A 64,344-nucleotide genomic window follows, 5' to 3' on the forward strand; every position below is an offset into this window, starting at 1 on the left:
GTGCCCCCTTGGCTACAGCTGCGCGAACTCTCTCTGCGGTGAGTGGCCGAAGACAGGTGAGGTGGGGTGGGGAGGATGCAACCCAGCGCGGCTGGCTTAGAGAATCAGGGCTCCCGCCCTGAGAAGCAGAAGAGGGGCCTACGGGATGCGAGGGCTGGGACTCTCTGCCACTTTCTGCCCCCGTCCCCTCCCCACCCGCTCAGCTTAGGGACCTCATTACCCCAGTGGCAGATTTCATCCTGAAGTCCCCACAGAGGGTTGTGATCCAGAGGCTCTGAGGTGCAACGCGAGGGGGCGTGGTCTGTGGTAGAATGGGCGGGGCCTGCGACTCAGTGACCTTACTGGAGGGGCACACCCGTGGCAGAGGGGCGTGGCTGGCGCATCCCAGTGGGATACTGTGCGGCCGGGTGGGGTCCCCTTCGCAGCACTAATGCTCGGCCTTGCCAAACAGAGCCCAGGAGAAAGCCGGAGGAGGCGGAGGATTCGCCTCCGCCGGTGACCGAGGTCCCTTCCACCCTGACAACTGAGGCCCCAAGCTCCGGGGAAACCGGTACTCCGCCCCTAGCAACCTCCTTGGTAACAAATGTCGCGGGCTCCCTGGCAAAGGAGTCCTCACCTGCAGCAGAAACAGATGTCCAATTTTCCATAGCAGCGGGAGGCCACGACTCCTTGGCAACAGAGACTCAGCCTTTTTCAGTTGAGGTCCCCTCCGTTTACCCAGCTGAGGTCCCCTCACGGGATGAAGGGCCAGTTAACTTCCTCCCATCAACGCGTAGCCCGGTCCCCGACCCGATGGGCCAAGACGCCAGCGCCACCTCCATGAGTCCAGAGAAATCTCTGAATTCCAAGAAGACAAAGAAAGTAGACCCCCTACCCGAGGTCCTGCAGGAGGCTGCGCAGTTACCTACAATAGACCCAGTGTTCCTCGAGGCAGGGGCAGAGTCCAAGCTTATCAGTGAGGCATTGGCCGCAGCTCTTCCAGCCCAGGATGGTGAGGTGCAGGCCTCACCGAACCACTCTGGCCGCCCTGCCTCCACATCCCTGCCTAACTTCCCTAGAGGCTCTGCTTTGGCTAATGCCACAGGTGGGCGAACCTTGGCCCTACGGTCATCCTGGACAGGTAAGGCCCAAAGCCTTTACTTCCCTTCCTGGCTCCAGAATGCTGGCACCCTGCTGGTGCCAGTGGTTGGGACAAGGTAGAGCACGTTCCTCCCTGCCTGCAGCCTGCGCCTTGCATGGAGTGAGTGGAGGGTCAGGAGAGGCTGTTCTCAGGCTTGAGGCACACACCGCTTCCTTTCTGCAGGGGCAGAGGACCCTGAAGAGGCCGGCTTGGATCTGAAGAATTCTGGCCATGTCTGGGGTCCTTTCCTGGGATTGCTGCTGCCTCCCCTGCTGATGGCTGCCATCTTCTGAAAGGGACACTCAAGGCTAGGCCTGGTCAGGAGACTGGCCTCATGCCCATTCTGGATTCTTTCCCCAAGTTAGAAGCCAGACCTTCTGGAGCAGGTCCTGCTCTCTCTGCGCCCCCCCCCCAGCCATGCAGAGCCAGCCCAATGCCCCACCTGGGAGTGCTTCTTGACAGGGTGGAGGCAGGGGGCTGCCCTCAGCCAGCTGCAGGCTGTTCTGAGCAGTGTTCTAGTGGCCATCCATGCTTCGTTTAAGGACAAGGGGACCTTAGCCTCCTTGGGAATGTGGTCCTTCAAGTCCCTTGGGAAGAGCTGCACCAGTACCTACTGCCTTCCCAGGGCGAAGAGGTCAGCTGCCCAATTGCTGTGTTCTCCATGCTGTCCCCGGCCCCCAGACAAGATGCTGCCTGGCTAGAGGCCTTCTGGAAGGGGAAAGCTGTGGGTCCAGCTCACAGTAACCGCACGCCAGGCCCTTCCTGCCCCTTACGGCAGAGTCCTACAGAGGGCCCCACAGGATGGGGCAGGGTGGGGTGCTGTCCGCCTGCAGGCCCTAGGGCTCCTGAACCCTGAGGCTTGGACAGCAGACCGTGAGGGGGCAGGCGAAGAACAAGCCCCACCCAAGTGGGGTTCTGTGGGTGGGGAGACAAGGAGCAGGCGCCTGAGGCAATCCTGAATAAAGCCTGTCTGAGAGCCAAGTCTCGGTGCTTGCAGAAGGTGGAGCACTGTGGGAAATCGGGCCTGCCCATCCTGAGTACATCGGTCTTGAGATGCTGTTGCCATGAAAACAAGTGACAAAAGGCACCAAGTGGGAGGTTGACTTGGGCTAGGGAGGGGTCCGGGCCAGGCTAGTACTGACCTGCACCACGGCTACTCCTCTCAACAAAGATACAGACGTCACCCCTTTAAATCATACAACATGGGGCCAGTGAGAAGGCTCCTGGGTAAAGGCACTTGCTGTCAAGCCAGTGGCCCGGGTTCAGTCCCCCTGGGCCACACAGAGTCCTGAAAGGCATCCTCCAACCACCACGCAGGTGCCAAGGCACACATACCCCACCCCAACCTCTTTATTTGGGTGTTTCTGTTGTTTGAGACCGGGTCTCCACGTAGCCCCTGGCTGTGCTGGAATACTGTATGAAGACCAGGCTGGCCTCACTCGGCTCCACCTGCTTCTGCCTCCCGAGTGCTGGGATCAAAAGCGTGAGCCACCACACCTGGCTGAACAGATTCTGAAGCAATGCAACTCGGTATTTTGGAGATTCATTTGGTGTCTCTGTAGGACGGGGTGGGCATGATGACGCGTGCATGGGGGTCACAGGACAACCTGCAGGGCTATTCTACCATGTGAGTTCCGGGGTCAAACAGGTGGTCAGGCTTGGTGGCAAGTGCCGTCACCCACGGAGACAACTGGACAGCCCCACCCTGACGGTTTCAGTATACTCGTTCTCGGCCTGTGGAACTCTCGCCAATACCAACACTGTGCCTTTTCATTCCCAACAGTCGCCATACCCACCTGCGCCCATCTCCACCTGAGCCCCTCAGGCGAAAACAGCAGCTCACCTACTTCCTGTCTACCTTTCCTGTTCCTTCCTTTGAATCCATGCTAATGGGCTCACTGAGGTCTGGGGACCTCCTCTCCCTCCGCCCTGTGTCAGGCTTGGGAACAGGCAGCTTTGCCTGGGAGCCAAATCATGGGCCCTCATTTGCTGTTTTATGACTTTGGCATACTCTGACAAGCAAGCCATGTATTTTGTGAACACTTAAACATATCTTCAAGGTTCATCCATTCCGTGGCATGAATGTTCTCTTTGCTGCAAAGATGCACTGTGTGCATGGCTTGTGTGCACGTGTACAGGTCAGAGGTCAGTCTTGGCTGTCACCTTGTTTTTGTGAGATGGTCTGGCTGGGATGGCTATTGGGAATCTGTCTCCACCCTCCTCCCACCCCTCTCCCATGCTGGGGTTAGACCTGCTTCACTGCACCCAGCTTTTATGTGGGTGCTAGATCAAACTCAGCTTGTCATTTTCCTGCTGCAAGCATTTTACTGACTGAACCTTCTCCCCAGCCCCAAATGTGAGATTTTTTTTTTTTCAGGAATGTCATTTTGTTCCTTGTCTTTTGAAATATTTTCTTGGGAAAGGGTGCTGGCTTTTCTCAAAGGCCTTCTCTGTGCCTAGAGACGGTCATGTGGTCAGAGTTCATGACATCAGCTGATCTTCAGATGTTAAAGCAACTGCATTCCTGGGAAGGTCTGTTTTCTTGAGCTAGGTTGGGCCTGAGTGGTCAGGGATAAGGCCTGTGGACCAAGCAGAGCCCCCAGAGGCCCAAGCCTACCCTGGTTTCCCCGCGGCTCTTCCTGACTCTTGCCCAGCAAGGATCTCTGCTGGCATGAACGTGCCAAAGATCAGGAGTATGGGACAGAAAGGTTGCAAGAGCATAGGCACCAGCAGGGCAAGGGACAACAGCAAGGTTGAACTGTGTTCAACAGAAGACAGAGGGCAGCACCCAGAGGCCTTGAGGACCTGAAAAGTCTTCTCCCGCACTGTAAGCCATGGCTTCTGGGCCTCTTTGGGACTCACTGTGACAAGGGCTGCTGAAGGGGACAGCTCAGGTTACCACTGTCTTATTGGAAAGTCTCAAAAGGCCTGTTACAGGCCCTTCCAACTTTCCCTAAGAATAAGGGTACCCAGGAGGGCCGTCACTGGCTCCCTCAAGGATAGTCCCACTCTCTGTCATCCCTCCCTGCCCTGCTCAAGCCTACCAAACCTCTTCACAGATAGGGACTCTCACTCTAGCTCCCGGGAAAATACCTGGGAACTGAAGGCCCTCCTGAGCCGAATGGTCAGACCAATGCAAGCCTCACACTTTAAGCCAGGCGGCCTCTCAGACATTTGGGGCTCAGGGGCAAGGGCACCTCTTTGGAGACAGCTCAGGTCTGCACAGCTATGAAATAAAGGGTTCCTAAATATGAAGGTCACTGTACAAAGACGGGATTTGAGGGAGGAGCAGGAGGAAGAAAAGGGAGCCCAGCTCACGGTCAGTGTGGTGGGAAAACCCCAGGCCGACATCCTCCAGACGCTGATCTAAAGATGCTGTGGTCAGGCCTGGCCTGTTGGAGGTGTGGGACACTTCTCAGATTGCAGCCACCTGGGGTGAGGCCCTCCAGCAAAGGGAATATAAACACAAGGCTCCAAAAGCTTGCCAACAGCCATCTTCAAAAGGTGCCGAGGTGCCACTTGGTGGCTTGAGTGGAACTCTGAAAGGGCTGCCACCTCTGCGTAGAAGGCCCAAGTGCCAGTTGCTGCTCCATGAGGCGGTACCAAGCATCAACCCCGGGGGCAGAGGAGGACGTGTCCATGTCACACCCCTGGGCCCAGGCTGGCCACTCACAGACCTAAGACGCCAGCACAGGCTCTGGCGGAGATCAAAAAAATAAGAGTCTCCCACAAAAGTCCAAATCACCACCAATACATTTATTCGGAGATGGGGTCTATCTTACCATGAGGGGAGGACTAGACATTGGCCTATGTAGCCTGTGCGCACCCACACACCACACAGGTGACAGAACCCTCACACCTGGTGTCACCATGACAGACAAGCGGACGAGGGGGTCTGAGGAGTCACATGATTCCCAGTCAGGAGAAGGCACTGCCCTTGTGGCAGAAAAGTAGTGTTGAGAACAAGGGCAGAGCACAGCGCCAGGCTGCCAGCACAGGCCCAGGCATGATGGTGCCCTATTTACAAAGCAGGAGGGGGCGCTTCTGGCGGAGCGGCAGGATGAGCAGGGCTGGAGGTGGAGGGAAGCCTTGCCTGTGACCTCTGCCTCCGCTGCCTTCCTCTGCCCTTGTACAAGACAGACTCAAGTACCGCTGGGCAGGAAGGGGACCCACCTCAGCACGGCTCCCCAGGCCCCAGGCGGCCCACCTCCACCAGCCCACATCCGGACAGACACATGGCAAATATGGACATGGAGCCAGGCTAGGCTGGAGTCACCCTCAGGCATCGGAGATGATGGGTCCTCACCAGGGCCCCATAAATGTTTGGTCAGGCGACTTAGACTACTCCATGGCAAAGCAGGACCCTGACGACACCCTCCGGAAAAGCAGGCTGGAGCCACGGAAGAGCTGGCCCTGATGGGGAAGAGTAGCAGTTAGCGCCACAGAAGGGAACGCTGCCTTTTAACCGGCTCCTCCCTCCTGGTGAAGGTTTTTCTTAAACTTTTTTACTGTTACTGTGTTCATGTGGGGGTGAGGTGTGCACACATTAGGGTTCACGTGTGGACAGCAGAAGGTGACCTCGCTGACTTGTCCTCTCCTTCCACCTTAACGTGGGCTCTGGGGCTGGATCCAGGGTGTCAGGCTTGTATGGCAAGCACTGTTACCCACCGGGCCACCTCACCAGACCCCATCAAACCGATTCTCAACCCAAAGGCCACTCAGCACTCCGGGCTCCTCTTCAGGCCAGCACCTCACTTGACTCATTTGCCAGGAAAAGGCAAGCACCCGCTCCTAGCCATAAGCCTGCTCCTAGCCATAAGCCTGCTCTCTGACCACCGGGCCCCAGGAATTGGCACCAGCAGCCCCAGAAGCCATGGATGGTCTGCCAGGCCCCCACCAGAGCCAGCTGAACCCAAAAGAGTCCTATGGGGGAGGGAGTCTGGCTGCGCACATCCCGGACACCCTTGTTAACGGAGCTCTTGGGCTCTGCCACCTTCCGCCCCTTGTTTAATCCTGAAGGTCCTCACTCTGCTGCCCAGGCCGAGCTTCACACTCTCCCCTCTGCCAGAGCCTCTGGCAGCACCTACTCAGCACGCTGCAGCTGTTCCGGAAGGTGAGCAAGAACGCCTAGAGCAGGTGTCGCCCACCCCTCCCGCTCACCCACTCCTCCTGCTCACCCACCCTCCCGCTCACCTGCACACTCAGGTATTTCCAGCAGTGGATCCAGGACTTGAACACTGGGGAGTAGGGAGGGAGCCCAGCCTGCAGCCTGTGGAGGGACACGGGGACCTCAGAGGAGCCATGCCCTACGCCCACCCAACCACACAGGTGGAAGGGCTGGGAGGGCGTATCTGGATGGCTCAGCAGCCTTGACAGGGCCCAGGTGGAAGGGTACACACGTACCCACAGTTGTTCACGGCCATGAGATCTCCAACGAGCAGGAAGGGGTAGGTCAGCATGCTCACTGCAATCTGAAAAGCAGACGGGCTTCAGGGCCAGCACGCCACAGCTCCCTCGGGCCCAGAGTGGGGACATGCTGCCAACACCACACTTCCTGAGCTGCCTCCCGCCCACCCTGGCCCTTAAAGGCAGTAGGCGGGACTTACCCCCATCACAAACTTGGTGTAGCTGCGGATGGCCAGGGCCTGGCTGAACTGCTGGGACAGAAAGGAAGCAAGGTTTGTTTACCACAGAGACGTCAGGGGCAGACTTCAGCCCAGTGGTACCCTTGCCGTGCCTCATCTCACCCTCCACACCCCCTTTCCGGGACAGCTCTTCCTGTGTCCTCCCCATTAGGCCGGCTGAAGGGGAACCGGAAGGGCTCTGGGGAAGCAGGATCATTTACCACCTTGCGTGGCAACCCCACAGGACCCAGAGCTCCCAGGACTGTTTGACACCTCTCCTAGCTTGGCACGGTCACAACCCGGTGAGAGATTCCCAAATGAGAAGATAAGCTTCCACAGAGTGTCCTGGGGCAGAGCCCAGTTCTGGGCATGAAGTGTGAGGTCACCCTGAACTACTGCCACCCCCACCTCTTCATGTGACCACAGCGCCTGCCCACCCACAGGGCCCAGGGTAGGACAGAGCTGCTGGCATGTGTCAACATCACTGCAGATGAGGGTGCATCTCCACAAACCACTCCAATGCGCAAGCACCGAAGGGCAGGGAGGTTTCACCCACACAGGCCACAGGGCTGCCAGTCTCCTCGCAGGCCACCGCCGGGGTTGCTAGCCCGAGCCAACAGACACCCCCTGGACCATGAATGACCCCTCCCCTATTCCCCCAGGCCTGGCCTTCCCGCTGTCAGAAAGCCTGGCTTCCAGAAACCCTAGGCCAGTGAGGGTCCCTAATCTCTATCTTGGTGGCAGAACTCATCAGTGTGCCCAGGCTTTCCGAGCCATACAGGTGAGGTCTGCAGACCCCAGCAGCCAGAGCAGGCCGAGGCCAGATGGCACCGCCCTGGCCCAGGATCTTATACCCATGTTGTTCCCCTTAACAATCAGAGCTGTCAGGACCGAAGGTCATGATGCTCGGGAAAGGCATTGGGGGTGATTTTGCTTTTGAAACCAGAGTCTCCATATATAGTCTGGAGTAGCTTTGACTGTACAATCCTCCTGCCTCTACCTCCAGAGGGCTGGGATTACACTGGCTGGCCAGTGGGTTGTTGTTTTTTTTGTTTTGTTTTGTTTTAATTATTTTTTTATTCTCATTTTATATGCATTTGTGTTTTGTCTGCATGTATGTCTATGTGATGTATGTCTGTGTGAGGGTGTTAGATCTTGAAGTTACAGACAATTGTGAGCTGCCATGTGGGTGCTGAGATTTGAACCTGGGTCCTCTGGAAGAGCAATCAGTGCCCTTAACCACTGAGCTATCTCTCCAGCCCTGGGTTGTTGGTTTTTTTTTTTTTTTGAGACAGGGTTTCTCTGTGTAGGCCTGGCTCTCCTGGAACTCACTCTGTAGACCAGGCTGGCCTCAAATTCAGAGATCCACCCGCCTCCGCCTCCTGAGGGCTGGGATTACAGGCGTGCGCCACTACCGTCCAGCTCACAGTGGTTTTAAACGCACAGACTATGATGGTTAAAACTCTGGCTATTAGCCGCTCACTCTCCTGTACTGAGGAGTTTCGGCTAACCCGAGCCCCACTTTTAACACTTCAGGGTCGGAAGTGTCTTTAACTTCCCCTCAGGAGGGGTCAGTGTGATCTCATCTCCCCAGCTCCAGGGACAATTAGGGGGCCCCTCTCATCCCTGGGTCAAGAAGAACCCAAGCCCCAGCCTGTCCCAGACCCTGGCCATCAGCACACAGAAAGAAAGGCAAGCCCTTGTTCCAACCAACCTGGGAACCTGGATTCTGGTCGTTCCCCAGCCCCCCGGGGGTGTCACTCACGCTGTCGTCCACCAGGTAGGCATTGATGAAGTGGGCCAGCAGGTTACAGCCCCACAAGAAAACCACATCGCCCAGGAGGTGCGGGATTAAGCCGCTAAAAAACAAGGTGAGCAGAGATGAGCAGGGGAGAGACGGAGAGGCGGGCAGGCTGCGCCCGGCGGACGCCAGCAGCACCGAGGCCCAGAGTCGGGGAGGGGCCCGGAGGGAGCAGCTCTGGTGGTCCTCCTCCCGCACGGAGGTCTCAGGTCACAAACTAGTGAGGGGTGTCGCAAGCTGTTTTCAATCTGCAGAAGCCCTGGTGTCCCCGTGTGAGAGCGGTCACACCCGGGAAATACAGATCACAAAGGAGTGCCTGCTTCTCCTGGTCTCCGCTCCAAACAAGTTTCGGGGAGCTGCCCAGGGCCTGCCCTCTCCGTCCTGGGCGCTACACCAACCATGCAAGCGCTTGCAAGGGCTGCTACCCTGCACGGCGCCGGCCTTGAGGGCAAGCCACTCTCTAAGTCCGGATCCCAGCCCCGTGAGGGTGGCCAAAGAGGTGGCCCGGCAGTCTGGAGCAGTTGCTGCTCTTGCAGAGGACCTGGCTCAGCACTGGCCCTGGGGCCCTGAGGCTTCCTTTGGCCTCCGTGGCTCCCCTGTACATGTGGTACACATAAACTCACACAGGCACACACATAAAAGCAACACACACATAATTTTTTTTTAAATCCCTTATCTCAAAGTCCAAAAGAGTGTTAAGCGGTGCCACACCTGTGTTCACACATCTTCCTTCTCCGGGGGGTGCTCTCCGAGGCTCTAACCTATGTGCGTCCCTCCCCCAGTCACCAGAAGTAAGATGTGCTGAGTGGGCCGCCAGGCACAGAGCTGTCATGCCTGGGCAGTGGAGTCAAGGGCTGCTGTAGCAGGCATCCGAACCCAGGTTCGTCTGCGTATATGGATGTATAGAGACTAGAGACGGGTGTGTGAGCCCGGCCACCGTGCTCATTTGGAGCCGTCTTCTGCACTGAGATGCCAGCAGCGGCCGGGCTGTCTCTCAGGCCAGTTCTGCACTCCTCAAAATGCTAACAATCCCAGGGGCAGAATCACCTCCACTGAGAAACATACTCTCTGTCTCTCTTTTCCAAGTCATGTCCTGACTAACCCACAGATCACAGACCATCTGACAAAGTAGGAAGATCACGGCTCAAGAACGGTTAGCGTGGAGCCTGTGTCAGTCTGCCGTGCCCATGACCTCCTAGGCCACCGCCTAGACCTTCAAACAGCGAAACAAAAGCTGCACCTGTTATCTTGGCTTCTCCTGAAGCTCATTCCTTCTGAACAGTGTTTATGCTCTGAACTTTCTTCGTGGGTGAAGTAAGCTGGGCACAGGGCCAAGAGGAGCTGCTCTGTGGCCCTAGGGAAACCATGTGCCCAGAGACACATGCCTCTGCTAACACGGGGCTTTTCTGACTTGTCAAGAGAAGCCAGGAACATGGATTTCTGTGCAAATGGTCTTGACCATTCAGTGTCCAATGACTGTCAAAACAGACCACTGGCTGGAGGCAGCGTGTGGCGGCCAGGGCCCAATCCTTAGTCCAAGACCCAGCTTGACAGCCACCTGTGGCAATGATGTCAGGGACTATGCAGTGCTCTGACTTCTGAAGACCAGCTCTGCGTCCCTGGCAACCCCAGGCCTGGACGGGCCTGGCAGAACTGTGTAGCTCACCTCCTCAGCATGGCGTGTGTGTGTGTGTGTGTGTGTGTGTGTGTGTGTGTGTGTGGTGCTGGCTGCTGAGCCCAGGCCCTCACGCACGCCACGCACACACTCTGCCGCCAAGCCTTGCCCAGGTCCACTGTCACTTAGGCTGTGACCTGAGAGGGCTGGGCAGCTCTGGTCCCTAACATGCTACAAAGCGCATCACAGCTGGCTAGCAGCCGCTCCGCTGGGGCACACGCGTGGTTAGTGAAGGTCAGCAGCTGGGCCGGAGGGAGGGAGATCACACCTGTTAGTGGAGCCACATGGCTGTGACAGGGGATAGACTCACGTACACAAAGAATCCCAGCAGCCCCTCCTCCTTGAAAATCTTCCCAATGGAGCTCAGCACGCCGCTGCGGAGGAAGACAGAGACAAGGTCACCTGGTCACCCAGCAGAGGGCCACTGTGCAGCCCTACTCAGAGCAGCAGGCGCTAACCAGGATGGGAAGTCTGTCACCAGGAAGAGCGCGAGGGGATAAGAAAGAGCTTTCTTCTGGGGGGAGGTAAATTTATAGCAATTGTGGAGACTGGGACGCAACAACCCCTGGACCTAGGACCTTGGATTCCCTTTCCTGGCCCCGGTGCTCATCTGTCACGAGCCAAGCAAGCTCCTAGCAAAGGCCCTGAAGGCCAGTGACACCAGGAAGGTTGGAAGGCGGAAGGGACCACCTACACGGGGCAGGCACACTGCAGCTGAAGGCTTTGCATCAACCAGGAACAAAGACTCCACCCCCCCACCCCCACCCCCGCCCAAGCCTGGGGTCTAGAGCCCTGCAGTGCAGCCTGCTGGAGGTGAGAGGGCAGGCTGTGGCTTCCCTGCCCCACGCCCCCGTCTGTGACCTGTGACTGGAGAGGTCGCCCGGCCCACAGAGACCCTGTGAGGCCCAGGTGGAAGCAGCAGGCACATGTATATGCCTGGCCGGTTAGAGCTGGTCCCAGGCTCCTAGCCTCACCACACCCTGTGTTCTTCCCATGACAGTGGCCTGACCCACTGGGGTTTCAGCCAAGCTGTCCCCTCAGGCCATTTACCAACCTCATATTTCAGTCTGGAGAATCAAGCAACTCCCGTGAGTGAACCCAAAGCCAAGTATCCTGGCTTCGGGAAAACAACCGAAGCCAGGAAATGGCAGAGGAAAAGGCTCAGGCCTCTTGGCATGTGAGGAGTCGGCAGCTTCTCAGTAGAGGGTGAGAAGAACAGGAAGCTAGGTTTGGGGAGCCTGAGATTGTGGCAGCCCAGGAGGGGACCCCGCTCACACCTAGCCCAGGCAGACTCCAGCACAGGGCATCGAGGCTCTTCGGCCCCTCTGCAAGGAGCCACGGCTCATTTGGAGGATCAAGTGAGGGAGGGACAAAAGAAGCCTCCCAAGTGAGGCATCGATGGAGCGAAGCCCAGTGAGAGGGCTACAGAGACACCCAAGAATTACCTACCTGTACTTGGCTTCCCGTCCCACAAACTGCACCATGCAGCGCATTGAGATGACTGAGGAAAGAGAAAGCACTGGGGTGACCTGGGGGCCAACGGCTCAGCACCCTGACCCTGCGTGTCCAGCGCAAAGTCGGCCTTTTGCCATACAACTTGGAGGAAGGCCCAGCGCCATGGTATCATCTCTGCCCGGGGAGGGCACCAGCCAGTCTCCTATCACCCCCTGCCCCTCCCCAGCCCCCACCCCCCACTTGTACCATGGTGGGCTCGCTGCAGCATCCTTACCATGTAAGGGGTGGGCCAGCATGCGTGACACGCACTGCATCATCATCTCATAGGATGTCTGCCGAGGAGGAGGGTGGGGTGCCATCAGGCCTCAGTCTACCAAGGATGCTGCCCACCCCACCCCTCCCTGAGGGATGCTGCCATCCTGGCCAGAGCTGCTTAAAGCATGTGTTAGGGAGGGAAGTCCCCTGCAGTGTCCAGCTAAGATGTCTTCCACCTAGGCAAGCATGAGGACCCAGCCAACTGGAGATGAGAACTCTCGTCTCTGACCCTTGACACTCACCTCCTTTACAACTTTCTTCAGTGAAGTCTTCATGTCATCCTTGTTGGAAACCTGCTCCATCTCATCTGGGGGGAAAACCTGACCACAGACACGCCATGAACCTCAGGTGAATGCCTGAGGGACACTGGGTACTGCGTCCATTGTCTGGGCTGTCAGTAACCACCCGGCTTGGGGGACCGGGTGGGAAAGGCACCCTCATAGCTGCCACAGCTATGGGAGAGAGGCTGGAATGTGGGGCAGCGGGCCTCCCAAGCACGAGCCCGGGCCACGCACTGAGGTCTGCACGGGGAAGTGGGGCCCAAGCCGCAGGCTGCATCTGACAGCGACTGCAGCCTGAGGGGGGCCTGCAACCTCTCACCTTCTTCATGCTGCCCCGGGTCACAGCGGACAAGGCGTTGGACATCAGGCGGGGGCTCAGGCCCCGGAACAGCCCTATTTTCCCATCCACCTGCACGATGTACTTGGCTGTAAGGAGGCAGAGGGAGCCGGGGTCACACCCAGCCCAGGACACCGCTGCTGGACCACACACCCAGACCAGCGCTTCCCAATCACTGCGGAGTGCAGCCAGGGGGAGTTGTGTCCAGGGCCCAACACGGGCCAACTCCAGTCCCAAGTGTCATCTGACCTGTCTCTTTTGGTAAAACGTCCCAGCGTTCTTCTGACAAATAAGCCCACTGGACTTCTTGCTTGCTTTCTTTCTTTTCCTTAGCTTTGAAAACTACTTGGCAAACTCAACTGTCGTTTCTCAACTCAGCAGCTGGAATGCTGTAATCCAAAACCAATTTCAGCTGCTTATAAAGTGTTTTCCTTGGGGTGGGGGTGGGGTGCCCACAGGCAGTGGTGACCTTCCCTGCCTAAGGGAGGGGAAAGGAAGGGGATGGGAAGGCAGGCCTCAGGGGGTCTCCAGGCCACACTGTGGCCAGGACACCCCGCCCCTGGCACCTGCTGGCTCCTGTTAGTAAGGAACAAGGCAGAAACAGAGACAAACAGAAACAGAGTGGCACTGGGGGAAACCCTTGGTGGCCAGGTGACAAAGGGGACTTCCTGTTTCACTGGCGTATTTCACATCCAGTGTGTGACATGTCTGCCACTCCCTATTTCACATTTGACCCTCGTTCAAGAAGGTGATGTGTCTCTCTACACCCTGGAAGCCAGAAGAACACTCCCTCAGTGTGATCCTCTTTCAGGCCTGTGACGTCAACAGTGACGAGCGAGCACACGTGCCCTTTTCTCCTCTGCAGTGTCTCTGCCAGCGTGACTCCATATCACACTCAGCAGGGCCTTCCAGGGACAGGGCAGTGCACCTGTTACCTGTACAACAGCTTCCTGGGAAGGGGGCCAGGGAAGAAAGGACTGGGGAGGGGGGAGAGGCCTGAGGGCTGGGGGCCAGGCAATGACTCAGGGCAAGGCTGCCCTACTCTAGACTGAGGGCCAGGCTCAGCAGAGGCTCCGACAGAACCAGCTAGGATTTGCCCACTTCAGTGAGCTGTTAAGTGGAAGGAGAGCACTGTCCATAGAGGCCCTTTCAGAAGCCCCCCCCCATCCCACCACCCCAGAGCCAGAACCTGCAAACCCCTAGAAATTGCAGCCTTACACCACAGAATGTCCACAGCTGTGGGGCTCTCCACAGCGCAGGGCGGGGAGCAGACACTGGCCAGACAGTCCTAGATGGCCAGACAGCCAGGCACTTCCTGACTCAGGCGCAGCCGGCGTCCAGAAGCGCCCAGCAGACATCTGCTCTTGACACCTGACCTGCAACATTTACAAAGCCTGGGTGGGGGCGCCTTGGAACCCGGCTCATGCTTACAGGAGGCCCTTGGATGAGGTCAGGATGGTCCCATGTGGGCAGGCATGACCGGGAGTCCTTCCTAACGGCGCCACTGTAGGCAGATCTGAGAAGGCCAGGTCGCCACAGGTCTGAGCTCATTATCTCTGTGCACAATGGTGGGTGGGGGCGTTCTATTTATACCGTTCCCCTCTTCCCCTACACCAGCCATCTTAAAATAAATGCAAAACACTTTTCCCCACAAAATGGCCCATCCTGCCTGGCCCTAGACCGCGCACTCCAAACTGAAGGCAAAATTGGAAAAGAACCCGAGCTGTGATTCTGCCAACAATGAGCCTGCGTGCTGGAGAAGGTGGCTCAGAGGTCAGCCACCAGGTTATGCAGCAGGGAAACTTGCAGAGAACATTCTAGACTAGCCAAATGGGGAAGAGAAGAAGGGAAACAGCAGAGTGGGTCCAGAATGGGGCTTGGGCAGTGAACTCAAAAAGGCACTTTAAGGAAGTGCCTAGGGGAGACCCCTGTGCCAGCAGAAGGGGACAGGGAGACGAAGCTATGGCAGACCCTGCCATGGCCTAGCCAGCTGTCACCCACAGGCCTGGGGACAAGAGTGTACACAGAGGTGGGCGTCTGGTCAGAGAGCTCCCCGAGAGGACTTGGTGAGGAGCCTGAGCCCAGTTAGTGCGGCACAGTGGCGCTGAGCACCCTCAGGCTCCCACCGGACTCCTGCTGCCTTGGGCCACTCTTGGGCCCCTCCCAGGAGCTGGCTCCTGGCACAGGACTGCACAGCAGCTTCCCGGGGCGGCTGGGCCTGTGGCACTCACCATAGGTGAAGAAGCTCGGCAGATAGAGGACCTTCCTTCCCAGCACATTGGTCCCAAGGGTGGGAGGCATCGGCTCATGACCCACCTTCAGAATCAACAGGAGACAAGAGGAAGGGTCACTCGCTGCTTCTGGGCTCCACCTCCCACCTCCCGGGAGCAGCAGCTGGTCTCCCTTCATCGATGCCTGGTCCTGGGTCTCAACCTGGCCTCATTCTAAATCCCACTCTGTGCACAACCTCAATGCTGGAGGACCTCAGTGCACAAACACCCTTTCGTTTTATTATTTAAGAGCCCTTTACTAGCCCATTTCTACGCACTATTACTGTGTGCACGATGGGAGCATGGGACACAGTGCATGTGTGGCCGGAGGAAAACCATTGCCGAGTTCATGCTCTCCTTCCACCCTTAGGTGGGCTCCAGGGATGGAACTAGGCTGCTTTATGACATTTGGCTTGTTTTGGGTTCCTGTTTGTGTTTGTGCGTGAGTACGCACATCCATGGCGTGCGTGTGGAGGTCAGAGGACAACTTGCATGAGCTGGTTCTCTCCTTCCACCTTTGGATTCAATTCCAGTCATCAGGTGCCTTTGGCAACAGGTGTCTTTACCGACGGAGTCATTTCACTGGCCCCAAAACACACACTGAAAACATTTTTTGACACTAACTGTTGCATACGTGTGTGCACGTATCTGGAGGTCAGAGGACAGTGTGCAGGAACTGAGTCCCATTCCGTCCTGTGGGCTCTAGGGATTTAACTCAGGCTATCCATCACACTTGACAGCAAGTGTCTTTACCTGCTGAGCCAGTTTGCTGACCAGAGGCCCCCATTTTTTAGTGCTTTGTTCTCCTCTGAGAATAAATCTGCTGCCTCTCATCTTCAGGACAAAAGCTCATTCCAGCCTGAGTCCCAACACAGTGACAGTGACCCAGACTTTCGGCTCCAGGCTTTAGACAGCTCTGCAGCCACCTACCCGCAAATTCCTCTAAGCCTATTATAAATACCTACCCCCTCCCGCACACCGTCCCTGCCAGTCCCAGGTTTGGCAAGTGTTGCGTTAAATCCACCTGCAGGGCTGTTTTAATCTCAACCAACCTGTATCGCTGGGACAAAATGACCCTCATTTCCACAGCCTCTATAGCCCTTCGCTGGATGGCAGCGCGTTATAACCGAGTACCTGCCAATCCCACAGGTGGGCAGTTAGAGGGAGTGGGGTGAGGGCAACCTCCCCTGGCACAAGGGAGCACAACAGCCTTGTGCCCTCAGCACAGGTGGGAGCAGCACTTGCTGGATGCAGCAAAGGACAAGACCCGTAGGGTAGTAGGAGGCCTGGCCTTGTGGCCTGCGCTGGGCCCTTTGCTGGCTGCTGCTTTTTTTCCTTCATTAGCAAGGTGTTTCATCAAAGTTCACATTATACCTGTGGACACTGAGACACACTGAAGATGACCGATTGTGAATGTTTTCAGTCTATTTATTATTACTGTGTATGTGGGGGTCAGAGGACAACTCTGGACTTGGGTTTCCTCTTGCCACCTTTGTTGCTTTATTATTTATTTGTTTGTTTCTTGTTTTCTTGAGACAGGGTTTCTCTGTGTAGTCCTGGCTGTCTTGGAACTCTCTCTGTAGACCAGGCTGGCCTCTAACTCACAGAGATCCGCCTGCCTCCGCCCTACAAGTGCTGGGATTAAAGGCGTGCACCGCCCCTGCCTGGCTGCCACCTCTGTCCTAAGTGCCAGGGATTGAACTCATACCCTCAGGCTTGAGCAGCAAGTGGCCTACCTGCTGCTAATCCATTCACAGACCCAGACTGTACATCTTAAAACCTCTTTATTGTGAGGCCTTTAAAAAAGAAAAAGAAAAAAAGCAGCTCATAAGGGCTTATCCAGGAAAGAGTCAGCGACCCAGGCAGACAGCTCTCCCGTCGAGAGTTTTTCCTCCAGGTACGAGGTCAACACCATTGTCTTAAGTGGTGGGTGCTCCTTCCTTTGTGCTCCCAACGTCAAGCCCCAGGCCTCGCTCTTGTGCTGTCTTCCCCAGTCTTACTACAACTCCAACCTAACCCTGAAACCCAATGGCCTCAATGGCACATCCTCATGGCTCCCAAATCTGCCCAGTCTATTTTCTTACTGTCCACTGGGTTACCAAGGGCACACTGCTAACCACGGTCAGATTCTAGTTGACTTGTTCCCAGATCATGCTCACCCAGATGTGCCTCTAAGTGCCCTGACCACAGGCAACACTGTGACCCGACAGCTAGTACCAGCAGATCCAGCTCACTGCCTCCAAGCCTGCGCCTTCCATCCTAACACCCACGTGTTTTGATCTAAGGTACATTTGTGTCCCTCAACACGGGCAGACCCCACCTAGTCCTGCACACCTGCTCCCTGAGAAAGACAGTCTGTCACTGTTATTACTTTGTTTTCAGCGTTGCTAGGACTGACAAGAGTTCTGCCCATTAAGCTCTCTCCATGAACAGAGCTCTCTGGTTCAGCCCCCCCCCCCCACACACACACCATTTGGTTCTCATCACCCTTTGGGCTCCTTCTTGCTCTCCAGATCCTTTTCCAAAGCCTTTCACATCAATCTTCTTCTTCTCAACCCTGCTTTCTAATGCCACCGTGGTCCCAATGATAAGCCGCTCCCCCGTTACCCCCCCCACCCATTGGCGCTCTACCTGCCATCCTAAGGTCCAGCCTCCAGTTCTCACCCCCTCAGCTCCAGCACCCCTGCAGCCCAGCTCAGGTACCTCCAAAGCCGACACCTGCTGTGGCTGCAATCCTAATGTTGTAAGCACACACCCACGCCACAGACAGGTCAGCCAGCTCCAAATCTCAGGCACAATTTGATACCCAATGGCCCTGACTGCATCTCCTCATTCCTTGTCACACTTACAGACAGACTCTTTTATCTATTGCCCCCCAGAAAACAGATTTTATCTGTTATCCCCATTCCTCAGACCCCAGGGCTTCAGTGACTCCCATTCTTAAGGCCCTCTCATTCCAAACACATTTCTAATCCTCTCAGTTCTACAGCAAGGACAGTAAAACCCCACATCCGCTTGCTTTAAATCAAACCTCAGAGCTTAGCTGGGTCTCCACCTCAATTCCCACCACCCATCCTCCTCTCTTCTGGAAAATTCTAGACTACGTCTTTGGATATCAGTCTGAGCCTGAACCACGCCAATCAAAACTGTCCCCACCTCCATCACACAGACCCAATTATGCCAAATGCACACCTCCTACCAACCCAATCCCTCCTCCCCTCTTCACCCTCCCCTCATCCTCTTTTGGACTGAACTGCTGGAAGCAGGCAAAATCCTTAAGTGCCCAAGCATCCTTGGGTCCAGATGTCCCTACCTTTGCTCCAGCCTTTGCCAGCCCTTATCTATTGTGCCTGTCCCCACTCCCTCCCGCTCTACCCATTCCCAACCCGGGCAGACACCATCACTCCCTTCCTCCCCTAAATGCGTCATCCCCTTCCCCCTAAAAGCTGCCTCCTGGCTCCCCTCTCCAGGCACAGCGCTACCACCGCTCCACTCCCCGCCACTGCGGAGGCCCCTCCTCCCAGCAAATCTGTCGTCGCCATCAAGCCCACAGGCCCCTCACAGTAAACCGATAGCTCTTCCCTGCTGCATTCTTTCCCTCCTATATTTCTGGCCCTAGTGCCCACTCCTTTGTCCCTCAAAGCACTCGTATCCACCACTATAAATCCAGAGTCGGCGGTCTTCTGCCCCAGATGTAAACACTTAGCTTCCGTCCCGAGCCTTCCTCTCTTCCATCCACCAGAACTTCCCGGCTCTCCCCGCAAACCCATTCATTACCCTTCGGACTCTCAAGCTCACTGCCTCCGACAATTTATCTCCTACATCTCATCACCCCTCCCTGCACCCCCAATCCCTTCCTTCCCCATGTCTGTCTGTCCCTTCCCTCCCTCCCTGCACCCCCAAATCCCTTCCTTCCCCACGTCTGTCACTCAGATCCCTGAGCCCCCTCCTGCACCCCCAAATCCCTTCCTTTCCCACGTCTGTCACTCAGGTCCCTGAGCCCCCTCCTGCACCCCGACACCGCACACCCCATCGCCATCCTCCCGCGGCGCCCCCGGCCCCACCTGGATCAGCAGCTTCACGTAGAGCAGCGGATGGCTGAGAGCGGTCACGCCCGCGCCCAGCGCCACGAACAGCGCCTCGGTGGTCGGGGCGTTGTCCCCGGGGCCCGGGCCCCCCGCGCCGCCGTCCATCCTGCGCGCCGACGGCTGAGCCGCGGGCCGAGGGTGGCGGGGGTGCGCGCGATGCGCCGGCGGAGGGTCCCGAGCGCGGGCCTCCACTCCCGCCGGCGCGCCGCCGCGAGCTCCCGCACCAGCTCCGGCTCCCGCCATCCCCGCGGCGCCGCCGGGAGCCCAAGGCGCCACTTCCGGGTCTGAAGCCCCCATGGCGCCGGGCGTCGGGGTCACTCCCCGTCACGTGGTGGCGGTCACGCCCCCTCCGTCGTCAGGGGGCGGGGCCGCGCCGCGCCGCTGGCGTTGGAGGGAGGGGGCGTAGCTGGCGGGCGAGCGGGACTGGGCGGAGCTTCGTGGCCAGGCCCCGCCCCGCCAGGGCCCCTTTCTCCGCAGCTCGGGGCCCGCCCCTTTGCGGATCGGGCCTGTCACCGCAGCTGACGGGGCTCTGCGGCCTGCGACCTCCCTCTGCACCCCTCCAGCGCGCTCCCCGGCCCGAGCAGAAGCCCCTCAGGGGTGGGAACACTTCTTGCTGGGTACTCACACGGGCCCCGGTGCTGGGTGCGTTTATTTACTAAATAACTAGGCCCGGAGTAGCTCTGGTCGAGTGCCCGCAGCACAGTGCTACGCAGCTTCTTACCGCCACCTGCTCCGGCGAGTGTCCTGTTCCCGCCTCTGAGCAAGCACCGCAGCGCTCTGCCCAATAATAGAGTTTTCCCTAGAGTCAGCAGGGATCCGGACCCCGTGCTGCCCTTACCCTGTTGCTAGTTCGTGAGGAAGGTCTTTAGAAGAGTCAGAGGTCTGCATCCCTTCCTGATTACCCATGGGGGGGAAAACATCACCAAGCGCGGCGGTGGTGGCGCACATCTTTACTCTCGGGGCCAGAGACAGGTGGATCTCTCTGAGTTCGAGGCCAGCCTGGTCTATAGTGAGCTCCGGGAGAGCCAGAGCTGCGCAAATAAAATTAAAAAAGAACTAAAGAGAGAGGAAGAAGCCACCATCCCTGCCACTTCTGACAAATGTTGTCATTTCCGAAACCTTACAGTTTCCCCTCATAGCGGGTTCCCTCTATCCCCCAACCCAGGCTTGTTCCCCCGCCCCGCGGGGGAGGGTAGGGATTCAGTTCACTGTGTCATCAGATCTCCTATTCTCTCTCGGAAGGACTTCCTCCTGCCTGGATTCTGATTTAGCTTCTTCATGGGGACTATAAACTCAAGTTCACGGCACAGTCCTATACCCAGAAGCCCGGGTTTCCAGGGATGGGGAACGGATTTACCTCACCTTCCTGACATTTCCCCACAGGCATCCTTTCCTTCCGTAGGCTTTTCCTCCACGTTTTTCCTCACCGCCTTATTTTTCAGTCTGAGTTTGACTGCCCACCATTGGACCCTGTTTTTTGTCTGGCCCTTTCAGACTGTGGTTCCCTGTAAGGGAATAGTCTGGCATTAAAGTCTATTTTGCATAAAAGCGTATCTTCAGAACTCAGGAGGCAGAGGCCTCAGGATCAGGTGTTCAAGGCCAGCCTGGACTATGCACTAGGCTACTTTAATTTCCTTGACTGCAATTGATACTGTTTCTTTCATTCACATTGTAGTTACTAATATTAACTCAAGATACAAATCACACTGTGTGTGGTGCATGTGTGTCACAGAATGACTTCAAAGGGTCACAAAGGTTCAAGGATCTGAAAGAGCCCTTATGGGAGGCAGAGGCAGAGAAAGCCACTTCCGAGGTTAGCTATTAACCAGGCCATGTGGAGGAAGCTCAGAGCAGGGGAAGGGCTGCAGATCTAGCAGAGCAAGAGAGCAATGAGCTTGCAAAGAGTACAGGCAAAAGAACCAACAGACAGATGGATGGGCAGTCCAAACAGGTGGTGTCACACACGCTGGGGCCCCAGGTGAAACGAAGCCCCCGGGACTGGCAGGAGTTCTCTGTCCACCCCTCGCTACGTACACTGAGTGGTCAAAGGACAGGGCTGCCAGCCAGTGTTCTGTGTCCTTCTCTTTAAGAGAGTGAGATGAGGGTGTTTCACCCTGGTCTGCTCTGCTACATTTTGAGGTTTGTTTCGTTTTACTTTGTAGCATGAGTGTTTTTGTTGTTGTTGGGTTTTTTTGTTTATTTGTTTTTTTTTTTGTTTTTTGTTTTTTTTTTTTGAGACAGAGTTTCTTTGTGTAGCCCTGGCTGTCCTGGACTCACTTTGTAGATCAGGCTGGCCTCAAACTCACAGAGATCTGCCTGCCTCTGAGTGCTGGGATTACAGGTGTGCGCCACCAAGCCCAGGTAAAATTCTTTAATAATTAATTTCTATTTACATGCATTGGTGTTTTCGTCTGTTTCACACATGTGTGTCTATGTGAGGGTGTCATATCTTGGAGTTACAGACAGTTGTGAGCTGCCATGTCAGTGCTGGGAATTGAACCCAGGTCCTCTGGAGAGGTATTCTCTTAACTGCCGAACCATCTCTTCTGCACCAGCCTTGGTGCATGAGTGTTTTGTCTGAATTTGTATTTATCGGCACCAAATGTGTGCCTGGTACCCAAGGAGGATGGATGGTTGCAAGCCGAGACCTGAACCCAGCTCCTCTGTAAGAGTGACGAAAGTGCTTAATGGCTGGGCCACCTCACCAGCTCTTACTATGGTTTCAGTGTGCCCATGTGCCTGGAGGTTCCCATTCTACTTTCCCATTCTCATTCTACTAGTTTCCAGGTGGTGGTTTTTTGTTTTTGTTTTTCTTTTTCTTTTTCTTTTCCAGACAGGTTTCTCTCTGTAACCCTGAGTGTCCTGGAACTTACTATGTGGGCCAGGCTGGCCTCGAACTCACAGAGATCTGCCTGCCTCAGCCTCCCTGGTTTCAATGGTGTGTGCCACCACTTCTGGCTCAGGTGGTGATTCTTTAGGTTTAGGAATAAGCTATTCATCTTTGCCATGTGCTGCTCAGGCAGTGGCTGGAAGATCTTGGAGAGAGCTGGCATTCAAGAGACTGCTAAGAAAGATTATTAGGAAATAAGGACTTCATTAGAAATGCTGTCTTTGATCCCAGCACTCTGGAGGCAGAGGCAGGCGGATCTCCACAAGTTTGAGGCCGGCCTGGTCTACAGAGCAAGTTCCAGAACAGCCAGGGCTACAGAGAAAAAACAAACAAACAAACAAACAAACACCACATTGAGTGTTGAGCTCCTTTTGGGGAGAATGAAGAAGAAAATCTGGCATCTTGACAACCACAGGTTATTGCAGTAGAAAACCTGCCTCCTCTTGGGGAGGCCTGCAGGCAGGGGCAGGAGGAGGGGAGGCAGGGGAGAGGATGGAGGGAGGATTCAGGGACTGGCTTCTCCACCTGAGAAGTCCATCCTTCCAGCACGGACAGAGGCCAGCGTCGTTACCTGTGGGGTTTCAGTCAGCATCGCCTAGGCTGTGCACCTCTGTGAACTAGTAATGACAAGGTCTGATCTTTTTTCCTTCAGCAGTACTGCGATGCCAGGACCCAGGGCCCCACACATCCTAAGCAATCAGCTTACCCCTGAGACATACTCCATGCTGGGATGGGTGTATGTGTGGGTGAGCTGAATTCCACCCATGCATTTCCGCCAAGTTCTCATGGAAACAAGCCAGCCTCGGGTACCCATGTTCACTCTGGGTGCTGGGTGGGACCTGGAACACCGAGAGCCACTTCCTGACCACGACATTGTTCAGACACCCTTGTTTCTGATTGCAATTATTAGAATCACCAAAGGATGAAAAAGGCAGGACACTCACAGAAGACAAAGAAGAAGTAGGAGAAGGAGAAAAGGAAGGAGGAGGAGGAGGAGGAAGAGGAAAAAGAGAAGGAGAAGGAGAAGAAGGAGAAGGAGCCAGGCGCAGCAGTGCATGCCTGTAATCCCAGCACTAGGGGGGGTAGAGGCAGGTGGATCTCTGTGAGTTTGAGGCCAGCCTGGTCTACAAAGTCAGTCCAGGACAACCAGGGCTACACAGAGATACCCTGTCTCAAAAACAAACAAACAAACCAGGAAAAAAAAAAAAAAGGAAGCAGTGCACACAGCTTGAATAGCATGTTGAAACCTCAGGTTCAGCATGACAAAAAAAAAAAAAGTCAATTTAATTAAAAAAATTAAAAACCCTCTCTCAAAAAATTATTTAAGATGTATCTCTGTGTGTGTGTGTGTGTGTGTGTGTGTGTGTGTGAGAGAGAGAGAGAGAGAGAGAGAGAGAGAAGAGAGAAAGAGAGAGAGAGAGAGATGTGCCTGAGGAGGCCAGAAGAGTTCATTGGATACACTGGAGCTGGGATTCCAAGCTGCTGTGAGTGGCCTGACACTGTTGACCAAACTGGGGTCCTCTGGAAGAGCAGCCCATGACCTTAACAGCTGAGCCATCTCTCCAGTTTCCTCAGTTGAAATGTAAAACGTCCAGCCCAGGAAATGGAGAGGAGGCACATTCACAAGTATCCACGATCTCTCTCTCTCTCTCTCTCTCTCTCTCTCTCTCTCTCTCTCACACACACACACACACACACACACACTCACCCTCAGCCCAGTCGGGTGCTGTGTGCTCCCCTGTAATTGTCTGAGGCTGACTCAGGAAGAGTTTAAGCTCCAGATCAGCTTTGGATAGTTGTTAGTTCCCCACCTGAGGTGGCTTGATTGGTTCCCATAGGCTCAAATATTTGCATGCTTAGTCCCCAGTAGGTGTTTGGAAAAGATTAGGAGGTGTGGCCTTGTTGAGCAGGTGTGGCCTTATCAGATGAGGTGTGTCACTGGGAGTGGGCTTGAGGTTTCAAAGGCCTGGAACCAACCCCAGGGTCTGTCTGTGGCCTGGGGATCAGAATGTAACACTCTCAGCTTCTTCCCCGGCAGCAGGCCACCTACGGGCTGACACTCTTAAACTGTAGGCCACCCCCAGTTAAATGCTTTCCTTTGGAAGAGTTGCCTTGGAAGCTGCCATAGTGGCCTGTTGACCTAGATATTTTAGCAAACACTTCATTTAGGGTTATTAAACGCTCTACCTCCCTTCCAACCCCCAACACCAGGTAAGAGGGAAAGAAGGTTAGTGGGGACGTGGGGACGGGGGTGGAGTTCTCTCTGCTACTTTCCTCAGGGTAGGGTTGTAGGATCCTTTCGGGGGCAATACTAGTCGTCCAGAAATCCAGAAGCCCGGGTGACCCGCAAACAGCAAACGCAGCAGCTGGACGAACCCGCAGCAAGCAGCCCTCCCTCCTCCAAGCAGCCACGCCTCCTTCCTCTGGGCTGTCACGTTACCCCTCAAAGTCCTCAGACTTCAACCAATTCCACCAGGCAAAGACCATGGCTCTGCACGAGACACTTACTAGGAGTGGACAACTAAAATCCCCAACTTGGAATTTTAACACAAACATGTTCACATACCATAAACCAAAATGTCCACAGCAGTGGATCTCACCTTTAATCCCAGCACTGGGGAGGCAGAGGAAGGCAGATCTCTGTGAGTGTGAGGTCAGCCTGGTCTACAAAGAGAGTCCAGAACAGCCAGGGCTGGTTGAGACAGAGGAACCCTGTCTTGGAACTTGGTCATGGAATCTCTTCATAGCAATAGAACACTAAGACACCATCTCAAAAATAATAAAATAATTAGATAGATAGATAGATAGATAGATAGATAGATAGATAGAGAGATAGATAGATAGAGAGATAGGAATGGTGGCATGTCCAACACTAAGGAATTGAAAGCAGGAGAATGAGAAATTCAAGGCTAGCCTCAGCTACATTGCAAATTTCAGGCTTTTGAAAATAATAATAATGGGGCTGAAGAATGACTCAGAGGTTAGCAGCACTTGCTGCTCATACAGAGGGCCCATGCTCAGTTCCCAGCTCCCGTGTGCAGCTCACACCCAATTCTAGTGAGTCCGATAACCTCTTCCGACCTCCGAGGGCGTCGGCACACACAAGCAGACAAACATGAAGACAAAACACTCATACACATAAAATGTTTTCTAAAAAAAAAAACCTTTTTAAAATTAAATTTTATTCACTTACTCAAAGGAATGAAAAATTGTGTCATATGACAGAAAAAAATGATGCAACCAAAGATTATCGTGTTAAGTGAATTAAGTCAGACCTAGACTAGTATGTCGTATTTTCTAAATCCTAGGATTTATACAGACTTATAAAGTCATGTCTACGTAGCATAAAAGGAGAAGCAGAACTACATAAGAAAATGCAGAAGGGAATAGAAGTGGAGTGAAAAGAGGGGGAAGGGTGTAGCAATGAGCATAGTAAAAAAAAAAAAAACTATAAATTTGTATGAAATTTTTAATTTTCTTTATGAAACCTAGCCTAGTACTGTCTATAAAATAAATAAGCCAATAAGCGTTTTTGTTTTGTTTTGTTTTGTTTTTTGAGACAGGGTTTTTCTGTGTAGCCTTGGCTGTCCCGGACTCACTGTGTAGACCACGCTGGCCTTGAACTCACAGCAATCTGCCTGCCTCTGCATCCCTGAGTGCTGGGATTACAGGCATATACCACCGTGCCTGGCTTCAAAAAGCTTTTTTTTTTTTTAAGGAACTTTGGGCCAGCTGTGGTGGCACGTTCCACTACTCCCAGCACCTGTGAAGCAAAAGCAGGCAGCTCTCTGAGTTCAAGGCCAGCCTGACTACACAGGACAGGCAGAGCTACACAGAAAAAGCCTGTCTAAACCACACATGCACACACACAGACGAGCTTTGAGTCAGGGATAGGCGTATGTCTTTAACCTCAGCACTTGAGAAGTGGAAGAAACGGGGTTCGAGGCCAACCTGGTCGACATGGAATGCTGTGGCCGGTCAGGGAGACTCAAAACAAAAACGAAACCTTTTTCTTTGCCGGCTGTGGTGCTGCGCTGCTGTCTGCAATCCCAGCTCTCTGGTGGAGCTCAGGACCGGTTTAGGTTACACGGATTCCAGGGCAGCCTTGGCTCCAGAGCAGCGGGGCTGTATCTCAGAAACAAGGCGGGCCGGGAATGCAGCGCAGAACAGAGTGCTCCCCTGGCGTACACAGACCCGCAGAGACAGGAGGGTGTGCTGTCACAGGCCTCCAATCCCAGCGCACGCCAAGTGGAGGCGGTCACCTCGGGGTGCATAGCGAGCTTGGGACAGACTTAGGGACAGACCTGAGACCCCGTCTCACAGAACGAGGCCAGGAAGAACAAACAAGCTCAGGCTAACGTCCAGAGTGTGGCGCTCCTGGTGGTTCTGCCCAGGAGCCAGCCTTGACCCTGGGCTGGAGACCATGCTGGTATGGAGACTGGTGCTGTCCTTGGTATCTGGGTTAAAAGGTCACTTCTGTATTTCTATGACTGCCCAGCCCATCCTCAGATTGGAGGTAGGAAGTGGAAGAAAGAGAACGGTCCTTTCTGTCCCCTTCTGGGAGAGTTCTGTGCCAGGAATGCTGGTTGGCAGGCTCTGAGCCAGCCTCTGGGGACAGGGAGATGTGAGCTATGTACGCCCTCTCAGGGTTTTGTGTGGACTAAAGCCACGGGTGGGTGTCCTGCTGTCGGTTTGCCAAATCCCTAGTCCTGATGGGGCCCAGGGCCCTCCCGCAGGCTGGGCAGACCCGCATCGCTGCACTGTGCTCGCCTCCAGAAATGGCTTCTGCTGTCTCTCGTGGGCTTGGTTACATAACAGCTCTCTCTCCCTGAAGGCCCCGACACAGGCCTTAGTAAGGTGAAAAGGATGACATGGCTGGGCTGAGGGAGGACTCTCTGCTTCCGATTGCGTGCGAAGCCCGAGGAGGGGCACCCTGGGAAGTGGGGGTGAGGGGGTGGCTGGCGGCTGGATATCTGGGAGAGAAATCGGCTGTGGGCCGGGTGGACGGACAGGCAGGAACAGGCTGTCCTTCCCTCGCTTGGAAGTCCAGCCACTCCTCCCCAAGCCGTTTGGGTTTCTTCTTGAGCTGCTAAGGCTAAAACAGTCAGAAGCCCGAGCTAGGCTGGGCAGACCCATGTGCTGGCCCCGCATGGGGCTCGGGGACCTTCTCAGGCAATGTCTGGCCCCTCCCCTGAGATCCCTTCCGGCTCTGCCTTCCCAGGCCCCGCGCTCCTCCCTTAGAAAAACAATCCTCTCTACTTCCCCCGCTTCCAGCCGGCTCTCAGGCAGACCTGCCAGTTCTGCAGTGTCTCTGTCAGGCTGGCCGGCTGGTTGATCCCCAGTCCCAGGCCGCCTCTCCTGGCCCCCAGCCAAGGAGCCACCTCTCATGACCTTGAGCTCTTCCTGAGGACCTGGCACCAGCCTTGCCAGGTCCCAGCCAACTCTCTTGGCTTTGGAACCGGATAGTTGACACACGGAAAGAATAAAAGGCCGTTTATGCGGCCCACTGAGGAGCTGCAGGCGGCCGGCTGTGTCAAGCCTGCCCACGTCACCAAGCCCCGGCCCCAGGGCTTTCCCCCTCATTGTCCTCACAGGGCTGTGTGACTGACCAGGCATGGGCAAGTTCCTGGGGAAAGGCAACACCGTGGAGGCAGAGGGACCTTTGTGCCTGCCGAGGGGACACCAGCTGCAAACCCTTCCTCAGGAAAAAGCCTGAGCCAATGGTGGCGCTCCTGGCAGGGAGACAAGTAGAAAAATGTCCTGGCCATGTGGGGGAGGGGCGGGCAGGGGGAGCGGCAGTCAGACTTACTGGACGGGCTGGTGTTTTCCCCGCCCCTCTTCCTCCCTGTACAGCCTGGGCCTGGTTGCCTGCGCACCCACCTGCGCACCAGCAGTGGTCATGAGTGGCCCTCTGCCTGCAACCAATCAGGTGGCATCACCCGCCTCCATCTGCCTCCAGGGCCTCCCAAAGAGCAGGAGGTGAGGCCTCGGTGGTGCTGAAACCACAGGGCCGGCTGTAGGTATCAGCCTCCTCACTGGCTTGTCTGTCATTTTGCAGGTGCCGTGAGCCCGGCTGGGGTTGACAGCGGGATCAGGGCTGAAGAGGGGCTTACATACAAGACACAGCCTGTGCCGTCCTAGGCCTCGCACGGTTCAGGCGGTGCCTCCCCTGGAAGCTCACGGCCCTGACAGATGATCTTTCTGGGCTTCTGGGGTGATATCAGCTCATTCTGTGCCACAGGGAGTGGCGGGAAAGGGACAGGACTACGTGGTGAGGGGCTCGGAACTTCAGTGCCCAGGCCCCTGGCACACACTGCTGAGGCAGAGGATGAACCCTAACAGGGAGGAGTCTCCCCAAGACCAGGAGTACCCTTAAGGATGAAGTGCCCCAGACTCTGGCTCTACCTGTGACAGAAATGCCCCAAGGTAGGGCATTGCCCCTGGAGGGACCCATGAGGCAGCAGCCTGTGTCCTCACCAGCCACAGAAAGAGAAGAGAGTGAGCCAGGAGGAAGGCGGGGCATCCATTGCCTTGGACCAGGCAGGGACTTGTGCCTGCTTTCTTTTTGGGAATAGGATCTCATATAGCCCAGGCTGGCCATTTAGCCAAGGATGACCTTGAACCTTGACAAACACCTCCTGGGATTCGGCAGTGGCAATATTGTTCTATAATTAATTAATTATACAGTATTCTGCCTTCGTGCCAGAAGAGGGCACCAGATCTCATTTATAGATGGTTGTGAGCCACCTTGTGGTTGCTGGGAATTGAACTCAGGACCTTTGGAAGAGCATCCAGTGCTCTTAACCTCTGAGTCATCTCTCCAGCCCACGTTCTAAGTTATTTTTATGACAAAAAGTATAAGGGGGGCTGAGGCTGGTGCATGTTCCACAGAGCACGTGGCCAGCCCCACTCCTCAGCTCTGCATAAAACTGGCATTTCAAGGGCTGCAGAGATGGCTCAGTGGTTCGGAGCACTTGCTGCCCTGGCAGAGGACCTGCATTTGGGATTAGTGACATTTAGGCCTCAGGACTGGGCCGGCCTCCGGTGGGAAACACAGCTGAGGGAAGCTTGGGGGAGCAAGGTTTCCGGGCAGGAGGCTCCAGGCCCACAGCTGCCACAGCATGAACCGTGCCAGGCGCTCTGGGCTCCGGGATGACTCACGCTTGATCCTAGGACAAAGACTAGCTTCAGTGGAGGGTCCTGGCTCGGGACCCACGGGACAGTGATGGATGAATGGCCTTCCAGCTTCAATGAGCAGAACAGAGGCGCTGGTCACATGACCCAGAAGCACTGAGTGACAAGAGGCTCCGGACTTGGCAGGCAGAGATTTCCCTAGCGTTCGTGACCAGGCGCACGCGAAGGTCATCCTCCCCATCCCCCACATCTCTGCCGGAGTGATCTCAGGCAGGTGTCCCGGCCTCTCTGAGCCTCCGTTTCTCTGAGCTGGTCACAGAGCACACTGCATAACGCAGCTCTGTGAGTAACTATGAAGACACTCCTTAGCTGGTGCATGATGCCGTTATCTTCAGCTGCTCCCACCTGGGGCGCCAGGGTGGCATCAACACCACGAAGACAAGAGCACCAGAGAGGTGTTGGGGACCACAGGGCCCCTCCTGCATCTCCTCACAGTCTGTGGTTTGTTTTATGTTGTTTGTTTGTTTTCCAGACAGGCTCTCTCTGGGTAGCCCTGGCTGCCCTAGAACTCACTCTGTAGAGCAGGCTGGCCTTGAACCTGGAGATCCGCCTGCCTCTGCCTCCCAAGTGCTGGGACTAATGGTGGGCATCCCCAGCACCCAGTTTGTGATTGTATTTTTTTTTTTTTTTGTATTTTTTTAGGGGAGTTCACAATGGCTGCAGTGTGTGTGAGTCAGATCCCAGAGGCAACTTGACAGAGTCTGTTCTCGGCCGGAGAGATGGTTCAGGGGTTAAGAGTGCTTGTTGCTCTTGCAGAGGACCTAGGTTTGGTTCCCAGGAACCCACAAGACAGCTCATAGCCACCCCTAACTGTCGTTCCAGAGGCCCCAACACCCTCTTGTGACCTGCGAGGTCACCAGGCATGCCTGTGGTATGCATACACTCACACGAAGGCAAGGCACGCATGTGCGTAAAGATAAACACAAAGAAAGAAAGCTTATTCTCTCCTCCCCCCAGGAGGGGCTCCGGGGCTAGACTCAGGCTACAAGAACTCTTACCCGCTGGGCCATCGCAATGCCACCCCACCCCGGGGTTTTGAGACAGGGTCTCATGTAGCCCAGGCTGGTCTCACACTCATTATATAGTCAAGGGAGACGTTGGGTTTTGTTCCTCCGACCTCCACCTCCCAAGTGGGTGCCAAGACCCAGTTCTGCAGATAGAACCCAGGGCTTCCTGGATGCCAGGCAAGCACTCTACATTCGCAGCCCTGTGAGCCCATTAAAAAAAAAAAAAAAAAGGTTTTATTTATCTGTTTTGTGTATGAATGCTCTATCTGCATGTGTGCCTGCATGCCAGAAGAGGGCACCAGATCTCATTATAGATGGTTGTGAGAGCACCCTGATGTTGTGAGAATTGAACTCTGGGCCTCTGGAAGAATAGAGAACGCTTTAGCAGCTGAGCCATCTCCCCAGCCCCACCTGTGAGCCAGTTTTAACTTGCTTCCTTATAGCTGTGAACAGAGCCAGATGCAGGAAAGACGCTGAGATTGGTTCCAAGTTTAAAAAAAAAAAAAAAAATCCCCGACCCTCATACAGATGACTGGGTGTTTAGTGGAGCAGCTAGTCCAGGCTCCAGCTCCAGAAGCGTCCTATGGCCCCTGTTGCCACTGCTGGTGCCTTCTCTCATAGGGTAGGAGCAGATACACCTCTCCAGGAGGTAAAGGTCAGAGGCCAAGAGGGCAGGGCAGAACTCTCCAGGCTCCTCCCACAGTAGGGACAGCCGGCCTCTCCTCTGGGTCCCTGGTACCACTTCCTCTTTTTTTTTCACTCTGAAGATAGGAACTGCCCCAAAGGGCAGTCAGAGGAGATGGGGGCAGATTCCAGGCTGCCTCACCCCGAGGCCAGGGAGTGCTGAGTGCACTGGCTGGTGGCCTCCCTCCCTGCCTCTGGGGAAGCTGAAGACCCCACAACCCCGAGGGCTGGCAGGATGGAGCAAGCCAGTGAGGAGAAGCAGAGCTCAGTGTGCAACCTGGTGGCTGTGTTTGAGACCGGCAGGTACAGGTGGTGGGGGAGGGGTCGAACCTTTCTATTTGCCTGGAGCTTTGGGTTCTGCCCCGGGTTAGGGGCTCCTGTCTAGGCAGCACCCAGGTCCCTCCATCACGGGTGACTGGCAGCAACATGCATTGGAAGACACACACACACCCCAAAACACGCACACACATCCCACTCAAACTAGGACACAGTCAAATGGGAGCAAGAGGGCAGGACACAGACGGAAGGGGGCTAAATGTGGCAAGGCAGGCTCACCACGGTCCCCTCCATTCCTGAGGTCTTGCCCTCCTAGCCCTAGGGTGTGTCCTGTTCTCTTCCCATCTTTAAGGACGAAAGAGGAGGCACGGGGCCGGGTTCTTTAAGTTTCTGAGCTTCAGGGCTGTGCGGAGGCTTGCGCTCGTTTGCGCTCGAAGGGGAAAGATGAAGCCAGGTGTGGAAGGTGCTCCTGGGTGGTCCTGGAGGGGTGTGGTGGGTGTGAAACATGAAGCTGCTTTGCAGGCCTGTGGTTTGGGAGTGTCTCTGGAGGCATGGCCTCAGGAGACTGAGGCCGTGAGGAATAGAACCTGAAAGATGGAGGGAGGAGGGAGGCAGGTGGAGGGAGAGGCTGAGCCCTGGTTTGGGCTAGGGAGCACCAGCGATGCTGGCTAGCACCCAGGCCTCCGTCGCTAGACACTAGGCGAGGCAGCAGCTCTCTTCTCTGGGGTGAAGTTCCCAGAGAGGGGACTCTGCCAATAGATAACCCTCAGCCACCAGTGTTCCTGGCCCTAGGGAGCCACGAGAAGCAGGTGCCGTGCTTAGAGACACCTTATGTCACGAAGCTCTGTCCTTCCACATTGCAAGGCTTTGCACACCCTGGAAGGCCTCCATGCCGTGTCAGAAACCTTCAGCCAAGGGAGGTGCCTGTGGCTTCCACGTGGAGTCCTACATTCACCCCAGCAGTAGTTTCACTTCCAGGGCTGAGCAGCCTGACCCTTCCTCCCCAGGGGCTCCACTAGCGCTCATCCTATTCAGCACCGGGGACAGCTCTTGGCCACCACCCCGGATGTAGACCACCAGACCCAGAGTGCTGGAGGACAGCTAGGGCTCACGTGGGTGCCAGCACTTGGGGCTCTGACCTGTGTCAGCCCACACCTCACAGGTGGGGTAACCCTGGACAGGAGCAGGCCATAAGGGCCAGCCTATGGAGTGAGGGTACCATGCAGGTTTCCGTGGGGCCCTGGGCACCTAGCTGATCCGAAACTGAGCGCTGAGGAGGAAACAGCTACAGGCCTGAGCGCTTAGAAATGCAGAAGCTGGAACCGAATGTAGAAGAGAAAACGTGAGACTCAGCACATTCCACCCACCACCCCTCCCACCGCTTCACCCTACCCCGACCTGGCTGCGGGCCCTGAGGCCAAGGAACTCAGTTTTCTGCGCCTAGAATGGGTCCCGACATTCCTCCCACCTCCTTCAGCCCCCTCCCCCCCCCCCCCCGTGACCTGGGCAATCACCTCAGCTGTCTGGGTCCTTGTTTTCCTTGACATCGGAAGAAAAGCCAAAAGCCAGCTTAGCGGGGAGGTTGTTTGGATCCCCGCCTTCCCCATCTGTGCCGCTCCTGAGTTCCCGTCCTGTCTGCCTCAGTTTCCACAGCTGCAGCATGGATGCAGGGATGCCCTTCCTCTCTGGGTTTTGGAGGCTTGGCACCTGTTTGTCTTTCTCACGGTGTACCTGCCCAGTGTTGCCTCCCTGGTCTATTTCCCTGCGCACCCCTGACAGGGATAGCTCTCCCAGTGCAGGTTTCTCTGGCCTGCAGCACAGTCAAGCTGCCCCGTGAGGGCCGAACCTGGGACATGGGGCCCTGCTCCCCAGGCTGACTCTGTCCCCTGGAAATGGTGTGAAGGGCCTAGGTCTAACCCCGTGAAAAGGCCCTGTGCCCTTGTTCTGGCACTGCTCTGTGGACCCTACCTTCCCTTGATGTATGTCAGGAGGGGTACAGAAATGAAGATGCGGCTGAAGCCGGAGGTGGGGGTGACCCTGAAGGAGCAGCTGAAGAACTTCTGTGTGCCGAAGGAGGCTCTCTCTAGATTCGGCTGCGCTAGAAACAAGGAACTAGACAGTTCCCCAGAGAATAATGACTCATTCAGAGGACAGATTGAGTTTCCTTCCTGAAGGGTCCCGGGGGGTATGGGTGGTACCAGGGTCATACCTCAGTTGGTAGAGTATTTGCTCAGCACACACAAAACCCTGGTTCCATCCCCCGCACCGCAGAACCCAGGCACGATGGTTTATACCTGTAATCCTAGCACTAGGGAGGTAGAGGGAGGAGGGCCAGAAGTCTGAGGTCCTGTATAAAGAGGGTCAAGGCCAGCCTGTGACATATGAGACCCTGGCTCAGAAAAAGAGGGGGGAGGAGGGCTGAGGAGAGATGTGGAGGTCTTGTCTTGTCCATTCCTCTACCGTGCCGGGCACCCGAGAGCCCAGAGCACCAGCAGCTCACGCCAGTTACCCTGAGGAGACCCTCAAGTGTAGTTCTGTTCTCAGCAGGATCCCGGAAGCAGCACCTGGACCCCACAGCCCTGAATGCCAGCCGCCCCTGTCCCTGGAGCCTTGGGAGGAATCTCCTGTCGGGGAGGCCTTGAAGTCTGGGCCGCGGCCAGTCAGCAGGACCTACCTGAAGTCACTCAAGAATAAGCTACCAAGTGGGGATTGGAGGAAATCTTGCCAGCCTGGGGACAGCCCAGGGCCAGAGACTCAGGTGAGGAGTCAATCTCAGGACGACCGGCTCTGACTAGGGGACGGGTGAAAGGACCCTTCAGCCTTACCTCTCTTTCCCTTTTTCCTCTCCTACTTCCTCCTCCTCTTCAATCAGGCTCTTACAATGTGGTCCAGGCTGGCCTTAAAAATGTGTTCAACTTCTACACCCCCTGGTGTTGGGACTACAGGGGTGCTCCCACAGGGCTAACTCTCCCTCCTCCTTATACCAACCACAGTGGTTTGTGGCCCTGTCCTTATGGTCTCATGGAACCTCGATGCTCCCCTAGTCTCGAAGGGCCAGAGGATGGCTCAGCTGGGATGCTAGGCCCCTTCTCTTCCATGGACCTTCCTCTCTCTGGGTGTGGCCTCCTAGAGGGCTCCCCATCAGGCAACCAGGTCGCTCCCACAGTGACCTCTCGGCTCCTGGCTCCCATGAAAGCCCAGACAGAGGCTGCCAAACCTTAAGGCTCAGCCCTGGAACTGGCCACCTCTCTAGGCTGTATTCTAGAGTACAGCAGGGTCCAGCGCCAGACCTGGTGTGCTGTGGGAGGGTGGGAATACCAGACAGTGTGCTCACGGGCAGAGCCGAGCTGTCTTCTGAGGAGTGGTGAGCCAAGATGTCCGCCCTTCTCCTCAACCCCCGTAGGAACCTGAGGAGAAGAGGGTCGTGCAGGAGCTTCTGGAGACGGAGCAGGCCTACGTGGCTCGTCTGCATCTGCTTGACCAGGCCAGTGGGGGCTGCCCAGCCTCCCCTCCCCCATCTCAGGAGTGCCGACACCGGCCCAGGACTTGGCTTTATTTAATTCAACCCACTGACCCTGTTGGGCAGAGCTGAGGCAGCACCAGAGCTGATGCCCTTAGCATAGCCCGTACGGCCTTTGTTCCTGGCCGCCTCAAATATGGCAGGTTCCTCCTTTGGTTGTCCTCCCAAGATGCCTCTACTTTCTTACGGTACTTCAGCCAAGGGACGGCCCAAGGCCTGGGGAGATACAGATGAGGCTGTTTCCCTTGTCCCCTGGGCCAAGTCCTAGGGACGCCTGGTTTGTCTGCCCATCTGTAAAGCGTTCCCCCCCGGCCATCTCGCCCATGGGTGTGGCCTGGCTCTGCTGGGACCGTGCTGTCCCCCTGGGCCTGCGGGGCTGGTGGGGAGCGGCTCCCTCCCGGGTGGGGTGTGACCTGGCGCCAGTTACCCCCCCCCCCGCACAGGTGTTCTTCCAGGAGCTGCTGAGGGAGGCGGGCCGCAGCAAGGCCTTCCCCGAGGACGTGGTCAGGCTCATCTTCTCCAACATCTCCTCCATCTATCGCTTCCACGCACAGTTCTTCCTTCCAGAGCTGCAGCGGCGCGTGGGTGACTGGTGAGGTCACGGCCCGGCTTGCGGTGGGGTCACGAGGAGGGGACAAGGGGCCTGGGAAGCCCGTGTGCTTGCGTTTTTTAAACTCTGGCCAGGGCCGTCTCCTCCAGGCCTCTCCCCCCTTGCACAGAGGAAGAAGGGGCAGTCTAGGCCCCCCCTGACTTACAAGGTCATGGATGTCGTTGTACCGACTGGGTCTCTGGCCTTGCTCCTGGTTTTCCCAGGCTGGTTTTCCCGGCCAGCTGCGTGAGGTTCACGTCATTGTCATACAAGAAGCCCCATCCCAGCACCTACACGTCGGCTCACACCCATGTGTGGCTCCACTTAGAGGGGTCCGGGCACACGCACACAGGATACGTGCATACAGGCAGGCAAAACACTGATGCGCACAAAATAAGTAAATCTGAAGAGAGACGGGGGACGGGGGGCTGGCAAGATGGCTCAGAGAGTGAGGCGCTGTTGAACCAGCCCGCAGACCTAAATTTAATTGCTGGAGACCCACGGTGAAAGAAGAGATCTGGTTCCCAAAATTGTCCTCTGATGTCCACAAGCATGCTATTTACAAGCATCCTGCCCCACCGCCCCCCCCCCCCTGCCGGCCACACAATGATACTAAATAAAATAAACTTTAAAAAGAGAGAGAGAGGAGTCAGGTGGAAGCCAGTCTGGTCTACGTAGCCATTCCTGGTCTGCCGAGGCTACATTGTCTCAAGCAAAAGGAAGGTGTGTGTGTGTGTGTGTGTGTGTGTGTTGGGGAGACAGCAGCCTGTAAGATCACCCAACATCATTTTCAGGGCCCAGAGAACCTCTGACATACAGCCAGAATACCTAGGGCTGAGACAGGCAGCCTTCCTGGGCAGCTCTCTCAGGCAGCCTGTACTGTCAGCTGCGCTGTGCCTTAGCAGTCTCGCCAGCCAGGCCTTGGTGGGCCTCACAGGGAGGCTAGCTGAGGACCAGGGGCTCAGAGTTTAAGGAGGAGGCAGACCCTTGGGGTGCCGGCCTCTCCTCAATTGCCCGAAGGGTACCGGAACGGCTGGAGGGAGCTGGAGGGGCTCTGGCTGAGGAGCCGAGACAAGCTGAGAACCTCCGCTCCCCAACCCAGGGCAGCCACGCCCCGCATTGGGGACGTGATCCAGAAACTGGCCCCGTTTCTAAAGATGTACGGCGAGTACGTGAAGAACTTTGAGCGGGCGGCGGAGCTCCTGGCCACCTGGATGGACAAGTCTCAGCCCTTCCAGGATGTGGTCACCCGCATCCAGGTGAGGGGACGCGGGGGAGGAGTCCGCACCCCCACAGCCCCCGGCGAGCCTGCCCCATCCCCTCCCTACCCCTCAGGCCCCGCCCCCCCGCCCTCACCCTTCCGCCCCTGCTCCCTGCCCCCAAGCGCAGCGAGGCCTCAGGCAGCCTGACCCTGCAGCACCACATGCTGGAGCCTGTGCAGAGAATCCCGCGGTACGAACTGCTGCTCAAGGACTATGTGCAGAAGCTGCCGGCCCAGGCCCCGGACCTGGAGGATGCCCAGAGTGAGGACCCCCTGGGGCCCGCGGAGCCGGGGAGGGCCGGCTGCCTGCCGTGTGTACTGAGGACTCAACGAAAATGGTTCCGGTGACCTTCTAACACCGCATCAATCGTTGGCACTTCACAACATGTGGTTATCCACACCACAGCCACAGTTATAGTGAGGCAGGCAGGCGGACAGACAGACAGACAGGGTAGTGAGGCCCAGGGAGGTTAGGCACAGAGCTGGGATTTGAGCTTACCCCTGTAGGGGGTACCCTGTGGTCTAGGAGTAGAGAAAAGCGCCCAAGTCGTGCACCTAACCACATGGCTTCCCAGTGGCCCCAGCGGCCCCATCCTCAGTGGCTCCCACTCCTGGACACCCGCTATGCTGGGCTGCATGGGCAGGCTGTGCCCGGCGGCGGCGGTGTAAGGCAGGTTCCCCCAGGCCATATAGCGGAGCTCCAGCCTGAGGCCGCAGGTCCCCGGGAATGACTGGGCGCCCTGCTCCCTTGCCAGAAGCGCTGGACATGATCTTCTCAGCTGCACAGCACTCCAACGCAGCCATTGCAGAGATGGTGAGCAGCCCGGCCTGGGCATGGGGGGCGGGGGGCGTCCCGGGACACACCCTGTCCGTGGATCCACCCATTCTGCCCAGGGCACTGGTCCCTGTTGCCTCCTCGCCTTGGGCTCCCTCATCCCATCCCCTGCCAGGCCCTGCCCAGCCTAGGCTGAAGGTGTACCCCATCTCCAGGAGCGGCTGCAGGGCCTGTGGGAAGTATACCAGCGGCTGGGCCTGGAGGATGACATCGTGGACCCCTCCAACACCCTGCTCCGAGAGGGCCCTGTCCTCAAGATCTCCTTCCGCCGCAGTGACCCGATGGAGCGCTACCTGTTTTTGGTAGGGGCGGCTGGGCGGCTGGCTTTGCAGCCAGGTGCGCCCTGAGAAGCAGAAATCGGAGTCGGAGCTCTGGTTGGCTTTAAAGCCTGTGCTGCCCCCGTGAACTCCAAAACAGCCCAACAGGTGGAAGCTGAGTTAGCTGCCCGGAAGACCTGCCCGGCTGAGTAGACTCGCCCGCCGGCGCCTCGGGATGCTTTGGTCCCCTAAGCGCTTCCGGCAGAGGGAGCCGTCAGTGCGGTCAGGGCCTAGACAGCCAGGTTCCCGCCCCCTCCCAGGTCACCTGTGAGGAATGTGGGGGGTGGGGAGGGGAGGAGAGGGGTCAAGGCCAGGTCACACGGGGAACCCTGAGCTGCTGCCCTCCCCCCCAACCCCCCGTCTCCTCCCAGTTCAACAACATGCTGCTGTACTGCGTGCCCCGCGTCCTCCAAGTGGGCGCCCAGTTCCAGGTGCGGACCCGCATCGATGTGGCCGGCATGAAGGTGAGACACCTCCAGAGGGGGCCCAGGGTGGGTGACAGCAGGGGCCGAGGGCTTGCTCTGGGGGCGGGGCACAGCCCTCGGCAACCTCTGCGCGCTTGCTGTCTGCACCACTGCTGTGGGGATGGCAATGCGTGGCCAATAGGCTAAGCCCTCAGGTCCAGGTGGGCTTAGCGGCCTGGGGACGGAGGGCAGGGCGGGTGCTCTTCTGGGAAGGGTCCCTCTGCTGTGTCTTGCTGGGGATGGATCCGCTACCTTAGATGGTTGGCAAGCACTCTTACCAACTGTCCCTGGGGTCCTGCATTTCTCGGCAACCCCAAGGGACGCTGACACTCCTGCCCACACGCCGCTGTCCGAACAGGACCGGACGGTGAGGCTGGCCCCGCCCCCGGCCCCGCCCCTGCTCAGATGCGTGGGGCCAGCCCTCGAAGCCTCCCATCAGACCCCTCCACAGCCCTCTGATGGAGGGTATTAGGATTAGGAGTCTTTCTTTTCTGAGGGCTGTGGGTGTAGCTCATTCGGTAGGGGGTTTACCTAACATTCACAGAGCCCTGGATTAGATCCCGCAGCACCCAATAACCCGGATGTGGTGGCACACGCCTGTAATCCCAGCACTTAGCAGGTGGTGGCAGGAGGGTCAGGTTAATGTCAGCGGAGACCACGTGAGACCCTGCCTGGGTTGGGGGGAGGAGAAAGGAGACTAAGGCGGCCCTGTATTTCTCCTGTGCCTGGTCCTTGCTGCCACCGTCTGGCAAGCCTAGTGTTCTCACTAGCTAGTAGCCTCATCGCGCCCTCTGCCGGATGTTGCTGGGCATGGCGGGTGGAGAGCTGTCCACACCGAGTGGAAACCATTTTCCCGAGCCAGGTCGGAAGGACAGACAGGCTTAAACCGCCTTCCTTGGTGGTTCTACAGGCCTAGGACCTGGTGTCAGGACCACGTAATTCTCGCAAGGTGATTGTGTCTATGCTCTCAGCTGGTCCTTATGTTTGGCAGCCTGCAAAGGAGGAGGGGTTACCGAGGTTACGGAGGCGCGCGCCATTCAGGTTGCGCCCGGCACAAGGACACCCCACGGCAGAGGAGCTATCTTCAGCCACCCGTAATGATCATAGACTGCGTATTTATAGTGAGGGCTGGCCAGCAGGTGGCAGTCAAATGTCTTGTTCTAACAAGATCGGGAGCTGTGCCAGTTGGCCAACCGATGTCAGGAAAGCCTTCTGAGGCAGGGGAGTGCTTTGGTGATGAGCACAAAGAACTGTGTGGAATAGAAGGGGTCTGAATTGAGCCAGACCTAGAGAGGATGGTTGAGATGGCCCAGCAGAGGTCCAAAACCTGGAGGCTCTAATGAGAGCCCCTGGGCTTCTTGGAGTCTGGGCCGGGAGCTCCCTGGGGTCCCCCTTTCCTCAAAGCTCTCCAGTCCTCCCTGCCCTGGCTTCAAGCTTTGGGCCTGCATCTTCTTCGTCTGACCCCTCCTCTGACAGGAGAGGTAACAGGGTCTGTCCAGGCCTCCCATGCTGCTCCCTGAGTAGCCTGCCTCTCTCCAGGGCATCTGTCCTTTGCATCAGGCCTCGCCCCACAGGCCTGAGCTGCAGAGCGGTGGCTCTGCCCAGTCTCACCCAGGCTCTCCCTCTCATCCCTCATGCCCCGTGGCTGTGGGCAGCCTCCTCCATTCACAGGCCTTCCCCCAGACAGCACGCAGGGTCCACACCAGCCTGGTGGCTCTCCGGGCCTACGACCTGGTGCCAGGGCCACGTAATCCTCACAAGGTGATTGTGTCTGTACTCTCAGCTGCTCCTTACATTTGGCAGCCTGAGAAGGAGGAGGGGTCACCAAGGTTAAGGAGGTAGCCTAGCCCTTCCCGAACGACAGGACAGTATTCATCCACCATCGCTCTTAATGGCAGAAACCCAATGTGAGGTGCGTCGTTTTGCCCCTCCAGTGCTGTGTGACCTTAGGCAGGTGTCCAGCCTGTTCTGAGCTTTCAGATCCAGCGCTGGGTAAATAAAGATGAAACCCGCTTGCCAGGATTCCTGTGAGAATGACGGTGGCTTCTTATTGTGGAAATATTTAAGCCATGGAAAGAACCCAGTAAGCTTTCACAGGCTCATCTTATCCTGAGGTCCAGTTTCTATCTCTGGTGACCCTTTGCCACTGTCCCTCCATTTCAGCCCTGCTGACGTAATTCTGAAGCCTCCAGTCCCATTTGTGTCTCTGCCTGGCGGGGTTGTGTGTGGGGGGTTAGGGGTAGGACCGTTCCTGTCTGCTGTGCTGGGGTGTGAGTCTGATCCTCCTCTCTTTGCTGGCAGGTTCGGGAGCTGATTGACGCTGAGTTCCCACACTCCTTCCTGGTGTCCGGAAAGCAGCGCACGCTGGAGCTACAGGCTCGGTAGGTGCTGACTGACAGGCTGGGGCTGCAGGGGACCAGCGGGCGGGTGGGCGGTACTGCCCTCAGCATCCCACCGTGTTCTCTTTCCTTCCCACAGGTCCAGAGAAGAAATGGTTTCCTGGATACAGGTATGGGCGCTCCAGGCCTCCAGGGGGATCTGAGCCTAGCCTGCTTGGGAGGAAAGGGAGAGAAAGAGGGTGATTTTGCGCTCCGACATTTGGGTGTGCCCAGCTGCTCCCTCTTCCCGTGGAGTTTGGAGTCTCCCTGAGTTCAAATCCTGCTGTGGCTCGCTGCTTCGAGGGGGATGTTTGAAGCAAACCCTAACCCTCTCTGAGACTTGGTTTGGGCGTGTCTGACCTGGAGCTTACGGCTTCTCATTCCGGTCGTTAGTCTGGGGCCCACTCCCGGCCGTGCTTAGGAAAACGTGTTGGATGTGGGCAAGATGCCTTGAACCCCCCTCACCTGCCACACCCGCACCTCCCCTCAGGCCTGCCAGGCAGCCATCGACCAAGTAGAGAAGCGGAGTGAAACCTTCAAGGCTGCTGTCCAGGGACCTCAGGGGGACACGCAGGAGCCCAAGGTAATAGGACCTTCCGCACCCCAAGGCCCAGCTTCAGGAGCAGAGTCCCTCGTGTGACCCAGGGCCAGGGTTTGCTAGTTAGCAGTTCTGTCTTGGAGCCGGGTGTGCTATGACCCAGCAGTCAGGAGGTGGAGGAAAGAGGACCAGAAGTTCAAGGCCAACCGGGGCCGCATGAGACCCTAACTCCGAAAGAACCTTCAGAAGTAAAGATAAAAACGTCTGCCTTTAGCTAGGCCTGACACCAGGCCTTTTATCCCAGCTCTGTGATTCTGAAGCTGCCCTGGTCCACATAGTGAGTTCCAGGCCAGCCTTAGCCACACAGTGAGACTCTTTCAAAAGCAAACAAAGCACAAACTTCTGCCCCTGGAGCCCTGAGCGGAGCTGTGCAAGGCCAGGGGTGACCCTTGCGTGGCCTGAGGTCTACCAACCGGATCTGAACATAGCAGAGAAGCAGGGAGAGCGGAAGGTGGGTGAGGCTTTCGGATCTCAGGCCTGAACGCTGGCTTCCTGGCTGGCGCTTCTGAGTCGTTCTCTCTGGACCTCTTTCCTCACCTATATAGCACAAACATCAGTCTGGGGGCTGTGGGGCGCCTTGAAGCGCCCACCCAGCCAGCTGCTCTCCTCCCTCAGCCACAGGCGGAGGAGCTGGGCCTCCGAGCGCCTCAGTGGGTCCGTGACAAGATGGTGACTATGTGTATGCGCTGCCAGGAGCCCTTCAACGCCCTGACGCGTCGGCGCCACCACTGCCGGGCTTGCGGCTATGTGAGTACCGCTGTGGGGACTGGGGACAGGACCCAGGACCCGTGTTGCCGCCTCCAGGGTCAGGCTCACGCTGGATCCCAGTCCTGGCCAACTCTCCGGCCTCGGCTGACACCTACCATGCGGTCAGTGCCCACCTACCATGCGGTGTGAGGCTTCCCTGCTTCGGGACAGGGGGTGACCTGGGTGGCTGGAGTGACCCTCCTGTCCGCCAGCCCAGAGCTGAGGGGGTTTTTGTTTGCAGGTGGGCACACACCCACCCACTGCCTTCCACCTGGCCAGTCTTGCTCCCTGCTCTGTACCCAATCCCGTTCTTTCTTTCCGTCCTCTCCTCTTACATGTTGCGAAGTCCACATTCTTAGGCAGGCCTCAGTTTCCCCTCCTGAGTCCTAAAGTGTGTTATTAGCACTTAGGCCCTTGGGAGGTAGAGCAGGAGGGTCATAAGTTCATTGCCAGCCTGAGCTACATAGCAAGATCCAGTCTCTCTCTCTCTCTCTCTCTCTCTCTCTCTCTCTTTCCCCTCAGAAACAGGGTTTCTCTGTGTAGCCTTGGCTGTCCTGGACTCACTTTGTAGACCAGGCTGGCCTCGAACTCACAGAGACCTGCCTGCCTCTGCCTCCCTGAGTGTTAGGATTACAGGCGTGGGCCACCTAGCCCGGCTATGACCCCGTCTTAAAAGTCTTTCTAAAACAACCGTATGCCAGCTAGACGGCTCAGGGTGATGGCATTTGCCACCAAGCCTGGAATCCTGAGCTCAGTCCCCGGAGCCCATACACCGGGAGGAGGGAACCAACTCCTGCCAAGCTATCCCAGCTTCCACACCCACGGCATGATACATGCGTGTGCGTGCACCTGAGCACACGCACACAGGCACTCGAGTGTGCTCTCAAACATTAAATGTAAAAAACAAAAACCCCACAAAACCAAATGCATGTGTGTAATCTCAGCACATGGAAGGAGGAAGGAGGAGGTCAGCCTGGGCTACAAGTGAGCTCTGGGTCATCCCAGGCTACAGAGTGAGCTCTGGGTCAACTTGGCTACATCACACCTTGCCTCGGGATAGCAAATAAAATTGATGAAGAGCAAATAAGTATTTAATAATTACACGAAGCAGATCTCTCTGCAAGGACAGAGGGATGTTCAATGCTTCAGAGCTCTTGCAAGGCAGAGGATTTCAGCTCCAGGGGGGCCAACGCCCTCTTCTGGCCCCGACAGCCCCCTCCCCCACGCACGTGGCGCACACTCACGCAGAACCCTATATGCACCTAAGTGGGAGAGCAAAGGAAATGTTTACGTTTCCCGGAGAAAGCGCGACGCGCCAGGCCCTGGGTGTCCTTGCCCTGACTCCAGGATGTCTGGGCCCGCGCGTGCCCTCTTTTGGGAGTCAGTGACTCACTGTTTCGATTCGTGCTCAGCTGCCAGTTTCTGTCTCCGGCTTCTGCCTCGGGCACCCTGTGAAGGTGGGGTACACAGCGACTCCCCGAGAGTGGCCACACCCAGCACACCCGGGGCGCCCAGTCTTCCTCAGTCATACTCACGGCACCCGGAGTTTCTCTCTCACACCTCCCTCCTCATCTTTACCGAGTATCACCCCATGTCCTTACGCACCTCTGAAGGGGGGGCCGGGTTGGCTGGTCTCCCAGAGTTCCTGCCCCTCCATTCTATAGCAGGTGGCCGACTTGCTGTTCTATTATTATTATTGTTGTTGTTGTTGTTGTTGTTATTTTGAGACAGGGCCTCAGGCAGTCCAGGCTGGCCTTAAACATTCCCCCACTCTGTATTCCTCTAACTCAGTCGTGGCCACCGCCATAAAAGGGACAGAAAGCGCAAGAGAACTTTATTCTTCTCGTATCTGCAACTCGGCCTTGGACGGCCTTGAACTTCTCTTCTTCCAGCCTCCGGCAGGCGCAAGCCGGGATCACGGCCAAGGCCGTTCGCCACAGCGCCTGCTTTACCAGGGGTCCAGGGCAGCGCTCCCCATATGGAGCCGCAGCCTCTGCCTGGTTGCGGGCACCGTTTGGGAGCGCCCGGGCTGCCCGCTAGCTGCGTGGCCCCATGGAGCCACTTTCTCCTCCTCTGAGTCACCCTGCCCTGGCTGGGCCCAGCGAGGTTCTGGCAGCTCCGCCTTGCCCTGCCGAGCCCTCCAGGACCCAGCCCCACAGAGATGGGGGCTCCTGGAGGAAGGTGGGCAGGCCTGTGCGGCGGGGCTGGGCCCTCAGCCTTCTGCCTGGGCTCCTGTGGCCAACCAGGCTTTCTGACCCCCTGCTGCCCCCTCCCGGTTCCCAGGTGGTGTGTGCCAAGTGTTCGGACTACCGCGCAGAGCTGAAATACGACGGCAACAGGCCCAATCGAGTCTGCCTGGCCTGCTACATCTTCCTTACCGGAAGTATGCTCCCCGAGGGCAAGGAGGACAAGAGGCGGGGCATCCTGGAGGTGAGGGCTGGCAGCGTCTCGCTCCTTCCTTCCCGGAAGACCGCGTCCCGGGTTCGGAGAAACAGGCCACCACGTCTCTCCTTCCCTCATCTTGCTGCCCACCGGCAGTCCAACCGTACCCAGAGCCAGAGTAGCTGTGGACTGTGGGCTAGCCTCCAGTCTCTCCCACTCTGCTCCAGGTCAGCCTCCTAGGGCCCACCCCACAGTGCTGCAAAGCCAAGGGAGGACTGATGGTGTGTGACAGGTGAGGTACCCAGGCTTCCTCAGTCAGGCAGACCGCAGGCCCTGCGCTCACCGCGAGGGGCCTCGGAGAGCAGTCCAGAGAGGTGACCCAGCTCTCCCCGGTCTCCTCTGCCATCTGCGGGCCACCTTCGAGGCCTCCCAGGACCACGCCCCCATCCCACCAGCACCCTCTGTGGGTAAACCGGCCACGTTCATCTCTGGAATCTCAGGGGCTATGTCAAAACCCAGACGCTAGCTACAGTGTCTCCCCCACGAAGGCTAAAATGACGTCCCAAAGTCCCTTGGAAAAAAAGAGGGAGAGAGAAAAGCTGGCTTGCTTCTGCTGAGGCTCACTCCCAGGAGCAGGTTGGCTCCTCCTCCGCCCACACTTCAGCTTCCTCTCCTCCCTGAGCATCCCCTCTGACCCCCCGCCCCCCCACACACACACACTGGACCTCATGCCTGCCAGGCCCAACTCTGTCCCTCGAGTGGCTCAGGATGCCGGGCCTGGCTCTGGCTCTGGCTCCTGCCCCTGTGAGCACACACACCTCATTGCCCTGCAGCTCTGCCTGCCGTTGGGCATCATGAACCAGGACCACACGGAGGGGTACCTCTGACCCGCCCAGACCACCGACCTGTTGGTTCCATGCAAGGACTAAGGATAGTGACATATGACCCTAAACCCAGAATCTGAGGGTGCAGGAGTTCAAGGCCACTCCCTGCTACGTGGCGAGTTCTAGGCCAGCCTAGGCTACGAGAGCCTCTGTTTCAGAAAGGAAGAATGGCAATGATGGCGAGGTCCCCTGGCTGGCGTCTGGCACCCTGTCACCCGACTGTCCCTTCTGCTTCCAGAAAGAGGCCTCGGCGACGCCTGATCAGAGTGTGATGTGCAGCTTCCTGCAGCTCACGGGGGACAAGTGGGGCAGGAGCGGCCCCCGGGGCTGGTGCGTGATCCCGAGGGATGAGCCGCTGGTGCTGTATGTCTATGCTGCCCCCCAGGTACGCCATGCCACCCCAGCCAGGCCTCCCCATTCTCGGAGGGTGGGGGAAACTGAGGCCCTCTGGGGACATGGCTTTCTCAAGTCATAGGTTAGCGAGTTTCAGAGCTGGGCTCCGGCCGCAGTTCTCAGCGACTTTGCCTCCCAGGAAGGCCCACTCTTTCCTCCTCTTCCCCCTCCATCTTCCACAGCGCCCCTCTGTGTGTGTGGGGGGGGCATGCTTGTGGTGCAAGCGGCGATGTGTGGCTGAAGTGGGGGACAGTAGCCAATGATGGCCTTCTCCACCAGGACACGAAGGCTCACACCTCCATCCCCCTGCTGGGCTATCAGGTGACTCCGGGCCCCCAGGGGGACCCTCGGGCTTTCCAGCTGCAGCAGTCCGGCCAGCAGCTCACCTTCAAAGCCGAATCCGAGGAGCTGCAGGCCCGCTGGGTGAGGGCTCTCAAGCGGGCGGCCAGTGGCTGGACCCCCGAGGGGCCTGACGAGGAGGGCGTGTCTGACTGACAGCTGGCTGTTCTTCAAGCACCTTGCCCGTGACAGCCTTCCCAGGCTGACCCCGCTGCTCTGTCACCTTGCCCCAAGCTGGGCCACCCCGGGCCACCTGTCCTCTGTGTCCGGATGGTTTGTCCTCACTATGCATCCAGCAGACACTGGTCTCTTCCTTCAGGAAGACACAGCCAAGTGTCCCGGCTGGCTGGGGGTTGGGGGGTGGGGTCCCGGGCCACGACATCTTCATTGCTAAAGCCGGGAAGCATGAGCTGTGTGGTAATGTAATGGGTAGAGTGTTCACCTAGGACGTACGGAGCCCTGGGTTCAGCCCTCAGCGAACGTAAACTGGGCATGGTGAAACTCGCCTGTGGGCCCAGCAACTGGGCAGGTAGAGGAAGGAGGGCCAAAAGTTCAAGGTTTCCCTCGGCTGCATAGTAGGTTACGGTCTAGCCTGGGGTACTCGAGGCCCTGTGAGACATCCCAGTGACCAAGACTGTCGGCACCCTAGTGACTCTGCCTGAGCTATGAGTTAGTCACCTAGGAAGCTTTGGAAGTGGGGAGGTGAAAAATGGACACCAACTCACTTTGAAATTAAACAGTGCCCGTGTCCACTAGCAAAGGCTTTTCATTTGCTTGAAGGGGCGGCAAGAGAACTTGGGGTACCTCCACTGGAGGGCAGTGTGCACTGGCCTGCATGGCTGGGGAGGAAAGATACTCAGGGCATTTGCTGAAGCCAGTGAGTGGGACCACCGTGTGTGTGTGTGTGTGTGTGTGTGTGTGTTTTCAAGCAGGGCAGGGTCTAGGTCAGGCTGGTCTCATAGAGAAGCCCCTGCCTCTGCCCCCTGAGTGCTGGGCTTAAAGGCTGGCGCCACCACACCCAGGATGCACTGTGTCTTTATCTGGCCCGTTTCAGCTGTGATGAGCTAAGGCCTCGGTTTTCCAGATGAGGACATCTTTTCAGAGAGGTTTCCTGATTTTCTCTGGGTCACACAGCCAGTGGGTAAAAGAGCCAGTGAAATAGACAAAGGCAGAGAGAGGAGGGAGGAAGAGAGGGGGAGAGACTCTGGGATGAAACAGGCGCCTCTGTCTGGTCCCACCTCAGGATAGACTTTCCTCAAACCAGCAGGGCGGGGTGGCACACTCCTTTAATCCCGGAGGCTGGCGGATCTCTGTGAGTTCGAGGCCAGCCTGGTCTACAGAGTGAGTTCTGGGACAGCCAGAGCTACACAGAGAAAACCTGTCAAAAAAAAAAAAGTTCCTCAAACATTGAAAATAGAACTACTGTATGGCCCTGGCCACATGCCAGGACTCTAACTCGGCACTCCACAGAGGCACCTGCACGCCCGAGTTCACTGCCATGCCGTCTGTGTCACAGAGAGCAGAGCCTCCAAGTGTTCATCAACAGATGAATGGCAAAGAAAAGTGCGTTACATACGCACAGTGGAATTTTATGCAGAAGAGTGAAGTCATGACATTTGCAAAAAAATGGGTGAAAGTTATGGCATTAAGAAAAAATGAGCCAGGCCTGGAAAGACAAGCACAGCCGTGTTCTCCCTCGTTCATGGGACCCTGACTTTAAATGTATGCGTATGTATTTTCGTAGGGGAACACAGGTCATGAAACAAGAAGGGGAACCGTAAGGGGAAGATTAGGTAGTGAGCACATGAGATATGAAAACAAAAAAGGGGTAAGTAGGAGGAGGAAGGAGCAGAGGAAGGAAAAATAACAAAAATGGATGCAGGGACGCTGCAGTGGGACACCTTTATGTTAATGTTTAAGAACTGATCTGGGGGCTGGAGAGATGCCCCAGCAGTGAAGGGCATTTTCTGCTCTCGCAGAGGACCAGGGTTTGGATCCCAGAGCCCACGCAGGCAGCTCACAACTGCTAGGTGTCTGTAACTACAGCTTTAGAGAATCCAGAGCCCTCTTCTAGACTCGCGCACTCATGCGCGCGCGCACACACGCACACACACAATCTTAGGACTGGAGAGATGGCTCCACAGTTGAGAGCACTGGCTTCTTTTTCTGAGGATCTGGGTTCAGTCCCCAGCATCCCAGGGGACCTTGATGAACACATGCCAGTGCCTGGACAAAGCTTGCCTCTCCTGACGTCCCCTCCAGGACATTATTCTTCAGCCCAGGGGCCAGACCCTGCCACTGCGGCGCTCGGGGCTCTGAGGACCTTCTGGTCCATTCTCCCTTTTCCTCTTGACCTGATCTCACGGTGTTGCCAGCACAACATCTTTCCAGCCAGAGCCACACCCTCAGCTCCAAATCTCCCTGTGGACACCAGTCTGAGCACCCACGCATTGGGGTGAGCCTTCTGTGCTCTGTGTAAAGGTTGTCCTTGTGTCATGCAAATGCCGATTTCCGTAATGGAGAGCAGTGTCCAGACTCTGGTATTGTTATTTCTATGAAGCACCACCTGTCTGTGTTTTGTAAACATCTTCTCCATCACCTTCCAATTGGTTTAATAAAGACCTGACCGCGCTATGGCAAAGATAGGAGGGACTTCCAGGGAGAAATAGGAGTGCTGGGAAAGAATGAGGTGTGCGGGTAGGAGAGGGGGGACAGGACTTGCCCGCCAGATGCAGAGGAAGAAAGTAATGCTGGTGCTGAGGAGAGGTAATGAGCAGAAGGTAATGAGGCAGAAGGCAGGTTAGTATAAACGGGTTAATTTAAGTTATACACTCTAGTTGTCAAACTTTCTTTCTTTCTTTCTTTTTTTCAAGACAGGGTTTCTCCGTGTAGCATTGGCTGTCCTAGACTCCCTCTGTAGACCAGGCTGTCCTTGAACTCATAGAGATACGCCTGCCTCTGCCTCCCAAGGGCTGGGATTACAGGGGTGTGCCACCGCGCCCGGGGCCAAACTTTCATATTAATATAAGGTTTCCACGTCATTGCTTGGGCAGCTGGTGAATTAGACTGTCCGGCCGTGATTGGCGTCCAACAGCGATACTCGGGGATTCAGATGAACTAGGAGGGGCCGAGAAACGTAGAATGATTTGTCTAAGACCACTCAATGACTGACCGTTTCCGACTCAACACCAGGGGGCAGCATCTCCCAGGGGTTAGTGTCCAGTCCCGGCCTCATCCCCCATTTTAGCCCTGGCACCTACTGCCGGTGTCCTCTTGGGCAAGACACATCTCCACACTGGGTCAGGTTACCTCAGACTGGTCCCACATCCCTGAGGCTGGGGGGTGGGGGGAGTAGCTACTGAATGAATCTGTACTTAGCCTGACAGGCAGTCAGCTTTTTATTTAAGGTTTTATTAATTTTTAGATGTGGGTGTGTGTGCAGTGTGTGCATGCGTGTTTGGAAAAGGCCAGAAGAGGACTCTGGATCCCCTAGACCCCCGGTTATAGGTTGCTGTGAGCCGATGTGGGTGCTGGGAACCAAACCCAAGTCCTCCCTTTTCAGACAGCTCATGTGCCCAGGCCGTTCGTGAAGGCAATGATCTTAGAGTAATGACCCTCCGGCCTCTCCCTGCCCCGTTCTATGCAGGGCTGGATCCGGGGATCCTGTCTGTCAGGCAGCTAGCCGTCCGCCAACTGAGCCCAACCATCACATTCTCAGAATCATCCTGGCCCCAAGCCACGGCGTCCCCCTTCAACGTGGACTCCAGGGGGCGCTCTTGCTCACTCTCTTTCACGCTCCGCCAAGCTGCCTTGCCACTCTAAGCCTGGCTTAACCTGCTCTGGCCTTAACTGACCTGTCGCTTGATGGCCAGTCTCTGCACAAATCCTTTCCTTCTCCCCCTCCTCTTCCTTCTCCTCTTCCTCCTCCTCTTTCTTCCTTCTTTCTTCTTCTTCCTCCTCCTCCTCCTTTCCTTTTCTTTTTAGACAGGGACACACCATGTAGCCTGGAACTCCCTGTGTATATCAGGCTGGCTTTGAACTCAGAGATCCACCAGCCTCGGTCCCCCAGGTATCAGAGCTAATTATACCATCCTGGTCACACAGATCCTTCTAATTCTGAAACGGTGCTGTTGCGGTTTAAATGAGATGCCTCCCACAGGCCGGGCATTTGAATACTTGGTCCTCAGTTGGTGACACTGGGAAGGATTAGACGGTATAGCCTTGCTGGAGGAAGTGTGTCCCTGGGCACGACCCTTGAGGTCTCAGAAGCCTCCTGCCGCGCCCAGTTCACACCCGCTCTTTTTTTTGTCAGAGGTGTGAGCTCTCATCTTCCTCCTTGCCCGCCTGCTGACATGCTTCTTGGCTATAACAGTGACGGTGACGGACTTTTAACCCTCTGAAACCGGGATCCCAGACAAGCCCTTCCTTCTATAAGATGCTTGTCACAGCACTAGGAAGGGAACCAAGACAAGTGGGTAAGGAGCTGATTCTTGGCGGTGGCAGCGGTGGCATGGAGTTAGGGACCCATTTTTCTGATGGACTGCCTTCTTGGTGGGCCACCAGGCCCTTTGGCATCTGCACCTCCCACCCCCGTCACCTCTCAGAAGATAGCCTTCTTCTGAGAGGCTCCTGACTGCCTTCCTAGCACCCTTTCCCCCGCTGCCCTTTGACTTTGCTTCTGTCACTGTCACCCCAACGTTAGTCCTGTTTAGTCTGTTCCCCGTTTGTCGGCCTAGTGTTTGTCTCTGAAACCATAAGTGCAGGTTTTTCGGAGGGCAAGGGTCCTGGGCTGCCCGGCCAGGCATGAGGTCTGTCCTCACTGGAGACCGGGCGGTGGCAGAATGATTGGTGTGGCCCTGTGACTATGGCCTTGTATTCACTCACTGCTGCTGTCACCCCACTGACTGCACGGGGCTTCCATGTCCGTCAGCCCCCCCCCCAGCCCACTCTTTAATTCAGCACTGGTTCCCAGGGGTTAACAAAGAGCCAAGGGCTTGAAAATACTGTGTCCCGGCCGAGACGTGATACTGAATGTTCGCCTAGCGTGCTCGTGGGACCTTGCATTTGATCCCGGGGACACCGGGCATGGTGGCACACGCCTTTAATCCCAACAGGACAGAGGTAGAGGCAGGGGCATCAGGAGCGGAGGAGTCAATCAATTGGCCAAAATAGCTAGTTTGGAGCCAATACACTAGGCCTATACACTAGAGCCTAACTCAAAACAGCAAGGGGCTGGCTGTGGAGGCGGCTCTGTGGGAAAGGGCATTTGCTACCCTTTCAGAGGACTGGGGTTTGCTTTCCAGCACATATTGGGTGGCTCACAAGGGACTTGGGGCCCTCTTCTGATCTCCAGGGGCCTGCACTTCCATGGTATGCGTTCACAGGCATGCGCATGCGCGCGCGCGCGCGCGCGCACACACACACACACACACACACACACACACACACACAGGTAAACAAACGTGGCTAAAGACATCTTTAAAGCAACATGGGAAGAATGAGGGAAAGGGAGGAAGGCAGGAGAAAGGAAACAGAAATCCCTGCTCTGCACACACTTGGAGGTGCTGGCGCACGCCTTTAATCCCAGCCCTTGAGAGGCAGAGGCAGGCCAGCCTGGTCTACAAAGAGAGTCCCTCGATGGCCAGGGCTGCACTGAGAAACCCTGTCTGAAGAGCGGAAAGGTGACAGAGGAAATCCTCGCACGCTCTAGGCTGCTGCGCCTTCTGGCCCACCGTGTGGCGGGCGCCCTCCGTCTGCTGCGTGTCCAGAGGTTAGGGGGTGAAACGATGTATTTGAGGTCACAGAGAGACCGGGGAACCAGAACAAAGCCCCCTCCCCCAACCTCTCATGACCTCACCCTTTTGCCCTCACCTCTCACATGCTTGGCCCTCCCCTGGGGCAGCCTTTGTCCCTGACCCCCGTGGGTGCTGTTACACCACGGGAATTAGCAAACAAGAACATTGGCAAATCAGTCCCTCTGACCCCCAGCCCCCATCCAAGGGCCGAAGGCAAACCATCACGGACACACACAGGAGGCAGGACAGGACCAGGACACGGAGGGGGCTCTCTTGGGAGGCCCAGGAAGTCGTCAGCCACGGCCTGAGCTTACCTGGACCCCACTAAGCCCTTGGGTGGCCAAGACACCATGCCCTGTCCTCTCCTGCCCTCCTGTTTTCCACACACCCCTGGCCGGCTGCCAGCTGGATGCAGGCCTTGGCAGATGTGAAACTCTTGGAGGCTGAAGGCCAAGGTGGGACGAGAAGATTCCACCTCTGCCCCTGACCCAACCCTGGCCTCTGGGTCACCCCATGTTTGTTGCCTGGTTGGGAGCTGGGCAGGGCCTGCTGCAGCTTCTCCACCCTTGGCTCTCTCTGTTTCTGTGTTTATCATTACTTATTTTCTGTGCATTGGTGTTTGAGTGCATGTATGTCTGTGTGAGGGCTTCGGATTCCCCGGAACAGGAGTTACAGACACTTGTGAGCTGCCATGTGGGCTCTGGGAATTGAACCCGGGTCTTCTGGAAGAGCAGTCAGTGCTTTTAACTAACACTGAGCCATCTCTGCAGCCCCTGTTAGTTTTTTGTTTGTTTGTTTTGTTTTGTTTTAAGATTTTAGTTTTATTTCTTTGTGTGAATGTGTGTTCATTCCTGTGTGCATTTGTACATCCGTGCATCCGTGCATGCATGGGTGCACATGTGCACCTGCCTGTAAGTGCCAGGGGAGGCCAGGATCAGGCCTCGGATGCTCTGCAGCTGTTCCGGAGGGCTGTGAGCTGCTCGATGTGACTGTGAGGAACCAAGCTCTGGACCTCTGGAGAAGCAGCGAGCCTTCTTGGCCGATGAACGGTCTCTCGGGCCCGACGCCTGGGTTTTTTGGTCGCGGTTGGTAGCAGCCCCAGCTGGCCTGGAACGTTCGTGTAGCAGAGGACGATCTTGAACGTCAAATTCTCCTGCTTCAGCCTCTGAAGGGCTGGGATTGTAGCATGTGCCGCATACCCAGTCCACGCAGAGCTGGGGAAGGAAGCCTCCACCGACTGAGCTACACCACCAGACATTTTTTTTCTGATGTGTTGAGGCCATACAGCCCAGTCTGTAGCCAAGGACACCCCTGAACTCCTGATCCTCTCACCTCCACCCCCATGTACCGGGATGACAGCGGGGTACTCTGGGCCAAGCCCTGCCTCTTTCTCCTCACCCACTTTCCCCAGTGACCCCCATTGGACTCCTCACCGCTGCCCCTTCCTTTTCTCTGACAACAAAGGCTGTGCTGAGCTGGGGCCCCATGGTCTGTGTACCCAGCCCCAGCAAGAGGGGCCCGGCCTCAGTGAGGTGAAGTCTGCACACCAAGACGCCTGGCTTTGATCCCCAGCCCTCTAAAAACTGGGTGTGGGGACGCAGGAGGAGGATAGAGGTTGAAGGTCCTTTCTGACCTCCAGGGATAGAAGCGAGCCAGACTCAAGAACAGGAGACTGGACAAGGTGGCGCACACCTCTAATCTCAGCACTAGCACTCGGGAGGCAGAGGCAGGTGAATTGTCTGTGAGCTAGCCTGACCTGAGCAGCAAATTCCAGTCTAGCCAGCCATACACAGTGAGACATTGTCTCAAAATAAGTAATCGACTGATTGTTATTGTTGTTGTTTTGTTTTTTTCTCCCCTAGAGACAGGGTTTCTCTTTGTAGCCTTGGGTATCCCAGACTGGATTTACAGACCTTGAACTCACAGAGATCCACTTGCCTCTGCCTCCCTGAGTGCTGGGATCACAGGCGTGTCCTGCCTTGCCTGGCTGATTGATTAGTTGGGATTTTAAAGGAGGAAGGGATGCAGAGGCTGGGGAGAAAACCCAGGAGCTCAAGACTGGGTTGTCATGAAATATTTAGCTTTGGCTAAATATTTTAGCTTTGTCATGGAATATTTTTTCCAGGCAGAGCTTCTGGTGCATACATGAGGACCTGAGCTACCTGAGTTCACTCTGTGACGGCACACCTGCAATCCCAGCGCTGGGGAGGCAGCGCTCCTGGGCTCTCTGGTCAGCCTGCCTGGTCGAATCCAGACTACATCAATGTGGATGGCTTCCGAGGAACAATACCCTGGCTTGTCTTCTGGCTCTCACGGGCACACTGCACATACATGTTAATGCACCCGCACACATGTGCACAAAAACACACACCCCTACACACATACAAAAAAGGACAGAATAGGGCTGGAGAGATGGCTCAGAGGTTAAGGGCACTGGCTGCTCTTCCAGAGGACCTGAGTTCAGTTCCCAGCAACCACATGGTGGCTCACAACCATCTGTAATAAAATCTCATGACCTCTTCTGGTGTACAGGCACACATGCAGGCAGAATGTATAAATAAATCTTTAAAAAAAAAAGAAGAGAATAAAATGAGGCCACATGGTCTCTGCCAACATGCAATAATCTAAGAAGATTGCTTTTTATATATGTTGTAAATATGTTATATGTAATTTATTTTATATTATATAATACATGCTTTTTTATATTTTTAATGCATTTTATTCTCTGGTTGGCTCAGGACCATGATCCCAGCGCTTGGGAGGTGGGAGCCGAAGGCTTGGAAGCGCAGGGTTGATCTGGGCTACACAAGAGCCTGTCTTAAAAAGGCAAAGACAGACAAAACACTCTAGGCATCTATGAAATTCCCAAATAATCAATTATACATACAAGTGAGCTATACACCTACTTACAAATATATGTAGACCCACAGCGTGCTGACCCACACTTTTAATCGCGGCAATTAGGAGGCAGAAGAAGGTGGATCTCTGTGAGTTCGAGGCCAGCCTGCTCCACATATTGAGCTTCAGGCTAGCCAGAGCTGCACAGTGAGACCCCCATCTCAAAACAAACAAACAAATTTAAAAAGAGGAAGCAAGGGCTGGAGATATAGGTCAGGGGCAGCGAGCTTGCCTCACATGTGCGAAGCCCAGAGTTTAGTTCTCAGCATTGAGGAATAAGGAAAAAGAGAAGAAAGAACAAAAAAGAAAGACCCAAACCATACAAAAAGCGCATTGTGCTCTTTTCCTGGGAAATTGGTGCCAGCACGCTGGTGCCACTGGGGCCTCCTCTTTGGGGAGGGCAGGTCAGCTTGCCAGAGGGAAGCCGAGGGCTGGGGCTCGGGCTGTGGGTTCTGGGAATCGGATTCGGGCCTGGGAGTTGGTGGGTTGAGCATGGAGGGTCCAAATCACATCCTCCAAGGCAGGCGTCAGCAAAGTCGGAGCCAGAGCCTGCCAGCAGGCTGGGCTGCCAAGCAGGGCAAGGAATGGGGCGAGGAGCCAGCAGGAAGACACCGGAGTTACTGCTGAGTGTGTGAGGTCGCAGCCAGGGCATGTGCGGGGCGTGCTGCGTCAGCGTGGGGCGTGCTGAGTCAGCGTGGGGCGTGCTCTGCCAGCGTGGGGCGTTCTGAGTCAGCGTGGGGCGTGCTGCGTCAGCGTGGGGCATGCTCTGCCAGTGTGGGGCGTTCTGCGTCAGCGTGGGCGTGCTGAGTCAGCGTGGGGCATGCTCTGCCAGCGTGGGGCGTGCTGCGTCAGCGTGGGGCGGATGTACCCCGCAGGCTTTGCACATGTCCTTAGGGAGACTTGTGACCGCAGGGGCTCCCAGGAGAGTGGCACCCCTGTGCCCTTTGCCATGTGACCCGGTTGCTGGAATCTCGCGGGGGATGGTTTCATCCTCCCTCGGACTGGGCCCCTTGTCATTGGCTTTGACCAGTAAGAGGGGCCACAAGTGATGGCCCAAGCTTTTGCATTTTGCTCTTTTGAAACTCCGTCAGCCCTAAGGACCACTGAGCGCAGCGCCCGGGCATCGCGGCCTTTGTAGGCCATCCGACCCCGCCAAGCCCCCAGCAGCCTCGCAGACTCACTCATGTAACCAGCAGAGGAACTGTCCAGTCACCAGCTCCTGCTGTAAGTCACTAAGCTTCGGGGTGTTTAGTTACAAAGCAGCAGGTAACTGATACACACTGCTACCCATATACCCACTGCTCAGACCCACGAGGAAGCGCATGGGTATAACGTCTCTCGAGCACGCTGAGCTGGGGATGGTGGGAATCCCAACACTCAGGGAGGCAGAGGCAGGGGGAACTCTGTGAGTCCCAGGCCAGCCTGCTCTACAAAGTCTAGGGCAGCCAGGGCTACACAGAGAAACCCTGTCGGGGGTGGGAGGAAGACAAGCTGGTGGTTTACACCTTTAATCCCAGCACTCAGGAGGCAGAGGCAAGCAGATCTGCGAGTTCAAGGCTAACCTGGTCTAGAGAGTGACTTCCAGCACAGCCAGGGGCTACACAGAGAAAAGGAAACCAAAACTAAATCTTTTAAACCCCCTTCCCCAATAAGTTAAATGAAGTTAAAATATGTTAATGGTGCTTTCTCTTCAACCCAGAAATTCCACTCCTAGGAGTCTAAGCAAATCAATCTCAGCGAAGATTTGGACAAAGCCTGTCGCACAAGTTTCATCCAACACCTGGTAAGAGGGGGCAGGGACAGAGAGCCATGTGGACTTGAGCCGGGCATGTTGGTTCATGCTTGTAACCCTAGCACTGAGGAAACTGAGGCAGGAGGCCCGCCATATGTTTGAGGTCAGCCTGTCTCAAAGAAAAGATGCTGGTTGTCATTCAGACTGTCAAACACCTGTAATCCCAGCACTGGAGAAGCAGGAGTTGAAGTGGTTCAAGGTCACCCTTGGCTACTTAGTGAGTCAGAAGCCAGTCCTGCGGTTGTGGCGAGTGGGTAGGAAATAGGCGAGCTGGTCCTGCCTTGGCATTCAGCTCTGCCGCCAAGGCGCATGGCTCCACAGAAAGCCATATCATGTTCTTCAAAGCTAACGCAACTGAGGAGCGGGCCAGAGGTTGTGAAAGAGCCTGTAATCTTATCTTTGAAGTCGGTTGAATTCCATCCACAGAGATGGAGGTGAAGAGGGAGACATTTGCAGATAAGACATCAGAAACCAAGGGAGGCTTCCTCCTCTCCGGCCTCTCTCCATTTTTGGTTTCTTTTCTTTTAACAGTAAGCATGTTCTCTTTTGTTTAAAAAAAGAAAAATGCAAATACTAAAAATTTAAGCATTCATCAGCCAGCAAAATGGCTCATCAGGTAAAGGCTCTTGTTGTCAACCCTTTGAAAAAGAGAAGAAACTCCTGCGGGTAAATTGTTCGGACTCCTCCTGAGCTACCCTCTATAGGGCAGTCTGGGCTGGAGGAGACTCCGTGTTTAAACAAAATAATCTGGACAGCAGATTTCTTAGAGGCGCTTTCATTTCTATCTTGAAGAAGACTGAATGTTCACTGTCCGAAACAAAGCAAAGAGGGAGGCCCTCTGTTGGTCATGGAGGTCTGTGATGACGGCGATTATGGGGGCTTGGGTCCCCCAGGTCCCTGGGCAATTCCCCCAAAGGTTTCAAGTGAGTGTCTGACTCAGCAGGCAGAAGCCTAAAAGGCCCACCTGTTACCCTAGCCGGTTAGGCATACCCAGGACCTAGCGCTCATATCCTGAGTGGGACTGTACCTGTCCCTCGGGCCCCTGCCAGGTTCGCCAGGCCCTCTGGAGCGACTGTGTGGGATCTGCTTTTGGTCTGTGTGACACTCTCTCGGAGGGCCTTCCTGCCTCTCGGCTCAGAGATCCCTGCAGCTGAGGGTCACCCCCTCACGCCTGGTCATCATCAGTCCTAGGAGAAGGTTGGTCCCCAGATTCCCCGAATAGCTGCCAGGGATGTGAAAAGGGCCTGAGCTCTCTTGCCACCCAAGGGCCCTGTATTCAAATGCACCTTGCCCATCATTTGCATAGCCGTGCTGACTCCTAATTGAGCAGCTAACATTGGATGGCCATTTAACAACTCCATTCTCACCAGCCCGAACACGGTCCGAGACTGGAATCGTGCTAGGGAAATTCTCAGGGCTTGCGGGAGAAAAACTCAGGTTCTTCAAACTCGCTTTCTTCAAAAGCAGAATTGCTCTCGGATCGCGCTTCTGTGCCCCTCCCAGGTGTAGCAGATGGAGCGAGTTTACTTCTGGTCATTCTGTGCAGCTGGCTGCTGTTTGTTTACATGCCTCTATGGAAAGCCATTTCTGCGTGCGCGCGTAGGCAGGCCGCACGCACGCACGCACGCACGAGGGCACGTTGCCCGCCACCTGTGGCTTCGCCTTGTGATTGGACCCTTAACTCACGTGACGCTCAACCCTCAGGGTATAAATGGTCTGCAGCTCTGCCCAAAGCTGGCTGCTGCCTGAGACTTTAGAGCACCTTGATGTGTTGTTTTGTTTTTAGGGTCCGCTCTCCCAGGTCCACACCGCCAACTAGAGCGGCTAAAACACGTACCCGTGTACTTTTCTAATTCGGAACGAAGACCCGTCCCTCCCTCGCGGAGGCTGTGGACCTCTGAAACCCCGTCCGTGGCCTGGGGCGTTGTGACCACAGATTCAGTTGTGGGGTGTCCTTTATGGTTCTTCTAGGGAAGTCCCGGTATATCCTGGAGGGGGAACCCCACCAATGTATACAGGGATCAGTGTGGCAACACCCCAATCTGTGGGGCCACAGGGGGGTGGGAGGGTAACTTCCAGCTGGCTTCCCACCGGGCCAGAGAAAACCCTCAGGTCTGAGGGATCTCAGTCCACGGTCCTAGACCCCTCCTGTTGTGGAGCTAAACCTCCTGAAGCCCGAAGGAGGAGAGGTGGCTTCTGAGCTCCCAAGCCAGGCCCGAGATTGCGAAGCAGGGCTAGAACCTGAGCTCCTGGAATGGCTCAGAGAAAGGTCTGGGAGCAGGAGCCTCCACCCGGAGCCTGAGGAAGCCCGGGGGTCGGGGAGTGGGAGAATTCCTGTTCCTCGCAAAGGATTGCCCGCTTTAAAAACAAAACTGCGCATTAGCTAAGCACGGGTTCCAAAAAGGCAAAGCACGGTGCTTGTGGCCTAAGATGTCCCCAGAGCTGTTGATCCGAAATTCAGGTTTAACACCCCCCCCCCCCCACCGCCACAGCCGAGCGCCCTCTCACTGCTCACCAGCGTGAGTCACACAGCTGCTGTGACCTTCAGGCAAATGTTTTTGAAGGGAAACTGCGTCGTGGCTCTCGGGGAATCCCCGGCTGTCATCAAAACATATGTTGGCATAGCAGAAACCCCAAAATAATGTCCTCGTGGGATGAAAACAGAAAAAGTGACAGGTCTCAGTGCCTTGGGGGTGGGGGTGGGGACAGTCTCCAGGGCTCGGAGGCTGTCCACAGCTGGAGCGCCGGCTGCCTCTCCACAGCTGGCTTGCAAGCGCAGGGTAGCGGAGAGCTAGGCCTGCCCCCTCCTCCCAAGGACGGGCTCCTGGCTGTGGAGGAGAGAATGACTGTTACCTGCCTTCACGGACACGCCGTGGGCGCTGTGGGAGGGAAGCGGCTGGAAGCGCTTGGCACACGGTTGGCACCCCCCAGTCGACAGTGGCTGGTGTGAGTTGTTGCCAGGTGAGATCTCACAAGGTCCTGGAGTGAAAAACAGGTGCGGCGGCCTGTGCCCCTGACCTGGCACTTAAAAAGGCCGAAGGCTGGGGGTCAGGGCTGCGGCCTCATCCTTGGCCGCGCCATAGTGAATCTGAGGCTAACGCAGACCTCGTCTCAAAAGTTAATTAATAAGAACAGAGGTGGGAAGAGCAGATACCTGAGTTCTCCTGTCATGGGTGGCTCAGAGCCAGGCCCAGAATCTACAGGAAGTCACCCGTCAGGTCCTTGCTTTGATGAGATTTTTCTGTCCTCAGCAGAGCCCAGAGGGACAGGCACTCTGATTTTGGCTTTGAGGGTCCAGCCGAGACAGGGTAGGACAAGTGTGTTGGAGGGACCCGGGAAAGGCCCCAGAGGATCCGGAAGGGCCCCAGGGAGCACGGCTCGTTTCCTCTTGTGCCAGGGCCCGCCAACAGGCCCCAGCAGATGAGCTTCGGGTAGAGCCCAGCTGGGAAAACCCCTGCAGTCAAACTTCTCTTCCTTCAACACTCGAGTTTCTTAGAATGAAACTGAAAACGCTTAGGAGAAACTCTACCACTTCCCTTTCCCCAGAAGGAGGAAGTTGGACTCCCCTGACAGGAAAGTCTTAGTGGGGCTTCTGGGAATCCGCCACCACTTCCCTGCTGAGGAAAACCGCAGGCCGGGGGTGGGGGCGGCCCGGGGGACCTCTGCAGACCTGTCACCTTGGAAGACGCCACGCTGTGGGGGTCCCTACCTGCCTCGGCTTCCAGTGCTCCGCTCTCTCGTCCTGCACCCAGCAGCCCGGATCCTGTCAGCCTTTTAGTTCCCTCCCCGTGTGGGCCACGCCACCATTCCCCGTGAAAGCCCAGCCGTGTCGGGACTGGGCTTCCTAGCGGGGACGCAGAGCTCGATTTTAGTATCTCCCCTACACCCCAGATGGTCATGGGTGAGGATGGCCGAGGGGATGGAGAGAGGGCACACACGGGCACATAGGAACTCCACTGTGGCTGCTATTTGCTCTGCCTTCTAGAGGCGACATGGCCTTCTCTTTGGGGATCAGGGGGCCGCCCACCGCAGACTCATGCACGGAGAAGCTTTGCTACAGCTGGGTTGGGGAGGGGCTTCAAACACTCATATCTAAGGCCAAGCCCCCAAAGGGGACCTGAGTCCTTAGCTTCAGAACAAGGGGGCGCCGTGACCCAGAATCTGGCCATCTGTGTTGGGGACAAAACCAGACTCTGCAGATAGTGCGTGGCAAGAGCCCTCACGGGGGCATCTGCCTGTCTTCCCAGCACTCCAGGGGGTTTGGGGATGGGGCTGAGGCAGGAGGAGCAGGAAAGGAGTTTGTGGCCAGCGGGAAACCACGCTCTCTGGAGTTTGCTAGTGGGAGAACCCATTCCCCCCCCCCCAGCAAATTGATGTTTGACCACACAGGTCCTGTACCGAGAGAGCACACAGCTTGTTCACACACACACAAACACCGGAGCCGGCGACTGCACACTTCATATCCTTGGTGGGTGGAGGCGGGAGGATGAGGAGTTCAAGTTCATCCTCAGCCACAGGGAGAGTTGGTCATCCGTCGGTCTAGCAGGTTGGGCCATGTGAGACCGTGCATCGAAACAACAAAGAAGCGCTGTTTACTAGCTGGATTTCCAGACCTGGCCCAAAGGAGGGATTGGTGGGTACATCCAGAAGCCTTGAGGTCACCTGGCCAGCCCTTTGCCTGGAGTCTCGGGGGTAGAAGCCAGCGTGGGCCTGGCACGTCTCCACATTGGTGAGGAAATACACAGATAAGCAGAAGAACGCAGAGCAATGGGCTGCGAGCGCCACGTGCCCACAGGTGCAGACAGCCACGGGTGGACGTGGACGCCGAATGCACCTGTGGGTGTCTGGGGCCCTTTCGGTCCTCCCCGAGAGCCGCAGTGCCGTCTTCTGGCCAGCAGGTGGTGCTGCGCGCCGCCTCCGCCGGCTTGGTCCAGCCTTAAAGTCGCTCCTCGGCTGTCAGGAATGATGAAGAGGCCTGATCAGGCACCGCTCCTGGGGGGGATCTGGGCTGCCAGGGGCTCCTGGGGAGGCATTCTGGTCTTCCTATCAAGCAACCAGGGGCTCTGATGCTAGCCGAGCCCAAACTCCAAGTAAGCCACGTTAGTCTAAAGTGAGACCCGAAGGGATCTCTTTAAGACCTGGCCGCGCTGGGCACAGAGGTTAAAACCATGGCCTCAGGACACCTCCGCTTGGCTGTGCGTGCGCACGGCCTGGAGTAACTGCTCTGGAGTAATTTTCGTGTTTCTTAAGAGGGGCCGTGGACCAGTGAGATGGCTCCGTGGGCCAAGCACCGACAGCAAAGCCTGATGACCCGAGGTTCGGCCCGGGGTTCCTCTGACCGACCGCTCGCATGATAAACATCATTATCATTCAGTAAGAAGGGGACCATGGCCATCCCTAAAGTGAGATCTCGTGCACCAGGCAGTAGCATCCTGCTGGGGGTCAGGGCTCTTGAACGTGCAGGTGGTCCCTAAGAAGGTGGGAGCATCTGAAGCTCGAGGGTCAGCAGTTCAGGGTCAGCCTGAGCTAGATGAGACCCAGAGTCAAAAAAAAAAAAAAGAGGGTCGGGAGAGCCCGCTCTGTGCTTAAAAACCCGTTCTGCTCTCACGGGGGGGGGGGGGGGGGGGGCCTGGTTTGGGTCCCAGGACCCACGTGGCGGCTAACAATAGCTTGTAACTCCAATCCCAGAGAGTTCTGACCTCCATTAGCTCCCGAGGGCTCCCACCGGCACTCTCACACACATAAATAAATATATATAAATAATTAATTTTTTAAAAATTTTAAGCAAAAATAGAGAAAAGTGAGGCCTGTCTGATTGGTTGGCATACATCTTATCAGTGCCACCTCCACACTGTGGGTTGCCAGGACCCGGGGTGGAGCGTGCGTTTGTGTTTCCATCCAGTTCCTGGGGGGCCCCTGGGTGTGCTGTGACTCCGGCAGACCCCAGAGACACTCACAGGAGGGAGTCCCAGAAAGCCTGACTGGCACCAGGCAAAACAGCAGCAGCCTCCAGTGAGGAGGGGGATGGAGGCAGAGGAGACAGATGGGCTCACCCAGGGCTTTGGGGGTCCTTGGGGAGGAGACACCTCCCCCTCCACCAGGAGCCTGGGCGGAAGGAAATGGAGGAGGGTCGATCACTCTTTCCCGCCACATCTGTCAGCATGGCCGGCCCCGCCCCCTGCAGGCCCTGCCTGGAAGAGGTGGGCCCAGGCGCTGGCCCAGGCGGGATGCCCAGCCTCCTCGATCCACGTGGCTGCAGCCTTTCCCTGGAACGGGCGGGTGGGTCAGTTCCCCCTCTCGGCCTGGCCCCCGCTGGGCCTCCGGTTCTGGGAATTCATGTTTCCTTTCTCTTTCCTTTCCCTTTTCAATATTAGACTTTAAACAGATAATCATAAAAAATAGTGCAAAGCCGGCACAGAGCACATCAATGCAACTCAGAAAAATGAAGGAAAGGAAGAAAGAGAGAGAGCAAGAAGGAGAAAGAAAGGAAGGAAGCAAGGAAGGAAGGAAGGAAAGAGAAAGAAGGAAGGAAGGAAGGAAAGAAAGAAAGAAAGAAAGAAAGAAAGAAAAAGAGAAAGGACAGTGACACCCAGCCCAGTCTCTAGTGAACAATCAAAGCCCATTTTGAGGCCAGGGCAGAAGCTCCATGGCAGAGAGCTTGCCAGTTAAGTGCTCAGGAGGCTGAACCCTGCAAGGAGCAAAAGTTCCTGGGGTTTCTTGGAGACAGAGTTCCCAGTACCTTGGCTGGCCTTGAGCTTTCGATCCTCAGGCCGCCACCTTCCTAAATGCTGGGATCCTGGCATTCACCCCTGGGCTGGGCTCCTTTGGCACAAGGGCTGCAGCCGGGGGTTCATGCACGCTAGCTGGGCACTCTACCAGCTGATCTCCATGCCCAGACCCCTTTGCCCAGTTGTTCGTTTACTTTCAAATTTAAAAAAAAAAAAAAAAACAGTTAAATTTCTTTATGGAGGGGAGCATGTGTGCTAGTCAGAGGAAAACTCGCAGGAAGGAGATGGTGCTCTCATTCCAGTGTGTGAGCTGTGGGGGCTGAACAGCTTGGTGGCCAGTACCGTCATCTGAGGAGCCATCCTGCCAGCCCTTACGGGGTACTTTTGAGGTACTCGCTACCCTCGGGCTGCTCTGGAACTTGCTCTGTAACGTAGATCAAGCTGCCCTCAAACTTGTGATCCTCCTGCCTCTGCCTCCCGAGAACGGGGGTCACGGGTGTGCGCTACCTGTCAATACATAAAGTGAATTTTGCTTTTCCCTGGCTACGTAGCTGCCTGGCACAGGACACTGAATCCACCCGCTCTCCACTGCAGAGGAAGCGTGGACATTAAAACACACAGGAAAACTAAAGTTAAGGCCCACGCGTGACCCCAGCAAGGTAGGGAAAAGTATCCGTCGGGGTTCACACCCCTTCCCGCTACAGACTTGCAGGCTCATTTTTTTTATTTATTCATTTAGCTTCTCTAAATAACCTCAGCAAAGGCCCTACAGCTTGCCTAAGTGCTGCCTTGCCTTTCAGGGAACTTCCTAGAAAGGGACTCACTGGGTCAAAGGGCAGGAGAGTTAGAACGCTCTTGTGCGTTTAAGCATTTAACCTCTTCCTGAAGAGGTTGCCCAGGTGGATGGTACCACAGGGGAGTGATGGCAGCCTGCTAGACGCAAGTGGTGTCCTGCTGGACCAACTCATGCCTGTGACATATAAGGAGGAGGCCTAAGGACAGGTCACCCAGTCCCCCAGCTCAGGAGAGCCAGCTGTGCCCCAGCCAGACTAGCTGAGGTTGCTCGGGACTGTGTCCAGTCTGTATGCTACAAACTTCAAAACAGACCCGGTAGTGGTCCCCCGCCCGCCCCACCTCCGCAGCCCGGCTCCTTGTCATCTCAGCCGCTGCCTCACGAAGCCAGGAGATCCCTCCAAAGCCTGGAGAGGAAGCAGGCGCGGTGGTGAGTGCCATCAGGCCCAGCCCTTTGAGCCCCAGGCTAGCCTGGGCCACATAGCAAGTGCCAGGCCAGCAACATAGTGAGACCATGTCTCCAAACAGAACAACAACAACAACAAAAACTCAGATTGGCTCCCATTGATTCTCACCTCGAAGCCTTCCCGGTCTCCTGTCACACTGGGTAAAATA

General features: G+C 56.3%; 3 protein-coding genes across 8 annotated transcripts in view; 2 read left to right on the forward strand and 1 right to left on the reverse strand.

Moving 5' to 3' along the window:
* The window catches only part of Pi16 (peptidase inhibitor 16), a 7,180-nt gene extending 5,084 nt beyond the window's left edge, over window positions 1-2,096 (forward strand). Inside the window, exons 4-6 of the mRNA XM_021633432.2 lie at window positions 1-38; window positions 452-1,120; window positions 1,304-2,096. The exon at window positions 1-38 is cut by the window's left edge and continues 51 nt beyond it. Coding sequence (XP_021489107.1) covers window positions 1-38; window positions 452-1,120; window positions 1,304-1,413 — 817 coding nt within the window. The 3' untranslated portion in view covers window positions 1,414-2,096. The remainder of the gene's footprint in view (window positions 39-451; window positions 1,121-1,303) is intronic.
* A 2,759-nt stretch (window positions 2,097-4,855) lies between these two features.
* Window positions 4,856-19,385, reverse strand: Mtch1 (mitochondrial carrier 1). 4 transcript variants are annotated; one of them, XM_021633443.2, is made up of 12 exons: window positions 18,943-19,385; window positions 14,840-14,924; window positions 12,591-12,697; window positions 12,233-12,310; window positions 11,950-12,007; window positions 11,670-11,721; window positions 10,535-10,594; window positions 8,510-8,603; window positions 6,727-6,774; window positions 6,524-6,591; window positions 6,314-6,389; window positions 4,856-5,533 (listed from the first exon to the last, which is right to left on the reverse strand). In XM_021633443.2, the coding sequence occupies exons 1-12, from the start codon at window positions 19,261-19,263 to the stop codon at window positions 5,462-5,464; spliced, it is 1,119 nt and encodes a 372-aa protein (XP_021489118.1). In that variant the 5' UTR covers window positions 19,264-19,385; the 3' UTR covers window positions 4,856-5,461. The 4 variants fall into 4 exon arrangements, with proteins under 4 accessions (XP_021489118.1, XP_021489116.1, XP_060225173.1 ...); XM_021633441.2 differs by having other exon boundaries at window positions 8,459-8,603; XM_060369190.1 differs by having other exon boundaries at window positions 6,727-6,777; window positions 18,943-19,278.
* Window positions 19,386-30,797: 11,412 nt separating this feature from the next.
* Window positions 30,798-46,484, forward strand: Fgd2 (FYVE, RhoGEF and PH domain containing 2). Of its 3 annotated transcripts, none has more exons than XM_060369191.1 (16): window positions 30,798-31,044; window positions 33,562-33,775; window positions 34,421-34,501; window positions 34,981-35,129; window positions 36,229-36,385; window positions 36,544-36,649; window positions 37,143-37,201; window positions 37,378-37,524; window positions 37,911-38,003; window positions 40,305-40,384; window positions 40,482-40,512; window positions 40,872-40,964; window positions 41,595-41,726; window positions 44,010-44,156; window positions 45,231-45,377; window positions 45,665-46,484. In XM_060369191.1, exons 1-16 carry the CDS (start codon window positions 30,977-30,979, stop codon window positions 45,878-45,880), a joined length of 1,920 nt encoding a protein of 639 aa, XP_060225174.1. In that variant the 5' UTR covers window positions 30,798-30,976; the 3' UTR covers window positions 45,881-46,484. The 3 variants fall into 3 exon arrangements, with proteins under 3 accessions (XP_060225174.1, XP_021489150.1, XP_021489151.1); XM_021633475.2 differs by having other exon boundaries at window positions 30,799-31,044; window positions 36,511-36,649; XM_021633476.2 differs by having other exon boundaries at window positions 30,800-31,044; window positions 33,565-33,775; window positions 36,511-36,649.
* Window positions 46,485-64,344: the final 17,860 nt, after the last annotated feature.

Source organism: Meriones unguiculatus, chromosome 16 (assembly GCF_030254825.1).
Source record: "Meriones unguiculatus strain TT.TT164.6M chromosome 16, Bangor_MerUng_6.1, whole genome shotgun sequence".
Classification (NCBI taxonomy): Eukaryota; Metazoa; Chordata; class Mammalia; order Rodentia; family Muridae; genus Meriones; species Meriones unguiculatus.

Excerpts from the sequence above, each read along its gene's own strand:
- Fgd2 (XM_021633475.2), top strand. The coding sequence starts at position 30,977 with ATGGAGCAAGCCAGTGAGGAGAAGCAGAGCTCAGTGTGCAACCTGGTG. Across the intron at positions 40,385-40,481 it reads ACGCTGGAGCTACAGGCTCG|GTCCAGAGAAGAAATGGTTT; the intron begins GTAGGTGCTGAC and ends TCCTTCCCACAG. Across the intron at positions 44,157-45,230 it reads AGAGGCGGGGCATCCTGGAG|AAAGAGGCCTCGGCGACGCC; the intron begins GTGAGGGCTGGC and ends TTCTGCTTCCAG.
- Mtch1 (XM_021633442.2), bottom strand. The coding sequence starts at position 19,263 with ATGGGGGCTTCAGACCCGGAAGTGGCGCCTTGGGCTCCCGGCGGCGCC. Across the intron at positions 12,698-14,839 it reads GCCGAGCTTCTTCACCTATG|CCAAGTACATCGTGCAGGTG; the intron begins GTGAGTGCCACA and ends GCCTCCTTACAG. Across the intron at positions 6,778-8,458 it reads ACCAGAATCCAGGTTCCCAG|CAGTTCAGCCAGGCCCTGGC; the intron begins GTTGGTTGGAAC and ends TTTCTGTCCCAG.